This window comes from Podarcis filfolensis (genome assembly GCF_964270895.1).
Source record: "Podarcis filfolensis genome assembly, chromosome: 13".
In the NCBI taxonomy this organism is placed as follows: Eukaryota; Metazoa; Chordata; class Lepidosauria; order Squamata; family Lacertidae; genus Podarcis; species Podarcis filfolensis.
Genome location: NC_139615.1, coordinates 15,846,689 through 15,917,261, shown reverse-complemented (window position 1 = coordinate 15,917,261; position 70,573 = coordinate 15,846,689). Strand labels below are relative to the sequence as shown.

Sequence of the window (70,573 nt, the reverse complement as noted above, 5' to 3'; positions counted from 1 at the left end):
TGTGTTGGCCTTTTCTAACCAGGCAGGCTGATTTCTGATTCCTTACAGCTGGTTCCTGAGTCCAATGTTTGTTTAGAGAGCCACACATTTCGCCTTCCTTCACACGTTATGGGTGTAAACTGAGCACCACAAAGATCTGTGCTGGTTCCCATTTTCTATATGCTTCCCATTCTCTAAAGAAGGGAAACTTTCCCAGTAAAACCGAAAAGAATGTTTTGGCTTAATGGTGGATTTCTCTCTCTCTTTTGCTGGAAAATACCAAGGAAGAACTTTCAGCTGCATCTGTTCACATTATGCAGGAAATCTGCTCTCTCCTGTCCATCTTTTTAAAAATGAGTTTTATGTTCCTTTATCGAAAGTCAAAAGTTACAGAGTGAGGAGCAACGGGCAAAACTGGTGGCTCTTTCCCCCCCTCCTCTGAAGCATCAGAACTGAGCTATTCAGTGGTCCATCCATGCACTGAGGCTGCAATCCTGCACATACTTACCTGGGAGTAAGTCTCACTGAACTCAGTGGGGCTTACTCCTGAGTAGGCAATATAGGCTCGCATGGCGAGTGACTTCTGTTTTTTGTTTGTGAAACCCCACAGTGTGTTAGAAGTGACATTAAATGAAGCATTGACAAATCGATGTCATGTTGTAATGGAACGTAGATGGGCCAAGCAGCAAGATTTACAACTCCGTAGACACGCAGGCAAAAGCTGTAGAATTCATTTACTGTGCTGGGTTTTGTGTGTGTGTGTGTGTGTGTGTGTGTGTGTGTGTGTGGTAGTGAGCCGATTCTAATTGAATAAGGAAATTGCATCGCCAGAAGCATAATGGCATTTTGATATGACAGTTTCTTTAGAGACCGGCGTTCCTGCGAGGGTTATTTTTAATTAATTGGTATTGGATTATTAACCGATATTAATAGAATGAGTTTGCTAAATTGAGTTGTCTTTTTATTATTATTTCTTTTATGTCTGTGGATTTTTTTCTCTCTTCACTCGTCAATTCTCAATCAGTTTCACCTACTCTCAGAATTGCCCTCTGATCTTCCTGCCCAGGATCTGCCCCACACATATGTAAATCAATGCAAATAACCTGTAATTACCTAACATCTTGCTCTCCCCCCTTATTCCCTTCTCCCACACCGTCCACCCTACTTCTAAGCAATTTACCCCTTCACTTCTCCCCCCATACTTTCCAAATACATCCTTAATTCCCCACCGGACTCCAAGAGAGATGCCTGAATTGCCCTTTCCCTGTGATTCCATCTTGCACCAGCCCCACACCCTGAAAACTGCCCCTAGAAGCTGCCTTTTCTACCCCCCACCAACCTCCCCCAAATTGCACTAGCCCCCCCACCCCAATGCACAAAAAGACCTCTCAAGCAACTCTTCCAACTACCCCACTTCTTCAGAAACTCCTCGAGAACCTGGATCCCCACATCCCACCCTCTTTCCCCCCAACTTGCCCCCCACAACTGTCTTCCCACCTTCCCCCAAAGTAGTGCCTGCACCTTATCCTCACACCGACGGGACCCCTACCTCCCCCCCACCCTCTGCCCCCTTCCTACCTGGGTGCTGCTCCTGTCAACAGGTAACGGTGGGGAGGGGGATAGCGCAGCGAATGAGAGGCGGTCGATTGGGGGATCCCACAGACTTAGAGAGAGAGGGAGAGAGAGGGAGGGAGGGAGGGAAGGAGAGAGAGCGCAAGGGAAGAGGGGGGGGGGTTGCAGGCAGGGAGGTGGAGACAATGGAGAACCGGGGAAGGGAGGTGCAGGGTGCAGAGATCTGATACAGAGATTAGATCCGATAGACGATGAAGGATGGACTTTATCTGTTTGGGCTGAACGCCTGTGTCTAGCAAGAGAAAACTGGCTGCACAGTCTGTGCATGTATTTACACCCAGAGAGAGTGATCTGGCATCTGATAATCAGATCTAAAGATTGGGGCTGGATAACATAGGAAGAGGGGGTGATACAAGCATTTCTGATCTGCAATATTTAAGTAGAAAGTTGAATAGAATATACGTATCCTAAATCTCCCTCTAAGTGTGTACATAGTGAATAGGGGGAAGGAAAGATAGCAGGTTGAAGAATTTTGCATTTTTTTTAAAAAAGGTCTGGTCCCAGCATATGCTTTAGTCTTAGGGTAGGTGGGAATTTTTGTTTTTTTTTTAAAAACAAGCTTTGCAAAACCACATGGAAAATGCAGTTTTAAATACCTACCAATGCATCGGATTGTCAAGGGAAGGAATGGGCTACAGGCAGGAGAAGGGGTCTGATGTGACAGACTGGATGGGAATTGTGTGTTTGTGGTGTGTGTGTGTGTGTGTGTGTGTGTGTGTGAACGATAAAGAAGAGTATTTGCAAGTATGGAGAATGGATGGAAGGGGGGGCACCTTGCCCACCCTGCAGCAAGACACTGTATAGGGAAAAGTAAAGAAAAAAGTGGTGTGTTTGTAGATGTGGGTGATTCAGTGGGGAGGTGGCCCTAGAGGTTTGGGGCCAGGGTAAAAGGATGAAAAGTCATTGGCTTAATTCCAAGGGTGGATGGGGAAGGAGGGGGTGTTGCGTGCCCCATGGAGGGGCAGTTTGTACAAGTTGTGTGTGTGTATTGAACCTGGGCATGGAGAAAATCGTGCCAGAGTTGGGCAAACGGCAAGCAGGCACAGGAGCCGTCTGGGCACGCTAGTGACGGGAAGTCTATGGAAGCAATTCTGTGGGTTTCTCCGAAGAAGTCAGCACTGGACCCATGGTCCTGCCATCTCAACCCACAAGTTCTTGCCCATCCCATAGGGGTGGGGGTGCCTCCCCCCTCCCAAAACTGTGAATTCTACCCAGCTTGCCAGTCCATTTTCGTTTTATGTGGGTTGTGTCGTGAGGTTGCAAATGCAGCCCAGAGGACCTTTAAAATATCTGAAGCTGCGTGGCATTATTGCGTCCCTTGAGTTTTGGGGGACTGAAGTTTTTTCGCTCTCCCCCCTGCCTCCCTCCCTCCCCTCTGTTACTATGGCAACCCTGTCCTGGACCTACTCCAGACCAGGAAATATTTGTGATGCTGCATATGCTGTTGAATGACATTTTAAGTGTGTTAGTCAAATAGATAAACCTGCATTTTAGGCAGGGGGAGCCAGGCCAGAAATCCTGAGTTTCTTGGAAAGTGGGGCTTAATCAGAGTCATTGTTTGTGAGGGCCTGCCTAGAATATGTAGAACAGAATAAGGCCCCCACTCCAGACTGGAGGATGTATTCCGCAACATGTTTGTGACACAGCATGGTGGATTCGTGGTGGATTTATTCTGCTTTATCGGTCGTTCTGCAATGCTTCCCCAGTGCTGCCACATTATTGCTCTCCGGAGCGGGTATAGCATAACAAAGCAGGACAACCCTACCCCGCCCTCCACAAATCTGTGTTATCAAAAGTTATGGGATTTCAGCAAGAAGTTACAGGATATGCACTGATTGGAAATAAAGCAATAGGACTGCCTCTAAACCTTTTGCACATGCAAATTGTGTATCGAAAGCAGGGTTGTGTCTGACCTCCCTGATAGCATCCTGTGCACAAATGATCATGAATAAAACAGATGTCTGGGGTGACCCAAAATGTGGAGGTTCAGAGTGCCTTCTGTCCCAAAGTCTCCTAGGTTTGGAGTAGGAGAGCAGGGGAAAATGGGATCCACAACTCCTGGGATCCCAGGAGGTGTATAGATGCTTAATTAACACATCTAGGCTCATGATAAGATTTTAACTAGGGCTGGAAGCTGCAAAATCAATTAACCAGGGCAATTCATCAACGGGAGTTTTAATCACAGATTCAAAAAGCATACTGATTAACCAAATAAACTAACCTTGAGAAAGAAAGCTCTTTATTGTGCTTCAGAAACGACCTTGGATTGAGCAAAGGACTGTGAAGCACAGGTTTTAAAAGAAAACCCTGTATATTTCATAGTCACGTTTGGGCCTTGCAGCAAGTGTTCAGCATTGCTACCATTGCGAAGAAGAGCCACACATATTTCTTGCTTCTGCTCGGCTTTAAAAGTCTGAGCCCCAAACGTCTGACTGATTGGAAGAACATTTACAGTGTCAGCTTGTGTTATCTCTGAACTTGACAGTTAAATTCATAACTCAAAGAAAGGCAGCGAGGTACCTGCCTTCGCAAAACTGTCAGAAATAAGATGGCTTTCTGTTCTCGGAAAGTGAGCGGTGGCATTTTGTTTTGTCTTTTTAAAAAATGTCATATTTGAAAAACTGCCATTTTCATTCATCAGGATGTTCCTTTAGTGATTGCATGTAGATTTAATTCATTCTGCATTCAAATTCATAATCCTTAAGCTAGGAGCACATTATTTCCACACTGGCAGCTTTTTATATACAGTGGTACCTCGGGTTACATACGCTTCAGGTTACATACGCTTCAGGTTACAGACTCTGCTAACCCAGAAATAGTGTTTCAGGTTAAGAACTTTGCTTCAGGATGAGAACAGAAATCGTGCTTTGGCGGCGCGGCGGCAGCAGGAGGCCCCATTAGCTAAAGTGGTGTTTCAGGTTAAGAACAGTTTCAGGTTACGTACGAACCTCCGGAACGAATTAAGTACTTAACCCGAGGTACCACTGTATATAAAAAAAATATCTCTACATAGTGGGGTTTGCACACGACTCTAAATACCTTCCTACCTCTTTTTATGTGAATGCAAAAGGTGCATTGGCTAGAATGTACATTGAACACCTATTTTTTCACTTCCCCTCTTGCATTAACCGCATTCACACATGCACTGGCATGAATGGTGCTCAGGCCACGTGCAAAAAATGCTACGAGAAACTTGGATTTTTTTGGGGGGGGTGTCTTTCCCCTCTAGGGGGCACTGGAACTTATTCCTGGACAATCCGTCTGCTGGCGGCTGCGTTGGTGTTAACATCACAGGCCCCAGTATCTGGCCTTTACGGGTTTATTTCCCTCTGAACCACAGTGAGAAAAAGGATCAATTTAATTCCCTTTGCAGCCATTAATTTTCTCCGCTATCTGTCACTTTCTGAAGCAAGAGGGGCCGAGAGACTGGAGAACAGAGAGTTTAATTAAGCAGATAAACAGCAGGGGGATGGGATACGGACCACTTTTGCCCATTGCCCCTCCCAACCCCAACTTCTCATTGCCACCTGAAAGGCAGTCCCAGGCTCCCCGCTGCGAAGCAGGATGGGCCTGCGAAAAGGAATTATAATAGTTTTATGTGATATCTCTCTTTCTTATTAATTGGCTGCCTGATTATAATGCCGTTGCCGTCCAACTGGCAAGTGACATTTTGTCTCCGTCCCAGCCGCTGTACACGCCATGCCTCTGGCATTTGGGAAAGGTAGAGCGGTTGGCAGGGTGGCATCGAGAAGCAAGGAAGGGGGACCTCTGGAAATGGTGGATTCCTCTCCCCCACCCCGTGCCACAACTCTGCTCTCCCCACCCCACCTGCTTCCCTCTTCCCAAACCCCCTGATCATCCTAGCACATACTGTCCAGATTTTGCTTGGCACGTTTCTTTCTTCAGCTGCTATTCCTGGAAACATTTTCACTCCCGCCTCCGGGGCTGTATTGGGGGGCATCCTGAACAGAAGCTTCTGTTTGTGTGTGTGTGTGTAGGTGTGATATTTTGGTTTGAGGATCTGGGTGCTGACACCTGTCTCTGGAGGCGTTGAGGGAGCTGAACAAAGGCGGGAGTTGGAAGTTTGCATTTCTGCTAGGACCTCGTCCAAACTCCCCTCACTCCCCCCCCCAAACAACAACAACTCATCAACAATACCTGATCCCTCCAGATATCCAGATGTGCCTCAAATCTTAGGGTTTTCTCAGCGTTCTTCTTAACTTCCTCCTGTATGATATCCAACATGCTGTGGTTGCTAGAGGGCTGCCTTCCGATGCTTCTCTGTTATGGAGGTTGTCTTGATGGGTGGGTGAGGCTGGCGCTGATTGCATGCCCCCCGCTTTGCCCCATGGGCTCACGGTCTTTTCCACCTGTGTGCTCCCCAATAACGGGGAGAGAAAGAACCATTACACTGGTGATGCTATGGAAGAGGGCCATGTGACCCTCTGCACAAAGACTAAGAAGATTTGACCAATCGTAGCTTTGCATCCTGGGACACGGGTGGCGCTGTGGGTTAAACCACAGAACCTAGGACTTGCCAATCAGAAGGTTGGCGGTTTGATTCCCCACAACAAGGGTGAGCTCCCGTTGCTCGGTCCCTGCTCCTGCCAACCTAGCAGTTCGAAAGCATGTCAAAGTGCAAGTAGATAAATAGGTACCGCTCCGGCGGGAAGGTAAACGGCGTTTCCGTGCGCTGCTCTGGTTTGCCAGAAGCGGCTTAGTTATGCTGGCCACATGACCCGGAAGCTGTACGCCAGCTCCCTCGGCCAATAAAGCAAGATGAGCGCCGCAACCCCAGAGTCAGTCACGACTGGACCTAATGGTCAGGGGTCCCTTTACCTTTACCTAGCTTTGCATCCTATATCCTGTGACCTCCGGTACGATCATCACACCTGTCAGTCCACCTATGGGGCCCTATTCCTCCCTGTATAAAAGCCCCTTTTGTGTATGAACTGTGGGAACATGGGGTATCTCCCTAGAGGATCAGTGACCTACCACTCCAGTGAACTTCATGGCTGGCTGAGTAGAGGCCCTGGGTCACTGGTGGACGGTGGACTTTCAAATTTCAGCAGCGCTCTGCGTGACACCAAAATTTGGCGCCCACTGGTCTCTTGCCTTCCCTTCTAAGTCATTGTGGCATGGGATGGTAACCTCTCTTGTTGCTTGGCTAATGTCCAGGGCAGAAATATCTTGGTGACAACGGAAGATTTCAGAGACAGGAGAGGACCTGAGAGGTCTGTGCATGCCGGTCTGTCTGCATTTGTTTCAGGCTAGCCCCAATGTGTAAGTGCTGGCAGAAAATAAAGTGTGATTTATGGGTCACCGGTAAATGGGATCTCCAGAATACAGCTGGCTATACAGAACTCCGGTGTCCTGAATCTGATCCTCCCTATTTTCTACTTTTGGTAACAGGCAGTTTCACTTTCAGGGGTTGATTTATAACGAGAAGGGTCTGCTTTTATGACAGGATAAATGATTAACAGGAGGGTGGATGTGTCTGTTGGTAATGGAAAAGGCTGGGCCCTTTTCCCATTTGTAGTTTGGGGAGGGGGGAAATGCATCCTTGACAGTTGCAGTTAGTCTGTCATCTGGGGGACAATTTAAGCCGCAGGAGACAGGAATGTAGCCAAGATGGGATAAAAGTCTGGATAATAGTCTGGGAGATAACAGGAAGAACACATCTGAAATGAGGTTTGGAAAGCATCTAGTAAAGTTGAGGTTTGTGTTAAGAGGGAATATAGAGATTGCTCCAGAACAGCTGGGAGAGAGTAGCTCAAAATAGATTCAATAAAAAATTAGTCAAACATGGCTGTAAATTGTCCAACAAATTAATCAAGTACCAACTTGCCTCTAGAAAGTACTGTGGAAAAGCACACATTTTGAAACTCCCAGAAATCTGTTCAGAAGAAAACTAGGAATGTGCCTGAAAGACATCTAAAGGGGAGGAAAGCTCTTTTCAAATCAGCTGATTGGTTTTAAATTATGTTCCGAGTGCCCTTTATGCAAAAGATTTTATAATTATTATTGAGCCCGATGCATTTTGAACTGAGCTCTTTCTCAGGGGCACTCTTAAACAACCAATTCCAGTTCAGTTTCAATGATTTTGCAGCAGTAAGGAGAGACTAGGATTGAAAGTGGTTCTTAAGTGTGTCCTGGAGGAAGAACTGAGTTCAAAACACGTGTGGCACCATATTATTTTCACATACCTGGAGTTTCCCTAGAGGGACCTTAATAGTTGTGAAGAAGACGGGATTTCAACAGGTGTTGCTTGCATGATAACGGTGCTGGAGCCCTATTCCCTTTTTCATGCTTCTCCCAATAAGGTGCCCTTCTTTCCTTCCGACTGGTTCCTTGCTATTTTTCCTTTCCTTCTCAGGTTGTTAGCATACCCATTTTACAGATGGGAGCAACCGAGACCAAGACACAGGTGCTTGACTACCATGGCCAATCCGGCGGAGTTTGTGGTGGCTCTCTCATTGATGGGCCCATCAAACCCTTCACTCTTCAAACACCTGCCCGGCTTCCAGTACCCTCTTCGTCTATCCAGTAGCTCCTCCGCTTTCCTGTGGCGGAATCCTGACTCCTCTGCCTTTCTCGCTGTGTCCCATTAGGCCCTACTTTCCTCCCACAAAACCCAGGAGTCCTGTCATAAAGCAAAGGCAGGGAAGTAATGAGTGACGCATCTGCTTGCTTGTGTCCCAGCAGAGACCTAATTAAGTGGCAGGTTCCGTGGTGAGAAAGCAAGTCACACTGTGCTAATGAGATCCTAAAACATCGCCTTGTTAACCCTCCCTCCTCTGCCGAGGCTGACGCATTTCCCTTTGTCCCCACCTGCCACCCCGTCCGATGCCAACCTTTTCTGGACTGGCGCCAAGGCCCTCCTCAACAAAGCAAAGATTCCCCCCCACCCGAAACACACACTGATACCCTGATAACCCTCCCTGCCTTTTTGGACCAGCCAATTCAATTTCTCTACCCTTTTCCAGCTGAGGCTCCATTCTCTGAGTGACACCTGTCATTTTGGTCTCACCTCACCAGCTGGGCCCCATTTCTTAATTATATCCCAACGGGGGCGGCCATTTGACAGGCAGTAGGGGAATTTTATGGGGAGCTGAGGAGAATCTCTAACCTTTAAATCCATAGTCTCGTTTGGCGGCTTCATGCTGGCCCAATTAGTCTTTTTTCCCCCTCGCACTCCTTTTGTTTCCTTCCCTGTCTAGATCTGTTCTTCGATCAATGGCAGCTCTGGCCTCAACCAAGGCTTTCTAAAACTCTTTGTTGTAACACTTGCCAGCCTGCTGATAAAACCTTCAGCTTCATTTCAGGAAAGTGTGAGTGTGTGTGTGTGCGCGCGCGTGTACACACACACACTCTCTCTCTCTCACACGGAGATCAATGTGAAATAAAATATAAAATGGACATGCAGCAATTTATTCCACCTTCTGAATACTCATGCTGATTGATGAAGAGTGCTGTGATACCTGAAAGCTTGCACTCCCCTTAAAACTGCTGGCTGGCCCAGTAACAGTGTGTTGTTACTCTTCCTATACAATAGGAGCTAGACGTGGGTGACTTTGGCTTTAGGGATCCTCTGCAAGGTGCTGACAGTGCCTCCGAAATTGACTGTGTGGATATAGGCGGGGCCAGCTCAAGTCATTTTTTTGTGGCCTGAGGCAAAAACAGCTCATTGCTCCCTGTATCTCCAAGTCCTAAAGCAGAGTACCCAGGACTAGCCAAGTTATTTTGGCACCTGAAGCAGAAAATCTCACCCACATTTCCCTTCCCTGGTAGTACAAGTACGGTATCTATAAATTAGCTGCCTGAGGCAGCTGCCTCCCTCTGCCTATTAGTCGGGTCAGCCCTGTATGTAGAGGATCCTCTCCTTCCTCCCTGGCCTGTGATACTGCTGTGCCGTGTGTGTGTGTGTGTGTGTGTGTGTGTGTGTGTGTGTGTAATGGCAGCCAGACACAGGCTAACAGGGTGACTGTCCTAAGGAGGGCGAAATCCCTCAACCATAGCTGCAATACAGCCGCAGCTGAGGGGTGGCGGCGTAGGTGGTGTTTTGTACAGGGATCCCTCCGTCAGCTCCAAGCCGCAGACACCTCCGTCTCTAACCTTTCCCGACTCTTTGTCTGACTGCTGCAGTCTCTACCTGAGATGCCTTTATTAATTATAAGCCATCTCGCCTTGCTTTCTGTGTCTCCCTCGCGGCGTTCACACCCCCACATCCTGCCAATCCGTTTACTTGTGCACCTTGTCCATCCATCCATCTATCCCTCCCTCCTTCCCCTCTTCTCTCTTGCTTTGTTATCCCCACACCTGCCCTCCCACTCTCTGTTTTGTGTGTCTCGGTGAGGGTACCTGAGGGTGAAGTTTGTGTGCGGTTATTTCCGCTGTTTATGCACCCTTTGGGAGAATTAGTGCTTTCTGTAAGATTGCTCTCCTATCTGTGCGTCCTGTGACGATTTCTTCAGGTGCATGCATTTGTAATAAAAGTGTGTGTGTATGAGTGAGTGAGAGAAAATCCGTATGTGCAGGGATTGCTTCATGTGTTATATAACTCCTTTCCCTATCTGTGTGTGGCTTCGCTTCGCACACCTCCTTTCAACTCCTTTTTTTACCTGGCTATAAAGATTTTGAGCTTAGGTGTCTATAATTGTCGCTGGCACCTTTGCTGATCGTTTGTCACTGTGTTTCTGTGAGCCATTATCATTTTGAGGTTCAGCATAATCCCTTGCAGTTTGTGGTGTGTGTGAGGAAAGGATTGGAGGGGGAATGAGTTTGGGGGCTGACAATTTCTGCTTTGTGTGCGTTTGTGATGGCGACAAACGTTATTTTGAGACGTTAGCGTACTTCTTTTGCTGATGATGGTTTTATGACTTGCCTGGGAATGTTGTAATTATTTTCTGATGCCTGAGCATGACTTCCCCTCTCCCTGGAGAATGGAGGAACCTGTGCCTATGTAATAAGCTGAGGTGCTTGGATTTGACTAAGCTTGAGTTATTGCCAGGAGATTTTGTCACCACTTTAGAGCATTTCTAATTGTGCAAGCACTGATAGTTCTGATTCGATACCCGCCTTCGCCCTCATTTCTAATATTTATGAGTCACAATAAAACAGGCCTTTGAGGAAGGCTGCAACGTCTCCCATTTTACAGGCTAGAAAACCGAGCACAGAACGGCATGGTTTTAAACAAGCCGTCGCCCAAGTCATTTCCCTCTTCTTGCACTGCAGTTTTGTTACTTTGGCAGTACTGTACCTTGTCTTGTGTTTTTATTTTACGATTTTAATGCACTTTTTCCTTAATAGTCGTTGTAACATTAAAGTGATTCCAGTCTGAGTTTTACCAGTTCACCGTCTTGGAGGAACTCCAGCCCAGGTTTTGTGCAAGAGCTCAGGAGTCCTAGAGATTAATTAGGCCCTGAGGCACTTTGAGGAGAATGAGATTTCTGGTGGGCTTTTCCTCCTGCCTCATGTGTGTTGGAGGTTGTTATTGTAAAAGTGACCTCTTACCATTGTGGCAGATTTGTAACCTGCCTTGGGGCCACATCTGGTGGTGCCTGTAAGCACAAATAATAAAGGATAAATCTATAATAAAGTACTGGACATAAACTTGCATTGGCTGCGAGTAGTCAGCTGTAGGGTATGCGAAGTAAGGAAGGAATATGAGAGCACCTTTTAGCATGCATGGAATGCCTTTCCTTCATTAGCGAAGAGACACCAAAATCTGCCACACATCTAGGATGAAAAGGCAAGATTTCCAGAGTGTGGGATGTTTCAGAAAGTAGGCACAGTGATGTGCGGGTTGCACTGTTTTGTGATACGATGAGTCGCTGTATTATTCACAACCTCTCTCTTCCTCTCTTTTTGTACTGGCATGAATGCAGCAGCAGCATAACTGAATGTGAAATATTTGAGGTGAAAAACAGTCAATACCTGCTTAATCTCTTGAATCAACCATGGAGAGGAACACAGTGTCTGAAAAGGCTATTTCACCCAGCTATTTCTGTGCCAGGGAGGACTGAAGGCTTGATACTTTCTTATAAAAGGTAAAGGTAAAGGGACCCCTGACCATTAGGTCCAGTCGTGACCGACTCTGGGGTTGCGGCACTCATCTCGCTTTATTGGCCGAGGGAGCCAGCATACAACTTCCGGGTCATGTGGCCAGCATGACTAAGCCGCTTCTGGCAAACCAGAGCAGCACACAGAAAGGCTGTTTACCTTCCCGGTGGAGTGGTACCTATTTATCTACGTGCACTTTGAGGTGCTTTCGAACTGTTAGGTTGGCAGGAGCAGAGACTGAGCAACGGGAGCTCACCCCGTCGTGGGGATTCGAACCGCCAACCTTCTGATTGGCAAGTCCTAGGCTCTGTGGTTTAATCCACGGCGCCACCCGCGTCCCTTATAGAGCTGTTTAAATGGCCTCTTTCAACCATCGAGGTGGGCAGGCGGAGGGACACAGGCGTAGACTACAACCACTGGATCATAGAATCTCAGAACTGTAGAGTTGGAAGGGACCCCGAGGGTCATCTACTCCAACCCCCTGCAATGCAGGAATCACAGCTATAGCATCCAAGACAAATGGTCATCCAGCCTCCGCTTAAAAACCACCAAGGAAGGAGAGTACGCAACCTCGCAAGGGAGACCATTCCACTGTGGAACAGCTCTTACTGTCAGAAAGTTCTTCCTGATGTTTAATTGGAATCTCCTTTCTTGAAACTTGAAGCCATTGGTTCGAGCAAGTCCTACCCTCCAGAGCAGGAGAGAACAAGCTTGCTCCATCTTTCATGTGACAGCCCTTAAGATATTCGAAGATGGCCATCATGATCTCCTCTCTGTTGCCTCTTTTCCAGGCTAAACATACCCAGCTCCTTCTACCGTTCCTCATAAGGCTTGGTTTCTGGACCCTTGACCACCCTGGTTGCCCTCCTCTGCACACATTCCAGTTTGTCAATATCCTTCCTAAATAGCAAGTTAATGTCAAAGTGCCGCTGGCTTAATGAGTGAACTCAACAACAGTGTTGGTTTGTCTCGGTAAATTCTGTGGTAAATTGCTGCTGGGAATACATTTGCAGCTCTCTTGGGAATCCTAGTCATAAGAAATCTTATCCATCCATCCATCCATCCGTCTCCACCCTTGTCTCCCCTTCTTCCATCTTAGCAACAGCACATTGATCTCGATCTTGTATAAACAGCTGGGTTACCTTAAGGGCAAAAGAAATATTGGCAGATGCTGACAAAAACAAAGAGTTCTGCACGTAGGGTTATTTCCACCCCTCAAGTGGATGAAAACTTCTCAGCAATAAAGACTGAAGAATAACAGGTTGCTCTAAAGCAAAAAGGCTGGCAGCCAAGATCCCTGGGGGTTCTGGGAGAGGAATAGGGCTCAGCAGATTTGAGAGGTGGGGGTACATGTGCAGGCTTGGGTGGGTGGGAAAGTTGTAGAAACTTTCTATTCTGCCTTTTCTACTGCAAAGGGACCCCCCAAACCAGCTTTTAGATTGAAAGTGGAAACTTTCAGTAAAACAATCACAGATCCTTCAAGTGTCCCTGTTTTCCAGGGACGTCTCTGATTTAGAGCAGCCGTCTTGGTTTCTGATTTGATCCCAGAATGTTTTACTTTTCCTTGGGATGTCCCTATTTTCATTGGAGAAATGTTGGAGGTAAGGAGTTCTCTGACCCCAAGCCATCTGAGGGCAATCTGGTATAGGGAAGTTTTTTAAAATGTTTATTATTATGGTTTTATATATGTTGGAAGCTGCCCAGAGTAGCTGGGGCAACCGAATAAGATGTGGGCGGGTGTATAAATAGTAAAATTATCATTATGGAATGGGATGTCCCTATTTTCATCGGAGAAATGTTGGAGGGTATGCAATCATAGAATTGTAGAGTTGGAGGGGACCCGAGGGTCATCTAGTCCAACCCCCTGCAATTCAGGGATCTCAGCTAGATCATACATGACAGATGGTCACCCAACCTCTGCTTAAAGCCTCCAAGGAAGGAGTCCATCACTTTCTGCGGGAGTCTGCTCCACTGTCAAACAGCTTCCTGATGTTTAATGTGATAAAAACAACTAATATGCACCAGTTAAATCATCATATTCCTTGATGTGCTGAACTAATGAATTAAGAAATCTTATGAAATAAGAGAGATACTGGGTCCTATCTACCCTCCCAGTTCTATATATGAGGAGATGGACAGACTTTGGTTACTGAGGAAGTGCACTCTGCACAAGCTCCAAGCTATTAAGTAGTGGGTGGACATAGCAGACGACACAGAGACTTCTCCAAGTAGTTCTTTATAAGTAAGCTGGAACTGAACTGAACAGCAAACAGCTCAGCCAGCCTGCTTTTATAGACAGCCGGCTGTCAACATTGTGACAACAACAACCCAGGGTTTCCCGCCTAAATTAACTGTCGTGGACCTGAGTGAAAACTATATAAACAATACCCCTGGTGACCAGGGTGAGAACTTCAATACATAACACCGCGACTCTTTTCTTCCTTGTCCGCTTAACTTTTCTCTGACCTGTTGCATGCTGACGTGACCCCCATCTCAGATGAACTCGTGGAATGAAGGCTTCAAAGCAGAGAGGGGAAAGGAAAGAACAGTAGTAATTAATAATAAAATATCCAGCTCCTTAGAAGACAGCTGGGATATAAGTGTTATACAGTATGAAGAGATCTATTCAACCTGCCTCCAAGGAGCTGAAAGTGGCAAACGTGGTTCTCCTCATCTCCATTTTGTCCCCACAACAAGCCTGTGAGGTAGTTAAGCTGAGAGACAGTAACTGGGCCAAAGTCACTCAGGGAGAAGGGATGTGAACTGTGGTCTCTCAGGTCCTAGTGCAATGCTCTGACCAGCCCACCTCCTGGGTCATCAGTGCTATAAAGTGTACTTCACCATGATCATTATTTTGAGAGGCCCCCGGTTTAAAGAACATGTTCAGCTTTAGACAAACCAAAAAAGAATCTTGTGGCATCTTACATATTAATGGACTTATAAATATTAACAGGTTTGCACAGAGAGGGCTCTAGTCCATGGAAGCTGATGCCATAATAAATCCATTTGTCTTCCAAGGGGATGTTCACATTAATGGCATAAATTGCAATGAGGTCAGCCCCCTTCTGCTGCATTTCAAGCTGCATTTTGCATGGATGTCTTCCCTTGATGGTGCATGAACATTCTGGTTTCCCTGGCCCTGCAATCCCACTTCCTCCGCCCTTGGAACTGCTATTCACGAGGCTGCCACATTACTGCTTACCCTACATCCAGATTTTGTTGTTGGATTGAATCTGGATGGAGTAAGAAACTCGCCGCAGAGCAGTATTTAACAAAAAACAACAGGTTTCATATGGATTGTGGCTAACATCCTGTGAATGCGGCTTCAAAAACCAGCAGCGGCAGCGCATTGAATGCGGAGTAAGCAGTAATGTGAACATAACCTAAGTTACCACAAGACGCATTTTCCTCCCTTCAGATTTAAGGATATCAGACAAAACAGAATTTTTCCAGAGGATGGCAATGAAGACACTGGAGGCAGGCATAAACAAGGGAAGGTAACGGTAACAGGACCCCTGACCATTAGGTCCAGTCATGGCCGACTCTGGGGTTGCGGCGCTCATCTCGCTTTATTGGCCGAGGGAGCCGGCGTACAGCTTCCGGGTCATGTGGCCAGCATGAGTAAGATGCTTCTGGCGCACCAGAGCAGCGCACGGAAATGCCGTTTACCTTCTTGCCGAAGCGGTACCTATTTATCTACTGGCACTTTGTGCTTTCAAACTGCTAGGTTGGCAGGAGCAGGGACAGAGCAACGGGAGCTCACCCTGTTGCAGGGATTCAAACCGCCGACCTTCTGATCGGCAAGTCCTAGGCTCTGTGGTTTAACCCAAGGCGCCACCCGGATAAGTACTAAACAAGGGAAGAGTATGTGTTTATTTCAGTGACAGAAATAGAGGCTTTCTTTTAAACTCTGGTTTTCAGCTGGTGGGTCTGTGTGCCCCAGAGTGAGTTGTGTCCTGGCCTCACACCATTCATTCCATCACTATTTTCTTCTTTTATGATTTTTTTTTAACATGTTAAAAGGGCCTAAGAAGGAAAGCATAGGAGAAAGAGGAAGAAGGTGTATATACACTACATACATCATACACACAAACAAACAAACAAACAAACAAGAGAGGATCTGATTTATATGGTGGGAAATGAAAGCTGGAATCCTGCGCCCCACTGAACTCACTGGGACTTTCCCCCAAGTAAACTTGCATCAGGCTGAATCGGTGGGTCCCATGGTCTGAGCAAGTTCAATACTGTATTTCTGTCTAAAGAGATGGGCTTTTCTTTTTGCCTTCCATTTTCCTTTTCCTGCAGAGTAGCAAAGGTCTGGCACTTGGCACCAACTACGTGGCTCATAGCGCACCGCAAGTTGGATGCTGTGTGGCAAAAAGGTGTGGGTGGGAGATCAAGCAGCTCAGCCCTTGGGTATGTCACGAAACGCAAAGCATCGCAGCTGGGATTGTGCAGACAGCTGTGTTTTTGCTGGTGGCAGATGGTGGGGGACCCAAGCTGGTGGCAAAGAGTGGGAGTGAGGAGAGGGAGAAATATACCTTTCCCAAGCAACTGGTCCAGCCATGTTTGCAGTCATGTACAACTGTACGGATGGGGGCCGTGCATTATTCTGTGCCTTGATGCAAGGAAAAGAAAAGTTCAAAATGTAGTATCCCAAGGATTATCTCTTTCATTAAAAAAATAAATCAAGTTTCTAGCCTTTTTAAGGCTTCAAAGGGTGGCTTCAAAGTGTGTGGCGATGTCAGGGATTGGGGCTGGTTTGGGGCTGGTTTTCAATGCCAAAGTACATTCAATATAGTAATGCCTCTGACTGTGTTCAGACTGCTTTCCCCTCACACCTTCTTGGTTAAAAAAATCAGCATTTTCTCAGAATTTCTCAGAATGCTGTCAAGAGAACGCAGGGCAAAAGCTTTTTGCTGCTCTGATTATAAGAAGAAGAAAAAATTATGCCCTCATGTCCTGCATATGTAAATTTGTTTATTCCATAATAAACATTATTCCATAATGCTCCAGAATGACTGTGGCAAACCCAGTCAGATGGACGGACAACAACAACAACATATAGATTTGAGAAATCCAGACTTCTATACCATAGAAACTGCACATAAACCTGTGCCTATAGGGAAGGATGGGCAAGGATAGACAAGCTGCAAGAAGGTATATGAATCTGTGAGCAGCACAACGTACATTCTACTCCTTTTGAGTTTGTGAATCCCTACATAAATTTGAAGATATGAAGCTGCCTTATACTGGATCAGGCCGCTTGCCCATCTAGCCCTGTCTGCTTTGATTGCCAGTTGTTCTCTAGTCATCTGACATCCCCACCACCTGCTGCTGGACCCTTTTAACCTTTATATCCCAAAGCATCTGGGAGCAGCAGCGGAATGAAGGTCAATACACGAAAGGTTACTCCTGACAAGATGGAGGCGTTGTTGGTGTCTGGCTCTCGTGGAATGGTCAGCTGACCTCTGCCCTCCCCAAGATGGGGTTGCAGCCCGACTTTGATCACATTCACAATTTAGGAGTTCTCATAAACCCATCTTTGTCCCTGAAAGCCTAAATAGCCTCAGTAGCTTAGTCTGGTGTGCCGAGTTCCGCCTGTCCTAGACACAGATAATCCAGCCAGGGCCATCCATGCTCTGATAACCCTGAAGTTAGACATCTGCAACACAATTCACTCTTATTGGAAAGCACTTTTGTCAGAGGGCATTTGGGGACTTGCGGCTATTCCTGGTATTTGAAGGTATTGGTTTTTCTGGCTTTTGTTGGCCTCCTGATTTTGAATGGGGGTTTTCCTTTTTCTGTTTTGTCTGGTTGTTGCCCATGTGGTAATGGAGTTCTTGGGCTGAAAAGGCTTCCTTGCCCCTGCTCAAGATATCACAATGGCAGACCAGTGGCAGACTAGCTGCTTGGGCGCCCAGTGCATGGGGAGTGGGGCAAGGTGGCTTCGAGGCGGGGTGGGCCAGGGCGTGCCAGAATCCCAGTGCCCAAGCCTCTTTCTGCTCCAGTGCCCTGCAGCCCCACGTTGCTTTTTTGAGCAACACAAAGCCTACAGGGTGTCAGCCAACCGCCTCCCTCTCAGCTATAGAGCATTTCGGGCAGCGCAGAGCCGGCAGGCGCCTGAGCTACTGCGTCACTCCCAGGAGACATGTGTGGCTCGGGCGCAGTGTCACCCCCCGCACTGTGGCACCCAACGCCCACCCCCACCCCAGCTACACCTCTGGCAGACCCTCTAAGAGTCCCTATTTTCCAGGGACAGTCGCGAATTTACAGAAGCTGTCCCGGTTTCTGATTTGATCCCAGAATGTCCTGCTTTTCCTTAAATGTAAAGGACCCCTGACAGTTAAGTCCAGTCGCAGACGACTCTGCGGTTGTGGCGCTCATCTCGCTTCAGGCCGAGGGAGCCGGCGTTTGTCCACAGACAGCTTTCTGGGTCACGCGGCCAGCAGGACTAAGCCGCTTCTGGCAAAGCCAGAGCAGCACACGGAAATGCTGTTTCCTTAGGATGTTCCTATTTTCATTGGAGACAGGTTGGAGGGTATTGTGACCCTGCATAGGGAAGTTTTTTAATGATTAATGTTTGATTATGTTTTTATATATGTTGGAAGCTACCCAGAGTAGTTGAGGCAACCCAGTCAGATGAGTGGTGTATAAATATTATTATTATTATTATTATTATTATTATTATTATTATTATTATTGAATACGATGTTCCTATTTTCGTCAGAGAAATGTTGGAGGGTATGCGATGGCAGCATGGGTCCTTTTTTCCCATAACTGTGTCCTGAGGCACTGCCGTAACATTTACAGGCCCTGGATGGGGGTGTCTCAGGTGGGCCTTGGTGCTCTGTTCTTGCCTGCCTGGCTGCTGTCAGGGACTCGCCTCACCTTTTAACATTACAGCACCGCTCTGGGATGAGCCCACCAAAGTTTCTCCCAAGCCACAGCTTCTGCATCCGAGAGGGTTTTCTGAAAAGACTGGACAAATTCATGGCAGACCAGTCAATAGCTGGCTCTTAGCAGTGGCAGGGGTGTTTGGGGCTACAACAAAACATTAAAGTGTGAAGTGCTGTCATTTGGGATCCCTGCCGTTTTATTCAATTCCGGTTTCTCTCCCCTCACAACTGTCAGTCAGTAATGTGTCATACTCAGCACTTGGCTCAGCACTTGGCTGTTTGATCCCTTCCTTGTGTGTGTTTGTGTGGCGCCATTTTGGGTACATAAGTAACAATCTCTCTCTCTCTCTCTCTCTCTCTCTCTCTCTCTCTCTCTCTCTCTCTCTCTCCTTGGAATCTTTTTGTGTTACTGGCTTTATTGCTGTGTGAGTGTAACCAACAGGTCCGTATTGTTGTGTGGTGTACGGTGGGCAAGAAAACAATTGTTGCTCTGTGCTCAGAGCTGGATTCTGACCCTTTCTTCTCTCACTCTTCGATTTGCTCACTTTCCTTGTCAACTGGTAGCCAGGAAACTAGTCAAGTGTCAGAAGAATTGCATTTATTTTGGAAGGTGTGCCAGTCATTCTGCCCCTCGGGGACTTCCGAGGAAACAGGTTTTCTGTTTGAAGGTGAAGCTGTCTCAAATTCAGGATATGGCCCATATCCCAGAACCCAGAACCTTTTCAATTATAGATTGAACTTTCTGTTTCTTCCCTCTCTCTGGGCTTCTGTGCTACAAGTCCAGTAATTGGGGAAAAAGGCCTAACAATCCCTCACTGTCTTTGAATCACCAAAGCCTATTATTCCCTTCCCCTTTTGAAAACATTTGTCTTTCATTAGTATACTGTCTTAAGAAGCTGAAAGCAAAATCCATATTTTATTTTTGCTTCTGAGAATGTTGTGGAATCAGATGAGCTTTCCAGCTTGTTTTCTCATCCTTTTAAATTATCTCATATTTCTTATGCACACGCACAACCTTGGGGGATTCTTTTTTCCTAGTTGCTTTTCTTTTGTAACCATGATTACATTTTTAATTGCACTGCTTTCTTAGTCCTTGGCTCCTTAGTCCCTCAAATGTTCTTAGGTGGGGGTTTTTTGTTTCCCTTTCTTCAGGAGCACAGATTCTGTTGAGGGATTTATTGGGCACGGCACGGTGGGGGATGACTGGATAAACGGACCATGTTGTTCCCCAGAGTTGCCAGATCAGGAGCACCCCAGACCCTGAGAGTTCAGGGTTCAAATCTGAGACCTTAGAATAAACCCTGGTGATGTGCTGATTTTTCCCTCTACATTTCTTCCCACCACTAAGCTCAGGAGACGGAGGTTAATTGGGAGAGGAAAGGAGGGATCTGAGGAAGGTAGACCCTCTAGAGCAGACTTTCTCAACCCAGATGTTCTCTGGGTTCCCTCTACAACTCCCATCACTAAGCCCTGCTTCCTCTTCAGCTTCCAACACCTCCCCTTCTCAGTCTGCTCCATCTTCTCCCTCTGACCACTCATTGTCATCCCACCACTACTCCCTGAGCTCTGAGCCTTCTTCCCTTGGGTTCCCCAGCTGGCAAGAGGGCAATGCCTCCCCCTCCCACATACATCCTAAAGACTGAGCCTGCTCTGTAGAATGCCAACTGGAAAATAGTAATGGAGCATGGGAGGTTGGGGGTGGAACAGGAGTGGAATGCTCTGCTTAGATTCTGACAAAATCCTGAACAGCACCATTCCTTTTAGCATCACAATTTTGTTGCTGGTCCCACTTGTATGTCTGGTTTCCACCTCTCTGAAACAAACAGCAGGGGATGTCTGCCTATCGTGATCTACTTGTGATCTTCCATGGAGACAAATTATTAGTGAGGCGGTGCTGCAGTAGAGAGAGTTTTGATCCAATCCAGCCAAGATGAAGGGCATTTTTGGATAGTGCTGTTTCTTTCCTCCAAACAAACACCTTTTCCTATCCCATGGTGAGCACTAACCAACCACAACAAACAACCGTTCCGCAGGTTCTCACTATGGTCCAGTTTGAACTGGGTAAAGGACAGCTGTGGTAAGCGTCTGTTGTCTGGTTCCAGTGATATTGCCCTGAACACTTCCAGCCCTCTAATACCTTAAACAATTTTGCAACTGTCCTTAAAATATTTGCACTTTATTTCTTCGGTAAACTGAAGGCTCAGTCTATATATAAATCAAAATTCATGTGCCAGTCTGCAGAAGAAAATAAAAAGGCAGCTTGCCTGATTCATGAGATGTTAATACAAGGTTGACAACCTCCTTGATAAGGAACTGTCTCGCTGATCCAGCATTTGACTTGCTGATATGCATGTTTGTAACACAGACTTTGAAGCTGGGTTCACGTTGTGGGTGAAGAAACTGTCTTAGTGCTTATCTTGACCCCAAGAGAGTTCTTACACTTTGTGGTGCTATGGCGGTGGGTGAGGGGTCCCTGATACAGAGACATGACTTAAACATTTGAGGGATAAGAAGCAGTCTTGAAGCCACCCTTTGAGATAAAGAGTGCTTGCATTCTGTGAGGCTGTGATCTGGCAATAAGAGATTATTAGAAAGGAAGCACATGTCATAGTCACTAGCAAAATACTTCCAGTCCCTAAAGCAATGAATCTGAAACATAATTTACCGTATTTTTCCCTCTATAACACGCAGATTTTTTCTCCTAAAAAGGAAGGGGAAATGTCTGTGCGTGTTATTGAGCGAATGTGTGGTCCCTGGAGCTAAATGGCAAAAAAAATCAGGCAGAAATCAAATCGCGCGTCTCGGAGAAGGGAAACCTGAAAAGAGGAAGTGGCTGCTTTCCTGCATGCTGCCTCAGGGTCTTACTGCCCACCCTTCTCTGTTTCCTTGCTGTGTTTGCTCAAACGGAACAAAGAGCAGGGAAAGCCCCTCCCCTCCAGGCAAGCAGAGAGAGAGAGAGAGAGAGAGAGAGAGAGAGAGAGAGAGAGAGAGAGAGCTTCCTTTCCTCCCTCCCGTTATACCCCTCTCCTGCATTCTTAGCCAGCTGCTTCTCTGCACACCCCTCTCGTGCTCCTTGTCCATTCTGTATTTTTCCTTCCTTCCCCACTTAAAATGTGGTTAAAAAGCATGGATCCACATGGATCCTCAGGATCTTTGCATTGGGTCACCCCAAATTCACCATCAGATCACATAGCATGTCCATGGCTACAGCCTGCCCCCCCCCAAATCACGCACCCACTGTTGCCTGGGGCTGCAATGGTGCAAAAACGTGGTTACAAAACATGGATCCTCAGGATCTTTGCATTGGGTCACCCCAAATTCACCATCAGAGCACATAGCATGTCCATGGCTACAGCCTGCACCCCCCAAAATCACACACCCACTGTTGCCTGGGGCTGCAATGGTGCAAAAACGTGGTTACAAAACATGGATCCTCAGGATCTTTGCATTGGGTCACCCCAAATTCACCATCAGAGCACATAGCATGTCCATGGCTACAGCCTGCCCCCCCCAAAATCACACACCCACTGTTGCCTGGGGCTGCAATGGTGCAAAAACGTGGTTACAAAGCATGGATCCACAGGGATTCTCAGGATTTTTGCATTGGGTCACCCCAAATTCACCATCAGATCACATGTCTGTGGCCACAGCATGAAGCACAAAAATGATACATCCACTGTTTCATTCAGAATGTTTTTTCCCTTGTTTTCCTCCTCTAAAAACGATGTGCGTGTTATGGTCAGGTGCGTGTTATCGAGCGAAAAATACGGTACTCATTTCAAGCAAAAAAAAAGAAGACCCCTTGTTGTTTATTTGTTTGATAGGTAGGTTGACAACGATTAGCTGTTGGGTAACTGCCCTGGCCATCTACCATATTTCCAGTGACCCTTGAATTCATCCCAGAGAAGGCCAATTTCTGTGAGGCCTTCAAGTATCTTGAATATATATGTGTATATTTAGGTATTTGTGCTTCTTGAATTTTTATATTTCAGGTTGTATGGAACTTTGTGCCGCAATAACACAGATTCCTCAATGGGACACTTTTCTGCTGCTGCCGTCTCTTAGTCCTTTAAAGCCTTCTTGTGGCCTGCTAGGATAGGCTTAGGCATGGATTTGACAACAGAATGAACTAGTAACTGTGCTTGTTTATTAAATAGATATAATGCATATTAAGGGATTCTGATATTTACCCTGGGTTCTTAAGTGTGCTTGATAACAGTTCCCCAAAAACTCTGATCCCAAAGTTCCTTCACTTGTACTTCCGGCTGCTTGAGCATTTTAGCTGATTTTTTTGTTTAACTTTGTGCAAGTTTCTTCGGGTGAAGCCTTTACACCAGGCAGCTTCTTTGCCTAATCCAGCCACAGGCTCCCTTCTTCTGATCTTCACCATCAAAGCAATGTGAACGCACTGGGGACGAATAGTTTAATATTCAGGCCTCAGCTATTCACTTTCACCTCTGCTTCCTCTGGTCTTTCCCTCACCCCTCCTTGATCAAACTGCCTTTCCCCCAATCTCTATGGACAGTTATTTTTCTTAGTGGATCTTTCTTCGCTGACTAGACCCTCCAGCCCAATACCCTCTGTTGTTTCCCAGACCAAACACAACTTTAGTCTCTGGCCCTTATTTCAGCTCTGGAGATGGGAGAGTACCTTCCTAAGGGCAGCAGTCTAGATTAGTTGGCATGGAACAGGCTGCATGGCACACAGCTCTGCTGCTCTCTCCTACCCATGCACCTGCTGCCTGATGGAGCCGCCTCATTCTGCCTAATGGTAGAGCCGGCTCTGATAATGTCCAATGCTCGTTGGAAGCTATTCACTTTAGCTTTCTGACTGTGGGATTGTTGCTACAGCAGTCAACTACAACATTTCCCTGTTCCCTATTATGAATACACAGGGGAATGTGGCTCCAGAAAGGGAGGACTATCTGTCATATCTGCTCTGGAGCTTCCTCCCACTGTGTGTGACCAGGTAGATGGGCATGACCCTAGCTGACCAGATAAAAGGGCTGGCCACACCACCATCTGTCTCTTGGACTCTTACCCTCTCTCTCTTGGACTCTTGCTCTCCTGGCTCTCAGCCAGTGCATGGCACAACCTTCACATAGGATGGAGCCCACAAGCAGAAAGTCTGGGATGTAGCTCAGACTTCTTTTCACTGTAACCACAAGATAAAGCCTGCCTTCAGATTACTGCTGTGAACTGAATGTGAGTAAAACTCTATTCTTACTTTTAAAGAAGTCTGTGATGTGTTATTATTATTTTAAGAAGGAAATAAAGGGGAAACTTACCAGGAACAATCCAGACTGGACAAGCCAGACTGGACTGCTTAATTAAAGGATTCATCAACTTGCTTCCAATAAGTTGCAAAGGGAATGTGCTCTGCTGTTTACTCACTAGCACGAATGAGGAGGGATAATATCAAAACAATATATCCTCTCCTACCTTGCTTAACGGGACGCGGGTGGCTCTGTGGGTTAAACCACAGAGCCTAGGGCTTGCCAATCAGAAGGTCGGCGGTTCGAATCCCCACGACGGGGTGAGCTCCTGTTCCTCGGTCCCTGCTCCTGCCAACCTAAGCAGTTTGAAAGCACGTCAGGTGCAAGTAGATAAATAGGTACTGCTCCGGTGGGAAGGTTAACGGCGTTTCCATGCGCTGCTCTGGTTCGCCAGAAGCGGCTTAGTCATGTTGGCCACATGACTCGGAAGCTGTAGGCCGGCTCCCTCGGCCAGTAAAGCGAGATGAGCGCCGCAACCCCAGAGTCGGCCACGACTGGACCTAACGGTCAGGGGTCCCTTTACCTTTTACCTTCCTTAACATCCCTACACTAAGAAGGATTTACATGGGGTTAAAACAGAGAAGGGAGCCTCCCAATTCCTAAACTGGCTCATTGTTTTTTGATCTCTGTGCTGACCTGAAACTAATATTCTTCGGTTGCAGCTCTCACTTCCGGTCTCCCTCTTCACTTCTCCTTTGGACCTTTTGAAGAAGGGTCAGCCTTGGGTCTGTCTCTGCTGAGATCGAATAGCAGGCACAGCTCTTTGTATCTCCAACTTAGCTTGCTAGAACTAGGAACGCTTTGCTATCCAATAATGCATTTCCAGTAATAAACCTAAGCTCTCTTATTTTTCCTATCAAGTGCCTCTCTGTGTGATTGCAAGCAGCTGAGCCAGCTATCTCACAGAAAAGGGATTCACTATGCAGTCAGCTTCAAGCTGCGTGTTAATTTAGCAAGTAAAACAACAGCCCTCACAGGGATGTACAATGACAGAAGAAGATGTGATCCGTCCTGATCCTGGCTTCCAGCTGTGACACACAGGGAGAGGAGGCAGCAAACAACTTTGGGAATTTTGGGATTTACACTTTTTGAAATATGGCATCCCTACCATACACAAGGTGAAAAAATCATGGAGAGGTCACCGCATGTGAGGCTCTATGCCCAAGTGTTTGTCTGTTAAAGCACAGAGCCTCAAAAGTATGGTTAGACCCAGGGAATATAAAAGGGCTCAGACTGTGTACACACTGCTGTTTGCGTTTTCAGACCCAGAGACCTCCCCCCTAAATAAAGACACATTTTACTCAAATTTTAGTTTTGGTTTTTGGCAGAATTTACGCCACAACTTTATTGATTACAGAAAGTGAGTGGTTGCATAGGCTCTGGTTCGACTAGCTCCCTGCACCCTTGCAGGTAGCGCTGACTCAGAGCTCTATTATAGGTCAGCCAAGGGTGAACACCTGAGGTAGGCAGAAAGCCCGGGAATCGACTATGTCCACTCCCCAGATGCTCCTCTGGACTCAGGCATGGGCACAACCCCCTCTCGGGGGTTGACCAAACCAAGTTGAGTCTCTGGATTCCTTTAACAGAATACCCTTCACACAGGGATGGCAAGACCGTTCTCCCATCCCTATCACCTGAACCAGTGCCTATCTGCAACCTTACAAGTTGTGATGAATTGCTACGTGGCAGACGAAACCCAAATGGCACCAGCCAATCAGCCAAGTGGGGAAAATTCCTGCCGTGCCCCTGTCCCAAAGACAGACGACACACGACGGCATAGCAAGGTCAGTCGCAAAATACCCTAAATATAGGGAGAGGTGGGCGGGTGCTCTGATGCACGAGCTGAAACAGGAAGCTCTGGGTTACGTGCATAGGCATATATAGGTCTATGTGTTTAGACTGCACCCCACTGACCAGATTAAACCCAGCAACGAGGGACCTACTAATCGGGTGTTGTGGCTTGTCCAAAATACCCACCCACAACACAGGAGGTCAGTCTCCAGGTCTCACCGCAACACGTGCCCTCTTTGAGGGAGGACACGCTTTGCTCCCATGTGCTCCCACTGCTGGTTTGGGAACACAAAATGGCCACACACACCATACATTTGAAGCACTGCAATGCCACTTCAAATAGTCTTGGCTTCCCCCAAAGAATTATGGGAGCTGTAGTTTGTTTTGGGTGCTGAGAGAGATGTTAGGAGGCCCCCTATTCCCTGCACAGAGCTACAGTTCCCAGAGTTCCCTGGAAAGAAGGGTTGACTGTTAAACCAATTCTGGGAATTTTAGCATTATAAGGAAAATAGAGGTCTCCTAACAACTTTCAGCACCCAAAACAAACTACAGCTCCCACAATTTGGGGGAAGCCATGACTGTTTACAGTGACATTCAAATGTATGGTGTAGATGTGGGCGATGTTAGCCACAATCCATATCTATTCCCTGTCCTGAATTGAGCCTGTCATTTCTTATGAAATGCTGAGTTTTGATGTGTTCATCCCCAAACCAGCTTCGATCCAAACTGAGAAAAGGATGCCCTAACTGCATTTTAAATCACTAATGCAGTCAGCCTCGGTTGAGACAGCTCTCCTCAAAACAAGTCACCCATTAGCTGATCTCTCTGCGGGGTTTTGCCTCAGAACAGCTTCGTTTTGTACTAGAGTCCAGATGGATCCACAATGAGTGACCTGGCCTGTCTGTATCTTCTCCCTCTGCCCCAGATCGCTTGCTGGACCTACATCCTTCTGACCCGTTCAGGGCTGCACCTGATCTGGGGAAAATTTCTGTCACATCTCTCTCTCATCCGGAATGAAGTTTCAGGAATATAAACCAGACTTTGGGGGAAGATGCACATTGACATTTAAAGCTGGGGAGCACTGAGAGTGACAGAGAAGCTTCAAAGCTGTCTGATGAGCCAACAACAGAGAGTTTTTAAGTACACACACACAAAGCCACTGCTTCTTTAGTCTAGCTGCTCTTGAAAATAAATCCCCATATGACTAGGAAGCTTAAAACTCCCTCCCAAGCCGCCACAGGGCTCCGCAAATCAGCAAGCCAACCAACTCCGGAGTCTTTGTTGCTCCTTACAGCACCTTGGGGAAAGACCTATTTGCAAAAGAATAATAATGGTTCCTGTCCAATGCTTTTGTCCTATAGCCCTTTCTGCCACAGGTTCTATCTCTAGGTGGAGCTGGCAATTCCAGCTGTGCTCTGCATTAACACTTGCCCAACCCTTTCATCGGTAAATAAATGTGTTTCTACGCAGAGCTTCCCAAGAGTCCCTGTTCTTCTAGCACTGTCTGCAGTTTAGGGTAGCTTTGTGCCATTCAAACCCCTGGCGGGCAATTGTTGTTTTTTATAATCTATGCTCCGTATGAATCCTTTAACACGTTTGCATAAAATCCACACTGCTGGAAATGTTTCCTGGCACAGTTTGGGGCAAGCCCAACCCCCCAGCCGGCCGCAAGGTCCTGTGCTTTGGTTAATCTATTCTGGCTTCCCCCATGGCTGCTTGTCTGTAATGGACTTCTCCAGAATGCCTCGATATTCAGCATTCATCTCGATTTGCTTGCACAAAGCTTACGCAGTGAAGCAGACCAGAAGCTGCCTCTCACTGAGCCAGGCCAGTTGGTCCATTAAGCTCAGGATTATCTGCACCGACCAGCAGAGATTCAGACAAGGATCTCTTCCAGTCCTACTGGGAGATGCTGGGGACATGTGAATCAGATGCTGTATCACTGAGCCACTCCCGATTTCTAGACTTCACTGAGCATTTGTTCCGATTTGTTTACAGGGAGGTTACATGGCAATGAGCATTCACCCTTGTTTGCTTGCGGGTTTTCTTTACACCTTTTCCACTTAATCCTTTGTTCATCCCATTTGTATTTCCACACTGCAAAAATTCATTTTTTTAAAAGTAGATTTGTTGCAATAGGGTGCCAGAGAACTTTAAGCCACTCTTAACTGTTTCAGGAGGGCTCGTGCTTTATTAATTTCTTATTTTATTCATTTATTAAATTTATATACTGCCCTTTATCCAAAGGTCTCTGGGCGGTTCACAGACTTCAGGTGTTTCTATCCAGAGAAGAACGTATAAAAGGACAACTTACAGTTATCCATAATCTGTCACTGTTTGTGTAATGGCTGCCCAAGAACGCTGTGGTATTTGCTGAGTGAAGGAAGGCCAAGCCTGCAACTCTGAGCTCCTTGAAGGAAAGGTGAACTGTGCATGAAAAATAAAGAAATAAATGAATTGGAAGCAATCTAGGTGTTACAGACTGTTGTTCCTCAGACTGCTTGTGCAGAAAGGCTAGTTGTTCTCAATACTGTACAATTTCCACACACAAGTTGTTCTCAATACAAGTATAATAATACTTCCTCTTTATTATTTATAGAAAGCTTTATATTACCTTCTGATTCTCATCACTTTCCCTATAATCTGCCAGGAAAGCTGATCTACAGGAAATTAAATATGGGATCAGCAGAGCTGGTTTATTGAATCTTGGTTTTTGGCCCAGGAATTTGGGAACTGCTGATCATGTCTTCTTCCACTGCCAGGCTGTGAGTTTTCAAGAAGCCAAAGTAGACTCCTAATGTATTCTCCAAAATGACTGACATTGTCTTTTCACAACAGTAGCCAACCCTGGTCTGCTTTGAGGGCAGGCCCAGGATTACCCAGCCATAACTTGAAGTTTAAGTCTTCTCACAGGTCATTTCCATGGTTTCCCACGAAATGCTAGTGTTGACTTCTATAAATCTGCATACGTTTGTACTGATATGCGTACAGTATAAAATAATGAAACAGAACCGAAATCGTTACAACCTTGTAAAAGTATTTGACTACTTCTGCAACTGTATTGCATCATATTGGATCATATGTCTGACCATAATGTCCCCAGAAATAAATGAAAGAGCATCTTTTGTTCTAAACTATAAACACAAGCATAAAATGTTATGTAAATATATTTCAAACTGGTACACTTGTTTTATCCTTTTTACAATCGTGCTGTTTCTCTTTTCTGTTCTCTCCACTGGCTTCCACTTTTCTTACGTCTTTTGCTGAAGGTCTTCTACAGCAGCTTTTGCCAACCAGGTGCCCTCTTGATGTTTTGAACTACAACTCCCATCAGCCGAAATCAGCATGGGATTTGTAGTCCAAAACATCAGGAGGGCTGGAGAAGGCTGCTCGAGTGGACTAACTAGCCTTCCTAGTCTGTTGCAGTGAAAACAACTAAGAATCTTGATGCAGCTTAAAAACAAATTTGTTGCAAAAGAATAAAGTACTAAATAAGCCTCGTGTATTTTTATGGGTATGAAGAGTTCTTACAGCTTTACAAGGAACGAGTCTGTGGCTTATAGAATATGCAGTAATAACCAATCTAATGTGGCTTTATGGAGACACTTTGCCTGTGTATGCACTAAGCCTAATGTAGCAGGGCAAGGCAGAATTAATCTGCAATGAGCTTTCGTTTTGGGACTGAAACCAATTTCTCAAGAAGCACTTTTCAGGGGCAAAAAAAGAGTGTGCACTAGATATAGATTGTGTGTGGACTATGCAGGGGGGAAAACCCTGTTCCTCCATCTCCATTGATTCTAGAATTATAATGTGGGTATGCGAGCTGTGTATAGTATCACATGACTATATTCTAAAATATCACAACTGTGTTGGCTGAATATATCTTTCAAATGCTGGCTGCCCCACAGCAATGAAAAACAGAAACAGCTGTCCAGGTGTAACACATGTGTTTCAATCTATAAAGTCTCCTTCAGTGGCATTTGGTTGTAAAAGTGCATCTCCTTGTTTTGTGAGCTCAGAGGACAAATTCATAGACACACAATTTTTAATAACATACATTTTTGGGGGGGAGAATTAATCATTCAATTTTTTTTCAGTAAAGAAAACTCATTATGTGATATATATTATGCTGTTTCAGACTTTTGTAGTTCAAGGAAAAATCGTCTGAGGCTCTTCTGCAGCCAGTACGGCACTGTTTTATGTCCCTGTGGAAAATAATCTCTCCAAGTTATAATTATACAACTCATTTTAAAAAACCAAACACCTCTTATTAAAAAGCAATGTTAAGCGAAGTGTTAAATTAGCAGTTTCACACTGAAGTTTCTTTCCCCCCAGTATGGCTACCTTAAAGTCAACAACAGATTATCCGGGGAGTTTTAAACCATCTCCCACTGGTTTCTGAATATAGCAAAACTTATGTCAGAGTCGTGTCCATTTATTCCTACACAAAAGAATAAAGGCACTCCAATCTGACACAGCTTTTCCTTGCTCAAGGGCAAGAGCTAGAGCATTTTCTGAAGCTCATTTTTGGAATGTTGTTCTGCACCTCCATATATGTATTTATGCAGATGACCACTTAAATATCCACTAGTCATCCACTCTTAAGTAAAACGCATAGTGGTTTTTTTATGCTTGGTCATTTATTCCACTCTTTCTACAAATGACACCATCCCACCACCACCAAATATCTCAGCTGAAAAGTCAGGCATATGAAATTTGACCGGCTGCTAACACCTCGTTGTGCCATTTCCTCTGTTTTACATGCCAATTGCTCATTACTGAGTGATTAGTGAAGTTTGTAGAAGGGATGGAAATTTGACTGACACACTAAACGAAACAGCAGTAAAAATAACGTGTTGTCATGGGAGAGATTCCTTGCTACAATTGAACAAAAGGATTTGTATTGTAAAACCTGCCACCTTAGGTACTAACGTTGTTTCTGGGATTACTTCACCAAGCTGCCAGGAGTGCTGGTTTCCTTCAGCCCATCCCCTCCAACCACTAGGCAATACTTCCTTCCTAGAAGCCTTAATATCTGTCTCCCGGCCCCTTCTTGACACAGAAATCAGATCCCACCTTTCTCCCAGTGAACAAGAGTTCAGAGATCACGGTTGCATACACACCACACATTTAAAGCATATTCCCCCTCAAAGAAGATTCCTGGGAGCTATAGTTTGCTAAGGGTGCTGGGAACTGTAGGAGTAAACTACAGTTCCCATGATTCTTGGGTGGTGGGGATGTGCTTTAAATATATGGCACAGATGCAGCCTGCGGCCATTATTACTCTTTCTATCATACCATTCGCCACTTCCGGATAAGCCAAGCGTCCCTGTTTCCATCTGATTTTGCCTTCCATTTAAGAAAGGTGTTGGGTTCTTATTCATCACTGATCTCTTGTGGTGCAGCTGGCTTCTTGCAGCCAAATGTCTCCACCTGAAGGCTAAAGCTGCACATTGCAACCAGGTATTAACTTTTGATTGTTGTCAGGACCCTCCCCGAAGGAGAGAGGGATTCTGGAAGTCTCCTTCAAGGCACAAACTCACGGGGCGACTGCAAAGAAGCGAGCAATCAGGTTCAGCTAATAAAATGCAAATCTGAGGGATAGCCAGGCTTCCCCATCACACAGAAAACCAATCTCTCCCATTTCAAGCATATTCCATGCACAATGGGAATACAGGCTAAATTTGAAGAGGTGAGTGACCTTCTTATCTAAGTAGTAACCTTTCCCACTTCCCACTTTTTATTTCTGCCTTCCTGAGCAGTGGAAGAATGCTAATGGCCCTTCTCCCTCAGCAGTCATGGAATCATAGAATCGTTGATTTAGAAGGGACCCTAAGGATCATCTAGTCCCACCCCCTGCAGTGCAGGAATATGCAGCTGTCCTGTACGGAGATTGGACCTGCAACCTGGTTTTTATCACCACCACACACTAACCAACTGAGCAGTCCAGGTGGTTCAGTTTTTGGAGCCCTACCTGTTGAGCTGTGGCCATTTCCCTTGCAGTTTACTCAAACCCACATGGCAACACTCAGATTGGGGGGTCCTCCTCCCCCACATCACCCCCCTGCTCTGATTCTACAGTGTTTTAAATGGGGACTATTTTCCCTTTAAAAAAATTGTCGCCATGGGTTAGCCTTGCTCCTCTCACCGGTGAGCTTGAGATTTCTCTTTTGAGATTGTCTCGTGTAGGCTATTTAGACTCCGGAGTGTAGGCTGTTTGTTTATTTTTATGCTACCAAACTGTTTTCTCCCTCATCCCACATCTTAATCAAGCGTCTTAATTTGGAAATGAGGGTTTAACTGGATGCTGTTGCCTTCAGCTCCATCCTCCGCGCCTCAGCCTTTTAGATATTTGAAGATGGCTATCATACCTCCTCTCTGTCTCTTCATGTTTTCTTGAAAATGAAATAAATACAAATGCAATGGGTTTTATTCCCAGGTAAGTGTGGATACTGCAAAGCAGCTGTCCGGAAGTTTTGGATACAGTGGTACCTCAGGTTAAGTACTTAATCCATTCTGGAGGTTCATTCTTAACCTGAAACTGTTCTTAACCTGAAGCACCACTTTAGCTAATGGAGCCTCCCGCTGACGCCGTGCCGCCGCCATGCGATTTCTGTTCTCATCCTGAAGCAAAGTTCTTAACCTGATGTACTATTTCTGGGTTAGCGGAGTCTGTAACCTGAAGCGTATGTAACTGAAGTATATGTAAGCTGAGGTACCACTGTACTGTAAAGCAGCCTTTCAGAAGTTTTGGAGTATAACACTGGAGGGTGGAGTGGGTCACAGCATCAACATCCCAATAGATCTTGCTTCCCCATTAGGTTTCCAGGGGAACTCCAAGTGCACCACAGAGTAAGTTGTGCCTCTCTGTACCCAGCTTCCAGCATCAGCCCAACACACTCTCTTACAGCCCTCCACCCAGCCTATTGTTCTTCCTCCTTTGATAACAAGGTACTCAGCCAGGTGGGGTAGGAAAAGACCCACTCCTTTGTCTCTAGGGCAACCTATTTGAATTTGTAAATCGCAGTACATTCGTACCTTGGAAGTCGAACAGAATCCGTTCTGGAAGTCTGTTCGACTTCCAAAGCGTGGCTTTTGATTGGCTGCAAGAAACTCCTACAGCCAAGCGGAAGCTGTGCCAGATGTTTGAAAAATCATTTGAAAACCAGAACACTCACTTCTGGGTTTTGATCGTTTGGGAGCCAATTTCTTTGGGAAATCTTTCCAAAGGGAAATCTTGAAATTATGTGAGAGCTTTTTATGGTGGTGCTCAACATGGGTGTTAAGTTGTGGGTGAACATATCAGACGACACAGCGATTCTTCAAACAGCTCTTGTTTATTCACAGGCCAGAACAGAACTGACTGAAGGGTTCAGCCAGACTGCTTATATAGCGCTCCACTACAATGCAACAGTAACCATTTTCTGTAACTATCCAATCACTGAACGTCACTTTCAATCCCTTATTTGCATATGTGGACCTGAGTGAAAACTATCTACAGCATCCCCCTGCTGGCCCAGGGTAAGAACTTCAGTACATAACAATGGGCCTTTCCCCTTTCATGCTTTTAGTTACTTTTTTTAAAATAAAAAAAATCAAGATCTCTGTGGCATCATCCCACAATGCGCCTGTCTTTTGGGTTTGTAGTTCATCCTTGCCTGGACAGGGTGTGTGTAGATCTGTGGTGAGCTGGTGTGGAAGAGTGGTCCTTGCGGTTGGAGGTTTGCCTCGATCGCTGTTGTAACATGTTATATATTTCAGCTCAGTTCAATAAGTTTACTGTGCTAGCCGAAGGCCATGACAAAACCAACACAGTCAACAAAAATATAGAACAAACCCTCTGTTTAAACTAACAGAACCATGCAATGCAAGCGAGACTATTAATGGGGAGCCCCAATGACTATATACAGTGTATTTCAAATTATACCTCCGAATCTCCCTTACAATTTACTACTATTTTGTCCAATTCTTTCTTGCCACCAGCATGAAATAGGCCACTTTATGAGTCACTGAGGCGTTCGAGTCACTCAGCAGCTACAGAACCCTCTCCGCCAAGGAGAGATTGCTTTCTCTAACAAACCGGGGATTTAGAAGGTGTCTCCTAGGTTCTGTGTATAATGGGCAATGTAACACATAATGAAGAATGTCTTCTATTTGCTGTTGCCTGCATATACAGAGTCTATCTGTGTATGGAATCTTGTTATAAGGCCCATCCAGCACAGCTGAGGGCATTGCTTGGAAACACACCTCAATAAAGGAAAATCCTAAGGGAACAAGCAAGAAATAGCTCTAAAATGCTCTGTTTTTAAGAGTGGAAACCACAGAGAACTTTTGGACGATTTACGGTAACCACTTGTCCCTTCTGGATTCTGTCCAGTAGAGTCCATCTTCAAAATCTCAATAATAATCTGAATAATAATACAGGCAACGTTGAATGCTTGATTTCCACCAATAACTGTTCCCCAGTTCCATATAGCACATGGCAGGAAATCGCTCGAAGGGTAAGGGAAGTAATCTTTCCAGGTAGTTGAATCGAGAGCAGTCTACTCTTTTCTTGACCGTTGTCTATCCGGCTTCTGTACGTAGAAGTGCTGCTGATGTTTCATTGGATAAGGAGAATAATCTCCTAAGAAATGTGTTTTGAACCATTTCTAACCCTCACCTCAAATTTCAGCTCCACACAATATTTGTGGGATCACTTTACTACCATTTTACTGCCCTTGGATTTCACTGCCTCAATATGCCACTTCGAAGACAAGGATTCACTAAAAAGGACTCCAAGATATCTGAAGCAGGGTTGCCATGTTTCAAAAGTTGTTGAGCTTTTTAAAACTAGTTTTTGAGCTATTTCTTATTAAATTAGTCAAAATCTACACTACCGACATGGCCTGTCATACATCTGGATTTTCCCGGACATTTCAGCAATTTCCGCCCAGACAGAGTTTACCCGCTATGTCTGGAAAATTCTAGACATATGGCAACCCTATCTGAAGGAGCAAGAATACTCTAATTCATGCTGACCCAAACTCTATTTATATCTAGGGCTGTGTTTTCCAAAGACCATCAGCTTAGTCTTGGAATAGTTTATGGAGAGACTTTCTTGTTTATAATATGAACTAAAAACCACCAATAGATTTTTAAGTCCCAAGTGGGAGACTGAAAGGAGCACTATGTCATCTGCATACATCTAATTGCCAGAGAACATGGACTAGGTGAAGAACTGCATCATTAATATAAAGATTAAAAAGCACAGGGGCCAAAATACAGCTCTGTTTCACTCCTTCGGTTGATTTAAAGGCCTCAGGCAAACCACCATTAAGACCAACTCTGACCCTCATTTCTGTGCCACAGAACAGTCTCAAATGAGTAGGGTCTGTGGTCAATGTTAGCATTGAGAAGTTTCTCCCCCCATCTGTGATTAACAGACTCAAAAGCAGCAGAGAGATCAATAAAGGCTGCAAAACAATTGTTTTTACTGTTTTTGGTGTATTTTCTAATGATGTGATTCAATATAAAACACTGGTTGTTGTTACTGAATCCCTCTCTGAAGCCCGCTTGTCCTTCACACAATATATAATTTGTGTGGAGCCAGTCTAATAACTTATTAAATAGATATTGAGCATAAAGCTTGGAAAGGAATATCTAAATAAAAGGCCAACAAGGCGATAGGTTTTGAGGAACGGCTCTGTGTGCTATTTTATAGAAAAAGAGGTGTTGGAACCCATTCTCTCAGAATGGCAATGGCACCAACCTGAGAGGTGCCAGAATTGAGTTCTGGCTGAAAAAAAAGCCCTGGTTCTAGTCATAATGGACAAGCTTGGCTGAAGGCACACCCCAAAATGGTGTGTGGATGTGTGAAGGTTAATAAAGACAGAAGTTGTCTCCTCTTATTTCTTCCCGCCAAACATCCACACCTAGAGACTACAGTATTACGGATGGGCATTTGCAGAAGAGGGAGAGTGTTCCCTCTTTGAAAGGATGCACTCTGAGAAGTGAGCAGCGCTGGGACCGGCCCTACCATTAGACATTGGGGGTACATGGAGTCAGTGGCAAGAAGGTGTTGAAGGATGGAGCTGTGGGGGCAGCTTGCCCGGCCTTGCCCTACCTAAGCTAGCTTGTTGCCCTCAGGGGCAGTGGAGGGTGTTGCTTTACAAAGGCCACATTCCCAAGATAAGTGTAAAACACGGCCGCCATCTTGCACTGTCATGGTTTGCCCCCAAAGAATTATGGGAACTGTAGTTTGTTAAGGGTGCTGAGAGTGGCTAGGAGACCTCTACTGCCCACCCAGAGCTACAGTTCCCAGAGTTCCCAGTGAATGTGGGAATGCGGCCAAAGCAAGATTCAGTTGCCCTGCTACTCAGCCTCAGGGGTGGGAATGGCTCATTATGCCTCAGGCTGCAAAACGTCTTAAGCCAGCCCTGATGGAGCAGAAACTGGTGCAAATAAGCATCTGCACTTGCTGTTTCCCACCCCTGGACTTGAGCCTTTGTCTAAAATCATTTCCCTTTTTCTGTTGGGATTGAGAGAGCAATGCCCACTCCTGGCAGTAGGGCTCATGGGCATTTAGTATCTATGCCCTACCTTTTCTCTAGGGCAGCAGAAATGGCTCCCTCCTTTTTGGCTCCCCAACAACCTTGTGAGGTAGGCTAGGTTGAGAGGAAGTGGCTGACTTTAACAGCTGAGTAGAGACGCGAACCTGGATCTCACTAGACCTCATCTGATACTCTGATCCCTGTGGCTCTTTGAACTCCAAGACAAGTAGAAGTCCAAGAAGTAAAACCTGGAGGGTTCTCGTTCTCTCTCTCTCTCTCTCTTGGCAGCATTCAGAGACAGTGAGAAATTTACTAGCTGAATTTCTGTTTGCCATAAATTTGTTAAATGCCCAAGAGCCCTGCCAGGAAGCAGCAGTTAGGACTTCAACTCTCCCTCTTTAATGCCTTCTTTTGCAAAGGTTTTCTCAGTCTGCCCACCTTACCCTAATGTGCAAATAATTTATTGAGCTATTATGATATACACCTATAAAAGTGGGGTGGGAGAAGCATTGCTTTGGGTCCAGCAAATTATGTGGGAGCTATGTAGGCATGGGTTAGGTAATTCCCTTGTATGGGAGATTACAGAGAGGGCCATGTAAGAATAGAAGCCAAAGTATTACCATTTTAAAACTTGGGCTTGTTTACAGCTGAATCCAGGTGCAATTCTAAACAGGCAAGGCGACCTTGAATCCTGCACTTCCAGTCAACAGTCAGATCTTCAAGGTCTCGTTTTCGCCGGCAGCTGAATGAGACGATAAGGAGTTCTGAGGCTGCAGGATCACTTCAGACTAAACACGGGAAGTCACATTTTGTTCATGCTCTTCTGAATTTAATATAAACAAAGCCTCCCTTTAACAAGAAAACAGGCTTGAGAAAGAGAGGGCTGTTTCTCACTCATGCGAGATAGTTTGTTCTTTAAATAAATAAAAAAAACAAGGGTTTTGGGTAGTTCTCATGGAACATTCCAAAATTTCCTTCTCGGCTGCCGTGGTACAATACACTCTACAACCTCAGGATTTCACCAACACATTATCCTACCTGTATGTAAGCAGCCCAGGCTGCAGATGACATTTGGGGCCTGTACAAATTTGCTCTTTCCTGACAATTCTCCCTTCTCCCTGCCATCACATATACACTTCCCTATATTTTTACCAGATATATCATCATCATCACCACCATTTATACAGCATCAGAGTGTTCCAAGCACCTCTCAGTAATCCATACAACAAAGTCAACCAGTAAATGATTCTGCTCATATAGGGTTGTTATAAGAATTGCCAGGGTTATGTGTGTGTGATGTGCTTTGAATATTCTGGTGCTAGATCAGTATTAATGATGGTTATTCTAATAAGAATAATAAACACCATCATTTTAGGGAAGTGAATATTAGTAATAATTGTTATGATGGCACCCATCTGTCTTGAGAGACAATGGAGTGTGCCTCCGGAGGGTGTTAGCAGCACTAAAGTGAGTCCCCTCTAGGGTGCAATACTGGGCAGTGTGTATGGAGGTCCTGGGCTGCCCAGACAACAAGACACCCCCCCCTTGGTCTTGCTGATGTGGTCCAAAGGAAAGCAGAGCAATACATTTGGCACCAGCTTGGCTGCAGGAGTTGCCAGAAGGACGCATACAAGATGTCACCCAACTATCTTAGGGACTCCACTCTGGATTTGTGTAGATTTTGCTCTAAAACAGAACCTCAGACCTCTGTCTAAGTCACAGTGACGATGTCACACTGCTGTGATGATGTCACGTTCAAGACCGACAACAAATAAAGAGATCCACAATCCCTTTTTGCAAATTTGCTTTTTTATTGCTCGATGCTGATCGACAGCAGTGCTGCGCTAGCTGTTTGACAGGAGAGGAAGCTCTGAAAACACGGGGCAGGGCTGAGGTAGGCCTTGGTTCAACAGAGTTAACAAAAGAGGTGACAGAAAATGTGCTGGAAAATTATTTGCCTCACGAATAATCAGTCGGTGAGGGGAAAGGAAATCCCCGAGATTTGGGTGGAAAGACATGGGCCCTGAGCTGTCCCTGCTCCCTGCCCCATTGATCAGCTGGTCTCTCCCTGCTGTGCTCCTTCACTTTCCACAGGAGGGGCAGTCGCTGGGGTAGTAGTCCCAGTGGAAACCGATGGCGTCAATGACTGAACCAGAGCTGCCACTGAAGTAACGCAGGACGGTGTTTGGGAAGAGAGGAGCTGCGTTGAAGCTGGTGCCTGTGTCCTTCCCAAAAGGGAAGTAGCGCCCCTTGTCGGTGACGAACATAAGTTTGCGGACGTAGCTTTTGTATTTCCCGGAGACTTGGATGATGGACTCCCCGGGGTGCAGGAAGATTTCCTCCAGGTCGCCAGAAGAACCCCCCACGTAGTTGCTCCACTCCTTGCCGTAACGGACCTGGAGACTGGAATAAGGTAAAAGACAGACTTCTTAGGCCATCTTCTTTCTTCCCTGATAGGCCAACAGCCCAGTGCAGAGTTAGCCACGCTTAAGCCCCTTAAAACAGAAGGTCTCAATGGTGCCTAAGTCTGCTCTTGATTCCTGTACACCCCTTTCCATCCCAAAGGATCTAGAAGTTCTCTACAGCCTTTCCATGTTATCATTTCGTTTGGCACAACAAATTCACATTTGTTACTCATTTGCCTTGCGCAATTCACATAATCGCGCTGCCGATTGCAAAGACACCCCCTATCCCCCCCCCAATATTCCTAATTTGCTGCTGAGAAATGTGGCCCTTGACCCAGGAAACACTTGGTCATGTTGTGCGGATGCCTGATGATCGTCTTCCAAAGTGACTACTCTATTCTGAACTTAAAAATGGAAAGTGTAATGCTGATGGTCAACAAAAGAGCTTTAAAGACTGTCTCAAGGCAAATCTTAAAAAATGTAGTATAAACACCGACAACTGGGAAACACTGGCCTGCGAGCGCTCCAGGTGGAGAACAGCCTTTACCAAAGGTGTAATGGGCTTTGAAGACACTCGAACTCAGGACGCAAGGGAGAAACGTGCTAAGAAGGAAGGCATGCTTGGCAAATCCACACTGTGATCAACTCCTGTCCAGAAACATATGTCCCCACTGTGGAAGGACGTGTGGATCCAGAATTGGCCTCCACAGTCACTTACGGACTCATTGTTAAAACTGTGTTTATGGAAGACAATCTTACTCAGCTACGAGTCATCGCCAAAGAAGAAGAAAGAAGAAAAAGAAAGATAAGTTGTAATAACTTCTCCAACTCCTCTCCAACTATCAAGCTCTCCAAAGCAGAACATGTTCTCTGGCTAGTTTTATGCAACGAGGCATCAAGCATGTGACAGAAATAGAAGAATTTAGGTTGAAAGCTCTTTGGGGCAGGGTCCTGCATTTGATAACACTGTAGAAAACAAACGAGGGATAGAAAGTTTGAGTAGCCAATTTCAAACAAGAGCGACCCCAGTATTAGAATCTGGTTCAGAGCTCTGAACTGGACTCTTGGACCTCAAGTGTTCAATATAAGGAAAGTGGGTTCTCCAATTTCATTTCGCCATGGAGCCTTTGACTGCTCTGAAATGGTTTTGCTGCTGGCATCAAATTGGCAAACAAGCATATTCAGACATGAGGCTTAAAGTCACTTTCACAATTGAGGGTTAAGGTACGCACACATTAAAATGGCTAGAAACACAGCAAGACTGTTTCACTCTACACACAAACATATCTTCAGTGCTCTCTGTCCTACGAAATGAACAGAGGGCACTTCCAGACTGCTGCTGTTTTGCAGGCGACATTCAGCGGCATGCTGGAAAACTAAAGTTGATTTTGTTTTATTTTTCAATTTCTTATTAGGCTTCTATCCTGCCCTTCCTCTCAAAAGATGCCACAGAACCATAGCATTGTAGAGTTGGAAGGGACCCCGAGGGTCATCTAGTCCAACCCCCCCACAACGCCCAGGAGCGCAACAAACCCGCTCCCCCTCCCCCCAAAAATCCTGGACTGCTTGCAGTAAGGTAAAGGGATGGGGAAATGTACTGGAAAGTATATGATAAGAATTGCTTGATTGTCTAATCTCCCTGCAAGCAATCAGAATGAATGCTCATCTAACCTCCCTGCAAATTTTATTGAGGTCTTGGATACACAGGATGTGTGGAAGTGAAAGGACTTTCCAACGACTGCCCTAAATTTCCCCGCAAAGAAAGGGTTCACCTTATTTTAAGGTCAATCCGTCCACCCATAGCTTTTTCTCCAAACCCTACAAGCGGCCAAGCCACAGCCTGTTCCCAGATCCCCAGCAGCCTCCAAACACTTACCCCACGATGTACCACCGGTTCGTCCGGATCCTAATGGCAGTTATGGGCCCATCCAGCTGGTTCCCAGAATGGGAGAAGCGTTTCCCGCCACCTCCACCGTACTCGCCAGAATAGGAAGAAGAACGTGGCTGAGCTGGAATAAGACCCAAAGCAACACAGAGCAGATGAGCAGATGGCACAGCAGCCTAGTCCTGCACTTGGCCAGCACCACAGCCTGGGGCACAGTGACACCTCCCTCCCCGCCCCGTCCGGCCCCCGTTGGGATTTACCTGTGTTGATGGTGATGCCGCAACAGAGCAATGCAAGGAGCGTGAACCAAAACATCCTAGAAAAGAGAGGTTTTTTAAAAAACCAACGCGTTGATTTCAGTACTTTTACATGTTTATTCTATCCTCCCTGTCCTCCCACATCCATTTCAAAGTGTCATACACATCCTGGTCTCGTTCCTCTAATTTTATCCTTCACAACCGCCCTGTGAGGTAGGAGAGGGTGGGAGTAGGTGAATTGGCCCAGGTCACCCACTGAATTTGAATGCTGAGAAGGGATTTGAAGACAGGTGTAGGGATGATCACAGAGTGGGGAGTGGGGTCTGGAGGGAGCACACTCCCCACCCGCAGGCAGCCTCAGCCTGCCTGCACGCGTGACCTTGGGGTGCGGAGCACCCCCCCCCCCCCACAGACAAAGCCACGGCTGTCTGAACATCGTTGCCTCTGTCTAACCTTTTGCGGTCTCAGTAGTCTGTGGTGTCCTGTCTGTAACCTTTGTCTCTGAGACCTTTTATCTCCTTCGTCATACACTGTGCAAGGGGAAAATGACGCGGTGGAAACAGGTGCCAAAATAACTTTGTACCACCCCAGTATCTCGGGACCGGAAGATGTGTAAAGGTCACAACCCAAAATGTATCTGCTTGGTTTGCATATTTGTCTCAATAAAAGGAGGCTCCACAGGGCTGGCCGGCAGCTCGCTTTCAGCTCACCTGTGTGCATCTCACCTGCATTATCAACTCCTGCCTCATGTCCCTCACTTCAACAGGCCTCTCCAACCAAACCCTACCCACTCACTTTGGATACAGGAAGCTGCCTTAGTCCATTGGTCCATTTAGCTCAGGTTTCTCAAAGAAGGGCTTGGGTCTCCAGCTGCTTTTGGACTACAGTTCCCATCATCCCTGTCCTGCTAGCTAGGGATGATGGGAGTTGTAGTCTAAAAACAGCTAGAGACCTAAGTTTGGGGAATCTCTGATCTAGCTCATTACTGTCTATGCTGTCTGAATTGGGGGCAGCTTTCCAGAGTTTCAGGCAGAAGCCATTTCTACCCCTACTTGGAGATGCCAGGAATCGAACCTGCGACCTTCTCTGTGCAAAGCAGATGCTCTGAGTTGTGACCCTTCCCTCAGTTATGAAATAGCAGGTGTTCCAAAGAGGTCTGAGACACACCTGCCAGAGCACTGCTTCATTACACTATCAAACCTGATGCCCAAGCCAGCTTTACATCTATTTCTTTTTAAAAAGGAGTTCCTGTAATTGGATCGGGACAGCCGACTCCACGAAGGCCCTGTGCTACATGGACTTTGACGTGATTTGTGCAAAGTTGAACTTCCATTGGAAATCAAACCAAAGCATAATTTGAACCAAATTCAGCAAGCATAGCCCTGTTCTCAGCCCTGTAGAAACATAAAGAGCATGTGCAGAGTGACTTGCATTCGCCCTTGAATAACCGCAACCAGCTTGCAATGAGTGGTAACGGCTTCTGATTAAGAACCATTTTAACATTGCTCAGTCCAGGCTGTGCTTATGTTGACGTGGTTATGCCAGTGATCTGCTCTCTGCTCTCTTTATTAATACCTCTTAATTTGCAGCTTTTAAACCATTTTTCTGGAGCGTGGCCTCTGGAAAGTTGTCCTGGCTCAAATCCCATGCTGGCAACCTTAGTTCTGTGAACTAGTGGAGAGTCAGATGTTGGGAGACTCCGGCTCCCATTCTCTCTCACCACTGGTCATGCTTCAGTGATGGCCAAACTTGGCCCGCCAGCTGTTTTGGGACTACAACTCACATCATCCCTAGCTAGCAGGACAGGGATGATGGGAACTGTAGTCCCAAAACAGCTGGAGAGACATCACTGTGCTAGATGGAGTTCTTAAGAGTTTGGAGTCAAGCAACATCTGGAGAGCCACATACCAAACTGCTAGCCAGCCAGCTTAATCACAGAATCATAAGAGCTGGAATCATCTTTTTATGTTCTTATGTTCTTTGTATACTGTGTTAGTTTTATGATGTTAGCCTCCCTGAGCCCGGCTCCGGCTGGGGAGGGCAGGGTACAAATAAAATCATCATCATCATCATCATCATCATCATCTAGTCCAACCCCCTGCATGCAAAAATATGAAGCTGTCCCTTACAGGGATTGAACCTGCAACCTTGGTATTATCAGCACCATGCTGTAACCAACTGAGCTATCCAGCAGGTCTTGAAAAAACCTGGGAGGTCCAAATCCCTTAAAGCAAACAGTCAACCCCAGGCAGCCTAGAAGAGAGACCCCCAAGTCCCTATAGAAAGACCTTGTTCTCATAGAAGACCTCTTCAGAACCTCCTGGAAAACAGGGTCCACTAGAAGCACCCCCTCCCCTTAAAAAAAAACCACACACAAAAGATCTGTTGTGAGGCTAAAATGAGGAGGAGAGGCATGTTTTATGCCAGCTTCAGCTGCTGCAAGGAAAAGTGGGATACAAATGCAATAAATAATTATTTGCGGAAAGGGTTGTGCTCAGACCCCGACTTACCTTGCAGCCTGCGCAGTCCTTGGGTGGGCTGGGTGCTCTGTGCCTGAGCTCTGCAGAATTGGCCAAAGGGGAGCTTCATGTTTTATACTGTCCGTGAAGTACGATATGGCGCCACCTTATCTTGGGAACCTGCCTGCTGGGCAAACACCATCCATCTATTATAAAACACTTCAATTGGCATTTTCCTGGGAGGGACCCAAACAAACGGGCCCTCCCTTTAATGGCCCACGGCAGCCACCTGCTGCGCGGGGGCCTAGCGTGGAATGTGGGGAATCCTGGAGCCCCAAAGGTGAAAGGGAAACAGCATTGTCCAATCCTGATGTATCCTGGCCGCCTTTGGAAAATGGAGGTAACTTTGATCTCCCACCAAATCTTCACATTGCTGCAGCTGTGTGGCCAGTGAAGATCTTCAGCACTTAAACGAAGAATATTTAAATGGCACAATCATTGGTTTTTATTTGAAATATCTGGTGCTTGAAAAACCGAAAAAAGGTGCTGATAGAACTCATGTGTTCAGTTCCTTCTTTTACACATGCCTTAATCTAGAGGAGAAATGGCACAGGCAGGTAAAAAGATGTACACGTTGTCTTGACATCTTTGAAGATTTTATTTTTGTTCCTATTAATAAAGCAGCACCTTGGTTCTTGGCTGCCATCTGTTTCCCAGTCTTAAGAGAACCCAATATATGAAACCAATCCATACTATCAGGAGGTTAGATCTTCCTCTTCATAAGTATCAAGAAATTACCGTATTTTTTGCTCTATAAGACTCACTTTTCCCCTCCTAAAAAGTAAGGGGAAATGTGTGTGCGTCTTATGGAGCGAATGCAGGCTGCGCAGCTATCCCAGAAGCCAGAACAGCAAGAGGGATTGCTGCTTTCACTGCGCAGCGATCCCTCTTGCTGTTCTGGCTTTTGAGATTCAGAATATTTTTTTTCTTGTTTTCCTCCTCTGAAAACTAGGTGCGTCTTGTGGTCTGGTGCGTCTTATAGAGCGAAAAATATGGTATGTGCAAAAAGCCTTGCATTCTGTTCACGGTTTCATTGAGAGGCTGTTCCCAATCAAATGTGGGAAGTCAAAAAATGCACTAAAAGAAGTTTCTCCAACGATGTTATGGAAGGTTCAAACCTGAAAGTGTTACAACAGAACGACTTCAGTGATTGTGGAATTTCCACCTGATTTCAAAGTCTGGATGCTCCATTGGTAATCTCCTGAGAGTGATCTAGTCTGGCTCAGCCAGGGATTTAGCCTAGACTTGGAGCTGAACCCCATGGGGGGAGTGATTTGTCTGGGCGAGACTCTCAGGTTGCACCCTGACAGGAACGACTCTCTCATTCTCCCTCTCCGACATTTTGGCTCTCCGGGAATAGACCTGTAAAACAGCAAATGCAGATTCACCACTATTTCCAAATCCCTTCTAACCACAGAGCACAGCAAGGAAAGACCTGCTATGTGGAGAGAAAGGTCTGCTTTGTCTCAGCTTCTGCCTGTGAATCTGGGCGCCCCACAGTGGGAGGTGACAGCTAGGATGCTGCAAGGCCTAACCCTGCCTCTTCCTCCATGTAGTTCCCTTCCGGGAGCAGCACATCATTCTCTGAGGAGGACTCCTCTACTAGGGACATGGCATCAGCAAAGATGGGGATGGGGACAACCTGAGAACCACTTGGCTCCACCTGCCATTGGCCCTGGGCCCTGCCTTTCACTGACTCTGGTTCCACCTGCTGTTGGGTGGTGTAGCCTGGTGTAGTGGTTAGAATGAGAGACCGGGACCCGAGTTCAAATCCCTGCTCAGGCACGAAACTCACCGAATGAACTTGGGCCAGTCACTACCTCTCACACTATTGTTGTGAGGAAGATTAAAGAGATGTGCGTTGAAAGACAGGATCGTTGTGAGCCTAGAAGGGGAGGGTGGAGAGCTCCTGGGAGGAAGCCTGAGGTAAATTGCTAAAAAGCACGTGGGATTTATTTTTATTTTTTAAAGAAAATTAGCAGAGAGAAGGTTGGGCGAGAGCCTCAGCATGCTTGCTCTCTCTACTTGAAGGGAATGTTTTTTCTATAGTCAAAAGATTGGCATCCGTGCCATTTCAGAACACCCCCTTCTGCCCACCCTACTACTGACCAAAGGAGAAAATGAAAACCCAAAATGCTTTGTGCTGATTTCTTTTTCCTCATGTTCACATCCTTGCTCAGCCTCAAAGCTCTTAACAGGGCTGCTCCTTGGCCTCTGGGTTTAAGATGGGCCTAGTGGCTTCATCGCAAAGCAGCAAAATGGCGGAGAAGGAAGGCAGAGGCAGCTGCGTGCCTGACAGCAATGAGGAACGAGGGACATGCTCCGTTCTGGGGCCGTGCCCTGATAATGCCCTTTGAGAATATTGCCAGAGACATCTGGAGAGTAGCAATTCAGGCAGACCTCGCCCAAGATGAGGTTGGGTGCCCAGCCTGGCCCATCCCAGGCATATGCTGTTCTGAGAAAACATGGGAATGTCCAGAGGGCGTTAGAGGACAAGGGCCTTCGGATGCCACCGCACCCTGTCCCCATGTCACAGACCATCTGTGTGAGTGTGCGTGGGAGGAAAGGAGGAGATCCAGTTTGGGGCAAACACAACCTTTGCCAGTGTTTTAGCGAGGAGGAGGAAGTGGCTTGTCCGATTCTGGTTCCCTGCCACAAACATGCAACACGCTTTAGCTGAATTCAGCACAGGTTTGATGCATGCACCCATTGCCGGCTTTAAGCGTACATATTCAGTGTTTCATTAGTATTTATTATTATTGTTGTTTATTAAATCTACACCCATAGATCTCAGGGCAGTTAGCAACACAAAATCCCAATAGTAAAAACACAAGGTACATAATAACAATATAGATGTCTGCTATCTGAAGTTGGGGTGTGTGTGCAGTGGCGTAGCGTGGGGGGTGCAGGGGGGGCCGGCCGCACCGGGCGCAACATCTGGGGTTAGGGCAAATCCACGGGTTAGGGGGCGCAAATCCACGGGTTAGGGGGCGCAAATTACTTGCCTTGCCCCGGGTGCTGACAACCCACGCTACGCCACTGTGTGTGTGTGTGAGGAAATGGGTACAAAATTAAGGAACCCAGTGCCCCTTGCAGTCTCCTAGTTTTGGATGCAACACGTTCCCTTTCCACTCCCCACCTGTCCTAGGCCTTACTCCTCACGCCATGCCTCTTCCCAGGTATCAGGGCCACCTGAGGCATGGCCCAATTAGTCGAGCAGGAGATCCTTCATCTCTGGATCATGGGTTCAAGCCCCACTTCAGGTGAACGGTTCCTGCCTTGCAGATGGTCGGACTAGATGATCCCACTCGGATCATCCAGTTTGGAGGGTCTCAGATCCCAGCCTTCAACTCTTGTTGAAAGTGGGGCGATTTAACACATGAAAACTCTAGTTATCCAATGAAACATTCCAGGCATTATCTCTAAGGAGGTTTTTTCCCCCTCCGCGAATTTCAGGCCGAATTAAATGAAAAGGAAAAATTTGTCCAAACAGATTTTGGGAGCCCAGTTGGTTCCATATACAGCACGGAGCTGATACGGCCAAGGTTGCAGGTTCGGTCCCCGGGCGGGCCAGCTGCATTGCAGGGGGTTGGACTAGAAGAATGATCTTAAATAAATCTACAAGTCGCTGGGAAATGGCCATTGGCGCCTTCTCCTCCTAGGACCTGATCTCCAAATCCCGGCGGCCTCCATCTCTCCTTCCCCGTGTCACTTCCTCTCCCTGCTGCCTTTTTCCTTCCTCTCCTCCATTCCCCGCCTGCCTGCCTGCCTCCCTCCTTCCCTCCCTGGGCGGCCAGGCTGCCTCTCTCCCCGCGGCCGGTAGATGGGGTCTGCCCGGCTCCCCTCTCCCTGCCGCCGCTGCCGCTGCTCCTCCTCTCGGGCTTCTCCGCGTCCCGCCGCCTGCCTTCCCCTTCCTTCCTTCCTGCCAGGCTGCTGCCTCCTTCCTTCCTTCCTTCCTTGCTCCCTCCTTCCCTCCCTCCTGCCTGCAAAGATGGACCCGCAGCGCCTCTAACAAAGACCCCGCCGCCGCCGCCGCCCGCCCAGACGCCGCTGCCGCCTCGCTCGGGTTTGCCCTTCTTGGCTGGGGGCGGGGGGGGGCAGGTTGCAGGGGGGTCTCTCTCTCTCTCTTTCTCCTCTCCTTTCCCCGGGGAGCCCCTTTTGTCTCCGGCCGCAGCAGCAGCAGCGCCAGCAGCGCCCACCCACCCCCACCTCCCCATGCCTTGCTGAGGCTCTGCGAAGCCCACCCGGGGGGGCGGGTGGGGGGTGGACCCCATTCCGCCGCGATGGGCGCCCCACCTTCCCCCCCGCAACCACCGCTGGAGGGGCTTCCGCGTCAGAAGGGGGGTCTCCTTTAAGGCTCTTCTTCCCCCCCTCGCCCCCCTCATTCATCCTCTCTGAGCACCCCGGAAATTATCTGATTCTATTTCCAAGAAAACCTTTTCCCACTAGGAGACACCCAGCCCCCCACCCCCAAAAAGAACACCCCCCCAGCACCCTAATATTTACCATCAGCAACCCCCAGGCATCAACAGCTGACCTTTGAGAGGGTTTTTCCAGGCACACCTAGGTTTTATCAAACTTCTCCAAATCGTAAAGGAAGATCTTGATTCTGGAAAGATAGCTGCCTGCTGCACACACATTTAAAAACAGAAACCTCTTTCAAAGAGGAGTCTTACTTTCCTGACCCCCCCCCCAATTCTCAATAAGCTTCCCCCAAAAGTGATTTCACCCCTCTGTGCAGGAGATCCCTTGTGGGTCTTATTCACATTTGCTGGTCATAATTGTGGAGAATCACACAAACATCTCTTTGGACGCTGTCCAGAATTTCTGCTGCTCTTGAATTTTCTGTTTACTTCAACCTCCTCTCATGATTTCTGTGGTACAACCCTGAACCTCTTCCTTCCCCCCACCTTATTAGAAAGGCAATAGATCTCCTTCCCCTATATTTTGAAGTGCACTTCTGAAATTGCTCCCGATTCCCCGATTCCAGACGGGCGCCTTGTTTAAATTTCTTTCTCCCATAGCTATAGGTCATACTATCCATTTATGTCTACAGGGATCCCCAAATTTTCCATCCCTCTAGCAGGGAGGAGCCTGGGCTTCTTCACCACATTTCTATAGGGTCCAGCATTTGCATCTGTTTGTAAAAGAACAGAAATAGTAGTAATAACAGATTCCCTAAATCTCAGTTATATAGTGAGATAACATTTGAGTGCCTGCCTACTCTCTAGTAAACACCTAATCCCAGAGGTCCCTGATATAAAAGCCAACAATTCTTTCAGCCTATCCAACATTCTGGAACCTGGGCTCCCAAAATCTGTTTTGACAGATTGCTCCTTTTCATTTTATTCAGTCTGAAAGTCGCAGAGGAAAAAACCTCCTTAGAGATATTCCCTGGAGTGTTTCATCTCTGATAGAAGGACGTGAATTGGACAACTAGAGTTTTATTGTGTTAAATCTCCCCGCTTTCAAGGAGAGTTGAAAGTAGTGATCTGAGACCCTCCAAACTGCCTCCGCAGTGCCCCATAACCCAAGACACCCACCTTCAACCCGCTTTTTCCAGACCCTTCCACATTCAAGGTATCCCTAAATACCTCCCCTTTCGTCCTAAGTCGTGAGAGCTTTCAAGAACAGGTGCTGCTAAGGCCATACAACTGTCAAGAACACTCCTTTGCAGATTCTGGGACACCCCAAAACTGTTGAGCACCCAATATTGCAGACGTTTCTTCAGCCCTGTATACCTGCGTTCAGCCAGCCTTTCGATAGGCACCCACAAATTTCCCCCCCAGCTCAGAGTTTCCCCACTGTCCCAAGGGTGCCTTGAAATCCTAACTTCAGACCCAAGAGCTCATCCCGCTTCTGATTCCTAAAGCAGGCTCTCTCTAGCCCCTTTCTCAAAACCATCATTTCTTTAACCCCCCCATTTGTCCAATGGCTTTTCAGGACCCAAATCACCCCCTGCAAGCCCAGCTCTGTAGCAATGTTTTTGGGGCGCTCACTGGGTTAATACAACCCCCTTTAGCAGCCGGGCTAGGTGGGGGGCAGAAGTATTATTGCAATAATGGGGTGCAGCTAGCCTCGCCGCCGCAGCAGCAGACGCCACTCAGCAATGCGGTCATGGTGGAGCCGGAGCCCGATCGGCCCATCGGCTATGGAGCTTTTGGTGTGGTGTGGTGAGTGAGGAGTTTGGGGTCACTGGGCGTCATGGGCTGGTTGGACGTGGAGAAATGGTGGGTGGGGGAACGGGTGGGGTAGCCCCCAAGGGAAGAAGGCTCAGAGCCAGGGGAGTGGTGGTGGGACAACCATGAGTGGTCAGAGGGAGAAGACTGGGAGGAAGAGGCGCTGGAAGCTGAAGCAGTAACAGGGCTTAGTGAGCTGGGAGAGTCTGGGGCAGAGCAAAGCCCAGAAGCTGACGCAGAAGAGGAGGGAGGCTCAGAGGCAGAGATGAGTCAGGCTGGTGAAGAGCCAGAAGGGTCTCCCTCTTCTGCTGCAGCAAGCTCCCCTCCTCTCTGGTCTCCTAGGACCAGGAGAGACATGAAGTGGGAGGAGCAAAGGTAGACATGTAGGCACAGTCTCAGATTGCAGCAATACCAGGCATGAATATTTTTTTTTTATTTTTAATTTTTAAATTTTTTAAAATTAGAATGGCAAAACAAAATAAGAGAGTACGCTGAACTGGTGAGATTATCAGCAAGGTTAAGAGACGTTCCGTATGGAAAATTGATCAGAGAGTGGGATATATACAGAGTATATGTAAAATAACACTGTCAAAAGATCAATCGGTTGACGGGTCTTGATTGAGCTTCGGTGTGACAGTAGGATAATTTTATAAAATAATATTTATAGTAAGTCAAGTAACACAGAGAAAGTAAAGTTTAAGCGCGTATTTAAGGAACTTAATTCGGAAACGCAAGGGGAAGATCGGAGGTCTTGTCAAATTTAATCACAAATGGATGTACAAAGCAAGTATTCGTTAAAGAATGAAAAATTGTTTGTTTTTTATTTCTTATATTGCCTATAACATCTATTGCATATTTCTGTTATAGAGTCTTCAAACAATAAAGCATTTAGAAACTGGGGTGGTGGTAGAAGAGGCATGAAAAGGGCAGAGGAGAGGTTGACTGCATGCAGGCGCAGTCTCAGATTGCTTGGGAAAAACCCTGGAGAGAACTTCCTCAGTGTGATTTACTGCTGGCTCTCTCCTGACACTGGGTTTTGTTTTATTTTTTGAGGAGGTTGAAGTCTGAAGCAGGGAAGGAAGGGGTTAGGGCAGGGATCAGGAAAACTGGAGCCTTCTGGGTGTTCAACACCCACCGTTCCTGACTATTGGGGTCTGCTGGGAATTGGAGTCCGACAGCATCTGGAGGACCACTGGTTCCACAGTCTGGAGCCAGAGGACCACGGGAGCTGTGAACGGCCATTTCAAAGGCGTTCTGTTTTTCTTTCCGCAGGTCGGTGACGGATCCCCGTGACGGGTCGCGAGTTGCACTCAAAAAGATGCCCAACGTTTTCCAGAACTTGGTCTCTTGCAAACGGGTCTTCAGGGAGTTGCGAATGCTCTGTTACTTCAAGCACGACAACGTGAGTGTGCTGAGGGTGCGAGGGGAGGTTGGTGGGCTCGGCAAAGTGTCCTCTGCTGGGCTGCTCTGCTAGGTCAGCACATCTCTCCATGGGCCTATCTGTTGGGGGGTAGGGGAGCAAGTGGTCCAGTCAGTGCCAGCCGCCATCCAGATTTCTGCCACTAGCCCTGATGTGGCATCGCTCTGTGTACTTTTTCTGCGCTGTGCATGGCTTTTGTACACACCTGCTGTGTCCCCACCCTCGCTCACCCTTTTTCTGAAGAAAAGGTTGCAGCATTGGGACTTTAGACAAAAGGCGTTTAAGAAGTGACGTGATAGAAGATTATAAAATTACGCATGGCATGGACAGTGGGTAGAGAAGGATGCTGGCCGAGGTGGGTCATTGACTTGGTCTTATGTTCTTAGGACTTTGACAGTACCTTCCCTGGTTTGTGGTACACGTTCAAGCTGAGCTTTCATCACCATCATAATTTTATTATTTCTACCTCTTCCATCTGACTGGGTTGCCCCAGCCACTCTGGGCGGCTTCCCACAGATATAAAATAATAATAAAACACTAAACATTAAAAACTTCCCAATACAGTGGTTCCCACAATCTAGAGGTTTGGCCCTCTTGGTGTTCAACTGCCTTTGTACCAGTCCCTTCGTTTTGGGGAGGTTTCCTCTTTTGAAGTCAAATGTGACTAGTTTGGGATTTCTTTGGCACTTCTCTCGCTTCCCATAAATGTTGGTTTTCATAACGTAATGGTCACTTGTCCCCAGTCGGTTCTACAGAACTTACATCTTTTGCCAGGTCCTGGCTGCCACTAACAATTACAGTCAAACCTCGGTTCCCAAACGGCTCCGTTTTGGAACGTTTCGGCTCCCGAACACCGAAAACCCAGAAGTAAATGTTCCGGTTTTCGAAAATTTTTCAGAAGTTGAACGTCCGACGTGGCTTCCACTTGAGTGCAGGAAGCTTTTGCAACCAATCGGAAGCCGCGCCTTGGTTATGGAACACTTCGGAAGCTGAACGGGCTTCCGGAATGGATTACGTTTGACAACCGAGGTTTGACTGCAAGTCCAGGGTCACTGCTTCCCTGGCTGGTTCCTGGACTAGCTGTTGCAGGTCACAGTCATTCAGAGCATTTAGAAACCTGACTGCTTTGTTGTGACTGGAGCCCATCTGTGTATCCGTCTTTCATGAGGGTATCTGAAGTAGCAAAATAATATTTTCCCTGAGTGATAACAGCTACATTGGTTTGCTGATGTAATGGAAATGCATTGAGATAGCTCATCCCACATAACTTTCTCTGACAGGACATTACAAAAACAAAAACACAACTGTTAAATGTTCTTTCTCTTGTTCTCTCAGGTCCTCTCAGCGTTGGACATTCTCCAGCCTCCACAAATCGACTGTTTTGAGGAGATGTATCCTTCGTCCCACACGCAGGCCGGTGCAGCCTGTTGCTCAGTTATCTTCCCAGCATTCCTTTGCTTATCATTTCTGCCCCCCACCTCTATCCTTTGCCGGAGAGGCCAATATAGGTATTTTCTTTTTGTTGTCTCCTTCCCACCCACCCCTTTTATGTGTTCGTTCATTTGTTTATTTATTTTGTAATTGCTTTTCTTACAGTTTTCAGGCATTGTGTTGATTTGGGTTTTTTTTCTATAATTCTTTTGCCGTGCTTTTTTTCACCAAATTAAATTTTGTTTCCTATCTGTGTTTAGCTTCCTTAATTTACAGTTTGTCAAGCATTTCTCAGTCTGTCCGTCCCCCAATGCAATTGTTTCATGGCTTCTTCTCGGCTCCATTTCAATCCCTTTCTTTGTCTTCGTTTTCCTTCACTCCTCAGTGTCTCTCTTTTCCTGTAACCTATTTGCTTTCAAGAATATCATCATTCATTCCCCTGCCTGTTTCTTCTTATTTTACTTCCTTCTGCTGTTAACACTATTTGTCTGTCCTCCCCAATTGTAACCTCCATTAGTTCCGCTTTTGTTTTCAATAATCCCCCCCCCCATTTTCATTCTTGGTGTCTCTTTTACAGCCAGCGTTGGCCTTTTCCATCGTTTCAATTGTCTTGATGACATTCTTTCATTTTGCAGTGTGTTTTACTTTCCTTTTACCTTTCTTTGATCTGCGCTGTGGTCCATCTGTATAATTATTATTTTTTAGACTTACCTTAATTTTGCCTTGCCCTTGCCTTTGTGTGTTCTGTGCTTTCTGCCTCCTAATTTTGCTAGAAGCAGATGGTTCAACTAAATGGCGGAGAACCAATTTTTCTTTTTTGCTTACGATGGGAAGGGGCTGGGCGCTCAGATACCTGGTCGTTCTCTGGTCCCATCTCCCGCATCCTCCTTGACGATGTCCACCAGTTACGTCATCACTGAGTTGATGCAAAGTGACCTTCACAAAGTCATTGTGTCTCCACAACCTCTCAGCGCTGACCACATCAAGGTCTTTCTGTATCAGATCCTCAGGGGTGAGTATCTATAAACATTTCTAAAGTGAGTTTTTCATTAACAATATGCCGCAAGGCAGTCAGTATGCAACACACTAAATTACAGTAGCTTCTAGAAAAACAACAATAAAAGCTCGTTAGGGGATGGGAATCATGTTTCAAAGGCTTATCTGAATAACTCTGTTTTCATGACACCATTACTGTAGCAAGTAGACAGGGATGATTCCTGCTGAACTTCTAGTGGCAGGGAGTTCCACAGTGCAGTGCCTGCCACATCAAAGGCTTGGTCCATATCCTCAGGGATATGAGAAGCCACTAGAAGTTCCCACCAGAGGATCGCTGTAGGATGTGGAGATGCCACAACCTTTTATTGTAGGAGGGTTGATGTCCAATTCATTTCTGAAGTTCCATCCCTCGAATACCTCTTCCTTCCACCCTCTTAAATTATTCTCCTCTCCTTCATGCTTCTCTTACCTTTTGACTTTTATTGCTATTTTCTTCTGTCCCTCCCCTGCGCTTTCTTAATTCTTTCTCAACCTTGTTCTATCACGCTTCATGTATTTTTTACCACCTTTCAATCACTTCCTTCCTTCCTTCTCTGAGGTTTTTGTTCTTTGCAGAGCTGAAAACCAGATTAACCACAGTTTTTTAATTGTATGTTGTTAATTGATTTATCAATAATGCTGGCATATGGGTAAAATGATAGTTCTGAAGCCAGAAGCGTACTTTCCTTTGTTTTTACATCACACAAGGATGTCATTTTAGAAGAGGCATTTACCTGCTTTGTAAGAGAAAAAATGGTGGCAGGAAAAATGCCTCTTTTAAGATAGTGCTAGCCCTCTAGTTTTTATAAGTAGTTGCACATTTCTTTAAAAATACAGTGGTACCTTGGGTTACATACGCTTCAGGTTACACTCTGCTAACCCAGAAATAGCGCTTCAGGTTAAGAACTTTGCTTCAGGATGAGAACAGAAATTGTGCTCCGGCGGCGCAGCGGCAGCAGGAGGCCCCATTAGCTAAAGTGGTGCTTCAGGTTAAGAACAGTTTCAGGTTAAGAACGGACCTCAGGAACGAGTTAAGTACTTAACCTGAGGTACCACTGTATATATCTTTTTAACAAAAATAATTGGAGCCACTCCAAACAAACATCTCAGCCCTTTTTCCTTTTGCTTCAGTCAGCCCATTTGTTGCAGGCAAGTTTTGTGACATTGCGAATTCTTTTCTCTCTCTCCGCCAGGGCTGAAATATTTGCACTCTGCCGGTGTTCTCCATCGGGACATCAAACCTGGGAATTTGCTGGTCAACAGCAACTGTGTCCTCAAGGTAATTCAGCCTTGTAGCCTCTAGGGGGAGCCCTTAGGGTGCAATTGTCTCTTATCCCACTAATTAATATTGTGATTGCTAATCATAGGTTTGCCATATTTCAGAAAGTGAAAATCAGGACAGAAAAGTTGTTGAGCTTTTTAAGGCAAATTTGTGTTTTGTTTTTTGGCTAAAGTTGTTGAGCTAGTTGAGCAAAAAATTTTATTTCAGGTTTTAGAGCTATTATTTTCAAGAAATTGCCACTTCCAATATGGGTTGCCATGCGTCTGGATTTTCCTGGATATTTCAGGGATTTCCTCCTGGACGCAGTTCCCAATGGCCGAATCCTGGCTGTGTCTGTATGGCAACCCTACTTAATGGGATATCTCATGGTTGTTGTTTGCTCGCTGAAAACATCTATTCAGATTGTGACCATTTGTGAAGAAGGGAAACTTTGTGCCAAGTGATTCTTTCTTTATTTGAAGCATTAATGCCACCCCCCTCCTTTAACTGGAAAAAGCTCTCATGGCAACTTGTAGGTCCATAGAAATAACACAGCTCTTGCTCTCAGGCTTGCAGTCTAAGAAGACATGTAACGAAAAACGGGATGTGGAGGGAAAGGAAAACAAGCTGGATGAGGCTGGATAGCTCAGTCAGTAGAGCATGAGACTCTTAATCCCAGGGTTGTGGGTTTGAGCCCCACATTGGGTGAAAGATTCCTTCATTGCAAGGGGTTGGACTAGATGACCCTTGTAGCCCTTTCTGCCCTAAGCAGATTCTAAGCAGACTTGGGCGACAAATCCTTCAGTGCTACAAGGTTCTTATGATGAGCAGCTTGGAAGTATCTCCTAATGGTTAATCGAAATCTGCTTCCTTGCAGTTTCTACCAATTAATTCTAGCCCTGCCCTTTAGAACAGTCCTCTAAAACAGGGGTGGGGATCCTGTTGCTGCCCCCCTCCCCCCCAAAAAAGTGGTTGCTGGGTTGCAAGTCACTGGGCAGGGGGTCCTCACAGCCCCTCCCTGCGCTGGAAGACTGGCTCAAGTCCTACCTCTGCAGCAGTCCATTGGGTTGCCTCCAACGAGTTGCTTGCCTCCAGCTCAGTTCCCCTGCAATGGAACTAAAACAGATCTGCATCTTGTCACGGGGACAAAGGAAGTAAGGATTAAAAGGCAATTTTGGCCTCTGTAAATAATGACTAAATCTGCAGGGATAAACGTTCAAATTAAGCAATGTTGCAGATGTCCACCCTCATTTCGGCAGAGGGCAGCTTTTCCCTGATAATGGAGGTGAAGCAGGAGACTTTTTCTTCTTTTCATTTTGGAGAGAAACCATTTATAGTGCCAGGACTGACGTAGAATACATGAAACGACAGTGAAGGAAAGGAACGTAGTGTCACGCTCAGAAAAGCTTTTTCGTTTCTCACTATTCAATGAATCATGGCAGCCCACCAATACACAGCTGGGATCCATAAGAAAATCCTTCCAGGTCAAAGGGCGTGACTTTCTGGTAGGCCTGAGCCCCAAACACCTCTAATGGAATCAGGGTCACTTGTGGCTTTGAAGGAAGTTGGCTCATTCCACCAGGGGGCACTGCATACCAGACTGAAGTTGGAGAGGACTTTGGGCCAGATGTCTATGATCTTTGTCCTCCTTCTAGCGCTTGACACACTCCTTGTCTTCCCTTCAGATCTGCGATTTTGGCTTGGCCCGGGTAGAGGAGCCAGATGAGTCCCAGCACATGACTCAAGAAGTGGTAACTCAGTATTACCGGGCCCCTGAGATCCTGATGGGCACCAGGCACTACGGACGCCCAATTGATATTTGGTCGGTGGGCTGCATCTTCGCTGAACTGTTGGGCAGGCGTATCCTCTTTCAGGCCCAGAGCCCAATTCAGCAGGTAATGTATAGGAAGCCAGTATTGGGGAAAGGGTGGGAAGCTGTTGGTGGCAAAGAGCGTGGCTGGATCTAGAAGTGTTTCAGTTAAATGTGTTGTAAACTTCATATGAGAAAATCAGGTTGGCAAAAATGGGACTCCACAGCGCCATCTGGTGGCACAGTGTTAGAATGCATAAACAAAGCATATAAAATCTTTGCCAGTGTAGCTGAGTCCCATATCACCGTTGCTTGTAATTCTACAAAACGGCCACCAGTGGGCACCGGACAGCAATCCATCCATCCACCTACAATGCGAAAAAGACAAATTCTCATTTTCCTTAAAGATGGGTGACATCAAAATGACATTGCATATTAGGCTTCTAAGGATGTTGATCACTCCCAAGTTGACACCAGGTGCCTGGAAGGCACTGGGGTGAGGCAGGGCAATGAGGTTGGGGCCGGATGGATGCATCAGCCAGAGTCCTGCTACATTGGCTGCTATTGGTCTCACCCCTCGTCCATCTCATTCAGTATTGCCTTCACAGTCTGGCAGCAACTTCTCCAGGGTTGTGGACCAGGGGCATTCCCACCTCAGCCTAGAGATGAAACCTGGGACTGGCGTGCAACTAAAGGAGGTCCGACTGAGATACTTTTGAATGGGTTTAGAAAACAAAAACACGCATTAAAAATCTGGCATCATAAGAATCAGGAATCGGTGTGATTAAAAACGGAAAGGCAGGCTGGATTTCCAGCTGCTTTTGAAGGCGTGTATCTGGGAGTGCCTTTGATAGTTCCGTAGGGAGGGAGTTCCGCAACTGCAGGGCCACCACTGAGAAGGCCCCGTCTTTGGCTGGCAACGTAATGGACTGTACCTGTGGGCATTCAAGGAGGAGGGACTCTGTAGCTGATCATAACGCAGGAGCAGTAAATTTCTTTCTTTCCTGTCCTCCTGCTCCCTCTCGCTGCTCCCTCTTTCTCCCTTCCGGCCTCGTGGCTCCTTTGCACTGTTCTGCGGTCGGCAGCTGGACCTGATCACAGACCTCCTGGGGACTCCTCCTGTGGCCGCCCTCCATTCAGCCTGTGAGGGGGCTCGGGCCCACATTCTGCGGGGCAACCACAAGCCAGTGAGTACTGCTGGGATTGTGTGTTGGGAGGGGGGAACTGTGAGGACGGGGAGGGAGGGAAAGAGGAAGAGAATGGTGCCAGGCATGTGCCCCTCTTCACAGTCTCAGCCCTCTCTGTCTCTTTCCAGCCGTCGCTGTCTGTCCTTTACATGCTGTCTGGAGAAGCCACCCACGAAGCCGTCCATCTGCTCTGTCGGATGCTGGTCTTTGACCCGGTGAGTTGGTGTCAGGGAAGGTCTTGACCCGGTGACGGCCTCTTGGGGTGGCCTACCTCACAGGAATGTTGTGAGGGTGAAACAATAAGGGGGGGTAACCATGTCTGCATTTTTTAACTCTTGGGAAGAATGGCGGGGTTTAAGGTAAAGGTAAAGGGACCCCTGACCATTAGGTCCAGTCGTGGCCGACTCTGGGGTTGCAGCGCTCATTTCGCTTTATTGGCCGAGGGAGCCGGCACACAGCTTCTGGGTCATGTGGCCAGCATGACTAAGCCGCTTCTGGTGAACCAGAGCAGCACACAGAAACGCCATTTACCTTCCCGCCGGAGCAGTACCTATTTATCTACTTGCACTTTGATGTGCTTTTGAACTGCTAGGTTGGCAGGAGCAGGGACCGGGCAATGGGAGCTCACCCCATTGCGGGGATTTGAACCGCCGACTTTCTGATCGGCAAGTCCTAGGCTCTGTGGTTTAACCCAAAGCGCCACCCGCGTTCCTGGTGGGGTGTAAAGTAATGAAATAAAAATAAACGATGAAACGTTAGGCTGCTGCTCTCTCCCCTGCCCCTGCTGCTCTCTCCCCTGCCCACTGCATGGAAAAGAAATTGTTCCGGTGATGCTTCCTCACTGCCACCACCTGCAAGCGCAAAGTGTGTAAAGTGGTACCTTGGAAGTTGAACGGAATCCGTTCCGGAAGTCTGTTCAACTTCCAAAATGTTCGGAAACCAAGGCATGGCTTCTGATTGGCTGCAGGAAGCTCCTGCAGCCAATCAGAAGCTGCGGAAGTCGCGTTGGGCATTTGGGTTCCAAAGAAAGTCCGTAAACCGGAACACTCACTTCTGGGTTTGCGACGATCAGGAGCCAAAATGTTTGACTCGCAAGGCGTCCGGGAGCCAAGATACGACTGTACGTTCTTCCGTTCCACAGTCACTCTGTGGCCCTCAGGGGAATGGGGGACACAGCCTTCACTTTCTCAGCCAGCCAGACTTGAGCCTGAGAACCTGCTGGTTTCTTGGTATCCACTGCAGGTTCCTTGAAGTGCTAGATTATCTAATTTTGATAATCCAAACCACCTGAATTCCATTCGCGAGCAGATCTTGCAAAGAGCTGCCCTCAACAGAAGCCCTGCCTTAAAGCAGAAGTCAGTATAATTTTAGAAGAGAAATGTTTTGTTGCAGACCAAAGGCAGTGCTTAAAGTGAACTGTGGTGAGCCAAGTTTTGCTTTTCAGGTGTGAACTTCCAAGTGCATGGTGCTTCATTCTCATTTGAATATTCAGCTTCCGCTGTTCAAACAGCGGCGAAAAACATTCAATGTTTGTCTTGACTCTCCTCCTCCTCCTGCCTGCAGGCCAAACGGATCTCTGCCAAGGATGCCCTCTCTCACCCTTACCTGGACGAGGGCCGGCTCCGCTACCACACCTGCATGTGCACCTGCTGCTTTTCCGTGTCCTCGGGCCGCGTCTACACCAGTGACTTTGAGCCCCGGGCCGACCCGAAGTTTGATGGTTCCTACGAGAAGAACCTCACCTCCGTCTGGCAGGTCAAAGGTAGAGTGTCCTCTTCCCCAGGCTCCCTCCTCGCCAGGGACTCTGAGCACCTAGGCAGTTCCACCCTTGGCTTTATTCCTTCCTCCTCCTTGTTGTTGTTTAGTCATTTAGTCGTGTCCGACTCTTCGTGACCCCATGGACCAGAGCACGCCAGGCACTTCTGTCCTCCACTGCCTCCCGCAGTTTGGTCAAACTCATGTTTGTAGCTTCGAGAACACTGTCCAACCATCTCGTCCTCTTTCGTCCCCTTCTCCTTGCGCCCTCAATCTTTCCCAACATCAGGGTCTTATCCAGGGAGTCTTCTCTTCTCATGAGGTGGCCAAAGTATTGGAGCCTCAGCTTCACGATCTGTCCTTCCAGTGAGCACTCAGGGCTGATTTCCTTCAGAATGGAGAGGTTTGATCTTCTTGCAGTCCATGGGACTCTCAAGAGTCTCCTCCAGCACCATAATTCAAAAGCATCCATTCTTCAGCGATCAGCCTTCTTTATGGCCCAGCTCTCACTTCCATACATCACTACTGGGAAAACCATAGCTTTAACTATACAGACCTATAGGAATAGCCTATAACTATACGAATAGCCAAGGAGGAAGGACCTTCCCCTTCATGGATCACTGCCTTGCCGTGACGAAGGGGCTTGAATAACTCAGAGAAGCTATGAACTGTGCTGAGCAGGGCACCCAAGATGGACAGGTCATAGTGGAGAGTTTTGACCAAATGTGATCCACCCGGAGCAGGAACCGGCAAGCCTTTCCAGTATCCCTGCCAAGAAAACTCCATGGACAAAGACAAAAGGTCCTTCCTCCTTGGCTATTTTAATTTCTATCTTGGCTTGCCACACCAGGATCCCTGAGGCAACTGATGCTGATAGCGTATGCAATTAAGTTGTAATTACCGTATTTTTCGCTCTATAAGACGCACCAGACCACAAGACGCACCTAGTTTTTGGAGGAGGAAAACAAGAAAAAAAATATTCTCAATCTCAGAAGCCAGAACAGCAAGAGGGATCGCTGCGCAGTGAAAGCAACAATCCCTCTTGCTGTTCTGGCTTCTGTGATAGCTGCGCAGCCTGCATTCGCTCCATAAGATGCACACACATTTCCCCTTACTTTTTAGGAGGGAAAATGTGAGTCTTATAGAGCAAAAAATGCCGTAATACGTTTGAAACAGCAGCAGCAGGGGGAAAAGATGAGCAGAGGAAAACTGCCTGGAAACTGAGACAAGGGTAGGAAACGTGATTCCCACCAGAAGTTGTGGGTCTCGAAAATCTGGAGAGCCAGAGGTTTGCCCCACCCTCACCTGTGCCCCACTTGGACTCCTGGATTATTCAGAAAGGTTGCACTGTTAGGCTCGCTTGCTGGGGGTGTGCCCAGTTGGAGACAGCGGGACTTACTTACATGTAAACACGAACAAGGCGGTTTGTTAAATTATATATACAGAGGCCCATCAGCAGGGCAGGTCCTGGCTTCAAGGAGGAGATAATCTAGAATCTGACAGGGACCCACCCTCTGTAACAGCACCCAACTGATGCGTCTATGTGGAAAAAGCTGCTTGGGAGGATTTTATTATTATTGTTGTTCTTCATAAAGAAAGCATAGCAACGGTTTAAAATCAGGAGCATTTGCAACCATACATTTGCAGCGTACAGTGGTACCTCTGGTTAAGTACTTAATTCTTTCCGGAGGTCCGTTCTTAACCTGAAACTGTTCTTAACCTGAAGCACCACTTTAGCTAATGGGGCCTCCTGCTGCCGCTGCACTGCCGGAGCACAATTTCTGTTCTCATCCTGAAGCAAAGTTCTTAACCTGAAGCACTATTTCTGGGTTAGTGGAGTCTGTAACCTGAAGCATCTGTAACCTGAAGCGTATGTAACCCGAGGTACCACTGTATCACCATGTTAGATTCCGAAACTCGCAATGTGTCTTTTAATTGTTGCAATGCTTTTTTTGTTTTCTTTTTAAGAAATGAAAAGTTGCTTTAAAACAAACAAGGAAGGCAGCATGTTAACGGTTTGAAATAAATAGCAGGGAAAGTGGAAGGAAATGGGGAAGCGTGTGTGTTTCTGTTGGGCTGAGTTACCGGCTGAGTCACAGGAGGGGTCTGGGAACTCGGGGTCATGTGCCGCCAAACGGGTCGTGGAAAATGTCGTTTTTGAGGAGGAAGAGGAAGGGAGGGGCAACGTGGCGCTGACCCGGGAGGCCGTTCTAAACATGGCAGGGCAGCAAAGGGTTGTAGCTCAGTGGTTAGAGCACGTGTTCTGTGTACAGAAGTTTCCAGGTTCAACTCTGGGCATCTCCCAGGGCAGGGCTGGGAGAGTCTCCTTGCCTGAAACCCTGGAGAGCTGCTGCCAGCCAGTGTGGGCAGTGCTGAGCCAGAGGGAGCAAAGGAGAAGACCGATTCCCACATTACTCGTAAGGGGGAATGCGGGAGCAGGGGACTCTCAGGCCCTGGAAGGGGGATAAGGAGGTGGAGGAGCCACGATTGAACTGAGGGAGAGAAGCGGGGAGGAGGCCACGGGGGGGGGTGGCGGCTCTGAAGGTCAGGAGAAGGAGCGTCTGCCGGATCTAGGAGCAGGCAGGATTAGGCCAGCCTTCCCTACCCTGGTGCCCTCCATCTCCCACCAGCCCCAGCCTGCATCTCCAGTGGTTTTAAATGAGGGGCAGGGCCAGCACCAGACTGCAGAGGGTCCTCAGCACTGTGCCCTGACCCCCCCAGCCACATACAGTGGTACCTTGGGTTAAGTACTTAATTCGTTCCAGAGGTCCGTTCTTAACCTGAAACTGTTCTTAACCTGAAGCACCATTTTAGCTAATGGGGCCTCCTGCTGCTGCCGCGCCACTGGAGCACGATTTCTGTTCTCATCCTGAAGCAAAGTTCTTAACCTGAAGCACTATTTCTGGGTTAGCGGAGTCTGTAACCTGAAGCGTATGTAACCTGAGGTACCACTGTAGTTGGATCAGCCATCTTTCTATAGGGTGTAATGGGGTGCTTTCCCCCCCGCTCCCTTAGTCCCTTTTCTCTCCATTCACTGGCCGGGGTTGGAATCTGCATCGGCCGAGGAGCATTGCATTCTGGGTAAATTAAGATGGCAGGTGGCTCCCCCGGGCAGAAGTTGAGCTTCACTCCCATGCCGACATGCTAACCCTGCCTGCCCACCGCTATAACAGCCTCCGCGATGAGCAACGGGGCAGTGAGGGGCCTACCTGAGCCCCTGCTGTTCTTGGGCAGTGCCCTGCCGTGTTGGCCAATGGCGCCAGGCTCAACGACGGGAGCTGCAGCCCCAAACCTTTGGAGGGCTCCAGGCTGGAGAGGCACGGGCTGCACTGTGAGTCATCGGTTGCGTTGGCCAACTTTGACCCATGTCTGTCACCCGCCCTGCAGGCTTGCTCAACCTGTGGTTTCCTATGTGCGTCTGTGTGGGGAAAAACACACAGCAACAAGGTTGTTGAAACAGCAAAAGGTAATAAAAACACCAGAGCACCACAGGGGCCTTCTTGCCTGCCAGCGCCGTGACAGGTGGGATATAAATGCAACTAAATAAAAGGCCAAACACCAGCACACTGAACTGAGCTCGGAAACAGGCCCACGGCCTGCAAGGCTAAGTGGAGAGCTGGCAAAATGGCTTTCCTTAGATCAGGGGTCAGCAAACTTTTTCAGCAGAGGGCCAGTCCACTGTCCCTCAGACCTTGTCGGGGGCTGGACTGTGTTTGGGGGGGGGGGAATGAACGAATTCCTATGCCCCACAAATAACCCAGAGATGCATTTTAAATAAAAGCACACATTCTATTCATGTAAAAACACCGGGCAGGCCCCACAAATAACCCAGAGATGTATTTCAAATAAAAGGGCACAACTACTCATGTAAAAACACACTGATTCCCGAACTGTCCGCAGGCCGGATTTAGAAAGTGATTGGGCCGGATCCGGCCCCCGGGCCTTAGTTTGCCTATCCGTGGCTTAGATTGGCCCCAGCGAGCAGCCTAAACACATGCCCTCCACGGCAGTAAGTTTTGTGTCCAAGTGTGATTGTCTGGCAGGTCTTGGGGCGGGAAAGAAAGGAGCCCTGGGTGGGAAGGAACAAGTTTTAAGGCAAAATTACAGATATGAAGAGCTGCTTGAACTCAAAGGGAAGACTAGAGCTGGGTTGGGAGAGCAATGGTGAGGCTGGGGGTGAACTGGGCATGGAAAAGAGAGGCGAATAAATGGGAAGACTGGAATGACCGGGACCCCTTTCTCCCTTTCCAGAGCTGGTGCATAGGTTTATCTTGGACCAGCAGCGGGGGAAACGTGTCCCGCTCTGTATCAACCCCCAGTCGGCTGCCTTCAAAACCTTCATCCGGTGAGTGTGCGGTGCTGCCCCCTGGTGGCATAGCTGGAATCCCCCCCACCTTAATAATAATGATATAATAATTTATTACTTATACCCTGCCCATCTGGCTGGGTTTCCCTGGCCACTCTGGGCGGCTTTCAACAGAATATTAAAATACAATAATCTATTAAACATTAAAAGCTTCCCTAAACAGAGCTGCCTTCAGATGTCTTCTAAAAGTCTGGTAGTTGTTGTTCTCTTTGACATCTGATGGGAGGGCGTTCCACAGGGCGGGTGCCACCACCAAGAAGGCCCTCTGCCTGGTTCCCTGTAACTTGGCTTCTTGCAGCGAGGGAACTGCCAGAAGGCCCTCGGCGCTGGACCTCAGTGTCTGGGCAGAACGATGGGGGTGGAGACGGTCATCCAGGTATACCTTAGGAGTGGGTTTCTGGCCTAGAAATGAGGATCTTTAAACTCTTCTTGTTTCCACTCGGCAGCTCCACGGCGTGGCATTCCTCCAAAGTGTCCAAAAAGGAGGAGAGATGAAGGCGCCCAGTGGAGAGGGTGGGGAGAAAGAGAAGAAAGGAGAAGAAGAAAAAGGGAGAGCAAAGGAGGAGAAGGGCAGAATGAGAGAGCCTTTTCATCGGGTGATGGAGAGAGAAAGAAGAAGAAGAATAAACAACCACTCTTCTTAATCCTGCACTCTTGAATATTTTGACTCATGGACAAACATTTGGGGTGGGGGGAAAACGTCTGTGTCTTTTTTTTATTATGAATATTAATATTATTTGGGCTGGGTGGGAGGGTTGGGAAGGGATTGTTTTTTGCATCAATTGATGTCTTTTTCCCTCCACCTTTATTGTTCTGCACTGGAAAACCCTTTAGGTTGTAGGTATTCTCCTTGTGCAACTCTCCCTGTCCGCAAACTCACCCCCAAATCTGCACTGTTCCCCGACACGCCTGTATTTGCCCATCTCCTGGCTGAGTTACCCTTCCCTCTCTGTTCCTTGTATTATTAGGGTTTTGTATTGCTACCCCTAGAGGGTTTGCAGTTATTGGAGCGAAGGGGTGTTTGCTTTTCTCAGTATGTTCCGCCCATTCTGCACCAAACCCTGCTGTTCCCCCACTCCTTAAAAAAAAAACCTCTTTAGGATCAGTGAAGGGTCTTCTTACTGGCTGCGTCTTCACTCCTATATGCAAAGCACCATCCCGTAAATAAGTGGCATGTTTTATTAGTTCCCCTAAATGCTCTGTCCCAAAAGAACCACAGGTGTGGGGAGTTGGGTGGGGGGAGAAACCCAATTTCCTAGCTGGTATCCATACAGCCTTTATCAACCAGATTGTTCTCTTAACTGTTCACACTGAATATTCTGCCGCCACTTACAATCAGAAAAGGGGACTCTGGGCCTAAGTAAACATGATCAGTGATGGAACACCAATAGGTTTTTAAGTAAGTAAAGTTACAATGAGAGCATGGGGCAGGGATTTGAAGTGTGTGTGGCAGAGAGGGCCCAACCTTTTCCTTGTCTGTTTGCTCCAGTTGTCCCACCACCAACCCCAGAAAGAAAACACCTGAGGTACCACCTGGCTTCATTTTGGCATCTCCCAACGTAGCCTTTAAAAAAAAAAAAATCACTGCTGGGGTTTAAAAAAAAATCACTTCTGGGGTTTACTGTATAGTTTAGATAGGCCTTCATCTTGTCATCAGAATCTCTAGAAGTTTCCTTCTCCCACCACCCCACACTGCAGCCAGAAAAGCACCCCACTTCTTCTTAGCACTCCTCAAGGACACTTATTCCTTCCTTATTTCCACACCCATTCGAAAATCTACCTCTTTTCTCCTAGTGTGTGTTTGGTTTGTGTGTTTGTTATTTTTAGCCGGGGGTGGGGGTGTTGAACTTGCATACTTCTGTTGTTAATTGATTTGTATGTTGTTTTCCTGGCTTTTTTTTGCGGGGGAGGGCGGCTGTTGGATGTTTTTTTTTATTCTTAATTTTTTCAGTTTCATTTATTAATTTATGACCCCGTCGGTTTTTAGAGACTCAAATCCTGAATGCGTGTGTGCGTGTGTGCATTTTTCCTTTGTCCCTGAAAAAGAAAATGAAAAAAACAAAAAACACAACCAACAACCTGGAAACTTGAACTGTCTTGGCTGTAATAATTTTTTTTCCTCCTAATTTAATTGTGCTCCATGGTAGCTGAATTAAATTTATGCTGTGTATTTTTCTCCTGTGAATTTTTTAATTTCTCTTCCTATTATTATTACTATTATTATTCGACCCTTTGAATGTAAATGCACTTTTCCTGGCAACTCTGTTGCACATCTGGATCCCTCCTCCAGTTCTGCTGGGGCGGCAGGTTGCTTTTGAGGGGCGGTTTGGGGGTGTGCACCTGCCCCAGTGAGATTGGAAGCAGGAAGTGCCCATCTGTGGGCTCCCGGCCTCGCAGGGCGTGCTCAGGAAATGATGCGATCAGGACGCCTCGACCACATCCTTTTCTGCCACTGTTGTCAAAGTGGAGGCAACCTTTGCTTTGTCGGGGAAGTTCCTCTAAGGCAGAACTGCACACTTGGGGATCCGCAAACCAAGGAATCTGCCGTTTATCAGGTGAGGTTTTCTATTTTTTTGGTCTTCCCATTGCTGTCCACTTCCCCACTCCTCTACCGGACTCAGCCATTAGTAGGTGGGAGACAGTTTCCTCTTAATGTCCCAATGTGGAAAACACCCAGAGGAAGAGGCCCATGCAGGGGTGGGGAATCTGGGCCCCTCCATGCCTTGCTGCACCTCGGCTCCCATCGCCCCTAACCATTGGGCATGCTGGCTGGGGCTGATGGGAAGACCACAAACTCCCCAGCCCTGCTGTGGGAGAGTGGCAGAGTATCTACTCTCCTCAGTCAGATGGGCAGGGTACAAAATAAACATTATCACATCTTTATGGCTGCAAAGTTAAGCAGGGGGTGAGAATCCTAGAATTGTAGAGGTGGAAGGGTCACATGGGACATCTAGCCCAGCCGCCCCTGTAATCTTTTGCCCAACTTGGGCCTCAAACTTACTACTCTGAGGTGAAGAGTCTCGTTGCTCTACCAACTGAGCCATCCTGGGAGGGTCTCAGAAAACTGGAATGGGACTGTGCGGGACTTCACAAGCAGGTTGAGCTTTGGGACTTGTAGCTGCAGAATAACAACTACGTGGTACCTCGGTTACAGACACTTCAGGTTACAGACTCCGCTAACCCAGAAATAGTACCTCGGGTTAAGAACTTTGCTTCAGGATGAAAAAAGAAATCGCACAGAACCGTTTCAGGTTAAGAACGGACCTCTGGAACGAATTAAGTTCTTAACCTGAAGTACCACTGTATTTTTCTTTTCTTTTTTAAAAAAGGGCCGAGGTTTTTATTTTTATTTTTTAATACCGCTCCACCCACATCCCTTGATTACATCAAAAATAAAGCCCAGTACGACCGCCCTGATACAAATCGGTGATTTGACTCCTCCCTCTTTCTTCACAGTTTGGCTTCTACCTGACGCGCCCATTCTGATTCTGGATGCGGCTTTGATGTGGCTCCATCGCAGTGGTCCACCCCCTGCTACGTTGTCAACGCCGGCCCCCTCGACGGGAGCCCAGATGCCTCCTTCCTCTGTGGCCTCCCCGCTCAGCGAGTGTGGCAGCTGCCTGCTGATCATGACAGGCATCGCCTTCATTGCCGGCCTTTTCATCGTGATCTCGGCCATCCTCTGCGACCGGGTCTTCCGTGGGTCCCTGCCCTCAGAAAGAAGGGGGCTGCCGTCTGTCTGGAGGCAAGGCGGGACGCTGTGGATCGAGCCTTCCAGGAGCCGCAGGGAGCCAGATCTCCTATCTAGGCCATCAGAAACGGTGCCCCTTTGGATCCAGCGCTCAAACGACTGGTTTCTGGAGCAAGGGAGCTGCGATTCCCCCGAAGATACCCAGATGGAGACGCAGAGCCCAAGCAGCTCGGCCCCTTTCTGGGATGACGGCGAACCCACCTGGAGGATACAGCCACGCGTCACCCTGCAGGACCTAGAGAGCTTTTTCCAGCACAGCGGTCGGGGTACCTAGAGTGTTCCGTGGCTGGTTTCACTTAAGGCGCCCAAAACCTTCCCCGCCCACTCCACTCCTTCCTGAATCCAAGAAAGCTCAAAGGTCACTGTGGGGTGTGAGATGGAAAATTTCACTCTTGGGGTGTTAGGGCTTGGGTGGGAGTGTGTGGGAAATGGGCAAGAAAACATATGGGGGTTTTTTAATACCCTGCTGGTTGGTGTAAACATAGGCTATGATTAAAGGACACTGGGAAGGAGAATTCTGGATCAAGGAGTTAACTTCTCGGTGTGCTGGAGAAGGAGGCAAAAATGGAAAGTCATTTTTTTTTTAAATAAGTAATGAGAAAACCCACAGAGGTTTTGCTTCATCAGATACCCATTTTTTAAGCTTTCCAACCTGACTCACTTCATACATCTCCCATGCAAAATATGCCATTTTGGCATAAAGGGTTGGGGCCCTCTGGTTTCCTACAAGTGATCGGCCCTTAAGGACTGCCTCCCCGCACATTAAACTCCCCGAACAGGAAGATTGTACGGTCACAGTGTTAAAAGGGGCTTCAGAGCTCAACTAGACCAACCCGCTGCTGATGCAGGATGAAAGCAGGCTTTCAAAAACCGCAACTGTGCATCTGACATGTGCAAGAGTGAATGTGGCAACGAAGCAAATGGCGGACGTTTTGTAATGGTTCTTGTGCTCTTGGCAGTTTATGCTAATATGCTGATTAAAAAAAAATGGTTGACCTGCGGCTTGTTTTATATTTTATTACAGTAGGCAGCATTTTAAGTTTGTATAGAAAATAATAAATAATTTAAAATAACTAAGTGATGGGCTGCTGGGTTTTTGTCCCGTCCTTCTCAGAGGGTATTGTTACTGCTTTTTGAAGTGATGCAAAAAAGTATTTTCTGTCATCGCCACGCAACACCCTGCCGTTGTGAGATGTTCTCAAGAAGCCTCGTTGATGGCAGATGATGGCTCGGCTCTCTTTCCACAATGGGAAGCAGCAACGCTTCCGAATACCGCTTGCCAGAAACTGCAGAAAGGGAGAGCGCTCTTGGGCTCAGATCCAATCCTTCTTCTGGTTGGTCACTGTGAGACCAGGATGCTGGACTAGATGGGATGTTGGCCTGATCCAGCGGGCTGTCCTTATTGATATAGGGTGCGAAATGTCTGGGTTCAGCAAATGTCAGAATTTAATTAGAGCTTGTGTGTTAGAACCAGGAAAAAGCCAGACTTGTGTGTTTAAGGCAGATCTGTGTGTGTATTTGCCGCTTCTAATCATTTAATTAGCATGTGTGGAACCTAATTATTGCTGCACAAACTTCCTAAACTGTGTATTAGGTAAAGGTCAAGAGACCCCTGACCGTTTGGTCCAGTCATGGCCGACTCTGGGGTTACGGCGCTCATCTTGCTTTATTGGCCGAGGGAGCCGGCGTACAGCTTCCGGGTCATGTGGCCAGCATGACTAAGCCGCTTCTGGCGAACCAGAGCAGTGCACGGAAACGCCGTTTACCTTCCCACCAGAGTGGTACCTATTTATCTACTTGCACTTTGATGTGCTTTCGAACTGCTAGGTTGGCAGGAGCAGGGACCGAGCAACCGGAGCTCACCCTATCGCGGGGATTTGAACCGCCGACCTGATCGGCAAGCCCTAGGCTCTGTGGTTTAACCCACAGCGCCACCTGTGTCCTGTGCATTAGGTTCTCCTTAATCCTAGGAAATCAGTATGTGTTGAAAGGTTCTAGACTAGAGTCAGCCTAATTTCCTGGGGAGAATGAGCCATTTGCACATCAAAGGAGTGGGGCCTTGGCCTGTGTTAGAAAAGGCAGAGGCAATGAAAGCTTGGGAGGAGCATTGTGATGCAAGCTGACAGAAGTTGGGGGTCAGAAGGACATGACTTTTTGTCGCTGGGCTGCAAGGCTGCATCTGCGAGAAGAACAGAAACCTCTTGGAAAATGATGCTCTGAGCTGCCCCATCTAGACTCTGGTTGCGTAGATGTGTATATAAACCATGCACCATAAAGACACCACAGTCTCTGCTGTGCCTCATTGTTCAAAAAGAAACACAGCGCTTACAACCCCTGGAATCTCTCACCACTTGGGGATAGTGTATGTGTGTAACATTATGTTCAGCTTTTAATTTACCTTGAGACCAGGAGTGCCAGCTTGGCCCATGAGTGCCCAGGTCCGTGGGTGCCATGCAGCATGCATAGCTCTGGCACTGAAATTTGTGGGTGCCCAGCCCCTTCATGGGGAGTTTTGTGGGTGCTCAAGGCCCCAGGGAGTTGGCAGCTATGCGGGAGGCTTTTCATAACATGTTTTAGGACTTTTTAAATATCGGAGCTGTATTTGATTTGGAAGTTTTATTTGTTGCACCGCTCAGACTTTTAAATACCACGATTAAAAGAGACGATGGTTTTAATATGGTTCGCTGCTCTGAATTGTGCTTATTCTCAAACCAGTATGTCTTGCATCAGGGCCAGCAGATGCAAGTTCCAGTTAATATCTGTACTCATGACTGATAACCGCACACACTTAGCATCTTTCTTTTTTTCTTCTGCTGTAACCTGTAATAGAAGCAGGTGTACAGCATAGATGACGCTCACTCCAGTGAGGAAGGGAACCCTATCTGGCAGGGGAATTGAAAGTGACTAGTCTGTGGGGGAAGGCCCTTCACTCTACGCAGGCATTATGACTTTACCTCAGATGTGAAACTGACAAGGGCCTTCTATACACTTGGCCTCCTGACTAGGGCCCAATTAGATGCCTCCATCTTAGTTTTTGTTTTTTAAGAAAAGCTGTGGGAAGCTGCCTGTTTGAACTGACTAATGGGAGGTTAGGGCCGCTTTGCATCTGGATTTTTCTGATCCAAAGCCATCCTTGAGTGAG

At 47.1% G+C, this 70,573-nt stretch overlaps 3 protein-coding genes across 3 annotated transcripts in view; 1 reads left to right on the top strand and 2 right to left on the bottom strand.

Moving 5' to 3' along the window:
- DOC2A (double C2 domain alpha) overlaps nt 1–1,685 on the bottom strand; it is an 18,486-nt gene extending 16,801 nt beyond the window's left edge. The window contains exon 1 of the mRNA XM_083581612.1: nt 1,558–1,685. The gene's annotated coding sequence lies outside the window, so the exon portion shown is untranslated. The remainder of the gene's footprint in view (nt 1–1,557) is intronic.
- Nucleotides 1,686–37,961: 36,276 nt separating this feature from the next.
- Nucleotides 37,962–45,062, bottom strand: ZG16 (zymogen granule protein 16). The gene is made up of 5 exons (XM_083581622.1): nt 44,240–45,062; nt 43,228–43,987; nt 40,721–40,776; nt 40,452–40,584; nt 37,962–38,573 (listed from the first exon to the last, which is right to left on the bottom strand). Exons 3-5 carry the CDS (start codon nt 40,773–40,775, stop codon nt 38,252–38,254), a joined length of 510 nt encoding a protein of 169 aa, XP_083437748.1. The 5' UTR covers nt 40,776; nt 43,228–43,987; nt 44,240–45,062; the 3' UTR covers nt 37,962–38,251.
- Nucleotides 45,063–47,141: 2,079 nt separating this feature from the next.
- LOC310747257 (serine/threonine-protein kinase NLK2-like) lies at nt 47,142–65,850 on the top strand. Its single transcript, XM_083581606.1, has 11 exons — nt 47,142–49,409; nt 50,688–50,817; nt 52,171–52,226; nt 53,172–53,278; nt 54,495–54,580; nt 56,248–56,457; nt 57,458–57,559; nt 57,688–57,774; nt 59,123–59,321; nt 63,566–63,659; nt 64,127–65,850. The coding sequence occupies exons 1-11, from the start codon at nt 49,168–49,170 to the stop codon at nt 64,173–64,175; spliced, it is 1,362 nt and encodes a 453-aa protein (XP_083437732.1). The 5' UTR covers nt 47,142–49,167; the 3' UTR covers nt 64,176–65,850.
- Nucleotides 65,851–70,573: the final 4,723 nt, after the last annotated feature.

Bases quoted from the DNA above. Each gene is read 5' to 3' on its own strand.
- LOC310747257 (XM_083581606.1), top strand. From the start codon at position 49,168: ATGGCTTTTCAGGACCCAAATCACCCCCTGCAAGCCCAGCTCTGTAGC. The intron at 59,322-63,565 runs GTAGAGTGTCCT...CTCCCTTTCCAG, and splicing joins CTCCGTCTGGCAGGTCAAAG to AGCTGGTGCATAGGTTTATC. The intron at 63,660-64,126 runs GTGAGTGTGCGG...TCCACTCGGCAG, and splicing joins GCCTTCAAAACCTTCATCCG to CTCCACGGCGTGGCATTCCT.
- ZG16 (XM_083581622.1), bottom strand. From the start codon at position 40,775: ATGTTTTGGTTCACGCTCCTTGCATTGCTCTGTTGCGGCATCACCATC. The intron at 40,585-40,720 runs GTAAATCCCAAC...GTCTTATTCCAG, and splicing joins CGGCATCACCATCAACACAG to CTCAGCCACGTTCTTCTTCC. The intron at 38,574-40,451 runs GTAAGTGTTTGG...ACCTTATTCCAG, and splicing joins AACCGGTGGTACATCGTGGG to TCTCCAGGTCCGTTACGGCA.